The following is a 67,825-nucleotide window of genomic DNA, read 5'->3' as shown; positions in this document are numbered from 1 at the left end:
CCTGCTGGCTCTTTGGGCGTGGGAAGAATCTCCAGCCATATTGCCATTTTTGTGCCTGGCGCGGCGCCAAGTGGGAAAGGGTGGTTTTGAGGCTGAAGGCGCCAGAAAGGCCTGCAGCCCCCAGGTGTGTGGGGCTACCAAGCGGTTCCCAAAGAGCTTTAGAAGAAGACATAGTTTTCCCTGCTGGCTCTTTGGGCGTGGGACCAGTCTCCAGACATATGGCCATTTTTGTGCCTGGCGTGATGCCAAGTGGGAAAGGGTGGTTTTGAGGCTGAAGGCAGCAGGAAAGCCTGCAGCCCCCAGGTCTGTGGGGCTACGCAAGCGGTTCCCAAAGAGCTTTAGAACAAGGCATAGTTTTCCCTGCTGGCTCTTTGGGCAGGGGACCAGTCTCCAGACATATGGCCATTTTTGTGCCTGGTGTGGCGCCAAGTGGGAAAGGGTGGTTTTGAGGCTGAAGGCAGCAGGAAAGCCTGCAGCCCCCAGGCGTGTGGGGCTACGCAAGCGGTTCCCAAAGATCTTTAGAACAAGGCATAGTTTTCCCTGCTGGCTCTTTGGGCGAGGGACCAATCTCCAGACATATGGCCATTTTTGTGCCTGGCGCGGCGCCAAGTGGGAAAGGGTGGTTTTGAGGCTGAAGGCAGCAGGAAAGCCTGCAGCCCCCAGGTCTATGTGGCTATGCAAGAGTTTCCCAAAGAGCTTTAGAAGAAGGCATAGTTTTCCCTGCTGGCTCTTTGGGCGTGGGACCAGTCTCCAGACATATGGCCATTTTTGTGCCTGGCGCGGCGCCAATTGGGAAAGGGTGGTTTTGAGGCTGAAGGCAGCAGGAAAGCCTGCAGCCCCCAGGTGTGTGGGGCTATGCAAGAGTTTCCCAAAGAGCTTTAGAACAAGGCATATTTTCCCCTGCTGGATCTTTGGGTGTGGGACCAGTCTCCAGACATATGGCCATTTTTGTGCCTGGCGCGGCGCCAAGTGGGAAAGGGTGGTTTTGAGGCTGAAGGCAGCAGGAAAGCCTGCAGCCCCCAGGTGTGTGGGGCTACGCAAGCGGTTCCCAAAGAGCTTTAGAACAAGGCATAGTTTTCCCTGCTGGCTCTTTGGGCGTGGGAAGAATCTCCAGCCATATTGCCATTTTTGTGCCTGGCGCGGCGCCAAGTGGGAAAGGGTAGTTTTGAGGCTGAAGGCAGCAGGAAAGCCTACAGCCCCCAGGTCTGTGGGGCTACCAAGCGGTTCCCAAAGAGCTTTAGAACAAGGCATAGTTTTCCCTGCTGGCTCTTTGGGCGTGGGACCAGTCTCCAGACATTTGGCCATTTTTGTGCCTGGCGCGGCACCAAGTGGGAAAGGGTGGTTTTGAGGCTGAAGGCAGCAGGAAAGCCTACAGCCCCCAGGTCTGTGGGGCTATGCAACAGTTTCCCAAAGAGCTTTAGAACAAGGCATAGTTTTCCCTGCTGGCTCTTTGGGCGTGGGACCAGTCTCCAGACATATGGCCATTTTTGTGCCTAGCGCGGCGCCAAGTGGGAAAGGGTGGTTTTGAGGCTGAAGGCAGCAGGAAAGCCTGCAGCCCCCAGGTCTGTGGGGCTATGCAAGAGTTTCCCAAAGAGCTTTAGAACACGACATAGTTTTCCCTGCTGGCTCTTTGGGCGTGGGACCAGTCTCCAGACATATTGCCATTTTTGTGCCTGGCTCGGCGCCAAGTGGGAAAGGGTGGTGTTGAGGCTGAAGGCAGCAGGAAAGCCTGCAGCCCCCAGGTCTTTGGGGCTATGTAAGAGTTTCACAAAGAACTTTAGAAGAAGGCATAGTTTTCCCTGCTGGCTCTTTTTGCGTGGGACCAATCTCCAGACATATGGCCATTTTTGTGCCTGGCGCGGCGCCAAGTGGGAAAGGGTGGTTTTGCGGCTGAAGGCAGCTGGAAATCCTGCAGCCCCCAGGTCTGTGGGGCTATGCAAGAGTTTCCCAAAGAGCTTTAGAACAAGGCATATTTTCCCCTGCTGGATCTTTGGGTGTGGGACCAGTCTCCAGACATATGGCCATTTTTGTGCCTGGCGCGGCGCCAAGTGGGAAAGGGTGGTTTTGAGGCTGAAGGCAGCAGGAAAGCCTGCAGCTCCCAGGTCTGTGGGGCTACGCAAGAGATTCTGAAAGAGCTTTAGAACAAGGCATAGTTTTCCCTGCTGGCTCTTTGGGCGTGGGACCAATCTGCAGACATATGGCCATTTTTGTGCCTAGCGCGGCACCAAGTGGGAAAGGGTGGTTTTGAGGCTGAAGGCAGCAGGAAAGCCTGCAGCCCCCAGGTCTGTGTGGCTATGCAAGAGTTTCCCAAAGAGCTTTAGAAGAAGGCATAGTTTTCCCTGCTGGCTCTTTCTGCGTGGGACCAGTCTCCAGACATTTGGCCATTTTTGTGCCTGGCGCGGCACCAAGTGGGAAAGGGTGGTTTTGAGGCTGAAGGCAGCAGGAAAGCCTACAGCCCCCAGGTCTGTGGGGCTATGCAACAGTTTCCCAAAGAGCTTTAGAACAAGGCATAGTTTTCCCTGCTGGCTCTTTGGGCGTGGGACCAGTCTCCAGACATATGGCCATTTTTGTGCCTAGCGCGGCGCCAAGTGGGAAAGGGTGGTTTTGAGGCTGAAGGCAGCAGGAAAGCCTGCAGCCCCCAGGTCTTTGGGGCTACGCAAGCGGTTCCGAAAGAGCTTTAGAACAAGGCATAGTTTTCCCTGCTGGCTCTTTGGGCAGGGGACCAGTCTCCAGCCATATGGCCATTTTTGTGCCTGGCGTGGCGCCAAGTGGGAAAGGGTGGTTTTGAGGCTGAAGGCAGCAGGAAAGCCTGCAGCCCCCAGGTCTGTGGGGCTACGCAAGAGTTTCCCAAAGAGCTTTAGAACAAGGCATAGTTTTCCCTGCTGGCTCTTTGGGCGTGGGACCAGTCTCCAGACATATGGCCATTTTTGTGCCTGGCGTGACGCCAAGTGGGAAAGGGTGGTTTTGAGGCTGAAGGCAGCAGGAAAGCCTGCAGCCCCCAGGTGTGTGGGGCTACGCAAGCGGTTCCCAAAGATCTTTAGAACAAGGCATAGTTTTCCCTGCTGGCTCTTTGGGCAGGGGACCAGTCTCCAGACATATGGCCATTTTTGTGCCTGGCGCGGCGCCAAGTGGGAAAGGGTGGTTTTGAGGCTGAAGGCAGCAGGAAAGCCTGCAGCCCCCAGGCGTGTGGGGCTACGCAAGCGGTTCCCAAAGAGTTTTAGAAGAAGGCATAGTTTTCCCTGCTGGCTCTTTGGGCGTGGGACCAGTCTCCAGACATATGGCCATTTTTGTGCCTGGCGCAGCGCCAAGTGGGAAAGGGTGGTTTTGAGGCTGAAGGCAGCAGGAAAGCCTGCAGCCCCCAGGTGTGTGGGGCTACGCAAGCGGTTCCCAAAGAGCTTTAGAACAAGGCATAGTTTTCCCTGCTGGCTCTTTGGGCGTGGGACCAATCTCCAGACATATGGCCATTTTTGTGCCTAGCGTGGCGCCAAGTGGGAAAGGGTGGTTTTGAGGCTGAAGGCAGCAGGAAAGCCTGCAGCCCCCAGGACTATGTGGCTATGCAAGAGTTTCCCAAAGAGCTTTAGAAGAAGACATAGTTTTCCCTGCAGGCTCTTTGGGCGTGGGACCAGTCTCCAGACATATGGCCATTTTTGTGCCTGGCGCGGCGCCAAGTGGGAAAGGGTGGTTTTGAGGCTGAAGGCAGCAGGAAAGCCTGCAGCCCCCAGGTGTGTGGGGCTACGCAAGCGGTTCCCAAAGATCTTTAGAACAAGGCATAGTTTTCCCTGCTGGCTCTTTGGGTGTGGGACCAGTCTCCAGACATATGGCCATTTTTGTGCCTGGCGCGGCGCCAAGTGGGAAAGGGTGGTTTTGAGGCTGAAGGCAGCAGGAAAGCCTGCAGCCCCCAGGCGTGTGGGGCTACGCAAGCGGTTCCCAAAGAGTTTTAGAAGAAGGCATAGTTTTCCCTGCTGGCTCTTTGGGCGTGGGACCAGTCTCCAGACATATGGCCATTTTTGTGCCTGGCGCGGCGCCAAGTGGGAAAGGGTGGTTTTGAGGCTGAAGGCAGCAGGAAAGCCTGCAGCCCCCAGGTGTGTGGGGCTACGCAAGCGGTTCCCAAAGAGCTTTAGAACAAGGCATAGTTTTCCCTGCTGGCTCTTTGGGCGTGGGACCAATCTCCAGACATATGGCCATTTTTCTGCCTAGCGTGGCGCCAAGTGGGAAAGGGTGGTTTTGAGGCTGAAGGCAGCTGGAAAGCCTGCAGCCCCCAGGTGTGTGGGGCTATGCAAGAGTTTCCCAAAGAGCTTTAGAAGAAGACATAGTTTTCCCTGCAGGCTCTTTGGGCGTGGGACCAGTCTCCAGACATATGGCCATTTTTGTGCCTGGCGCGGCGCCAAGTGGGAAAGGGTGGTTTTGAGGCTGAAGGCAGCAGGAAAGCCTGCAGCCCCCAGGTGTGTGGGGCTATACAAGAGTTTCCCAAAGAGCTTTAGAAGAAGGCATAGTTTTCCCTGCTGGCTCTTTGGGCGTGGGACCAATCTCCAGACATATGGCCATTTTTGTGCCTAGCGCGGCACCAAGTGGGAAAGGGTGGTTTTGAGGCTGAAGGCAGCTGGAAAGCCTGCAGCCCCCAGGTCTGTGGGGCTATGCAAGAGTTTCCCAAAGAGCTTTAGAAGAAGACATAGTTTTCCCTGCTGGCTCTTTGGGCGTGGGACCAATCTCCAGACATATGGCCATTTTTGTGCCTGGCGCGGCGCCAAGTGGGAAAGGGTGGTTTTGAGGCTGAAGGCAGCAGGAAAGCCTGCAGCCCCCAGGTGTGTGGGGCTATGCAAGAGTTTCCCAAAGAACTTTAGAACAAGGCATAGTTTTCCCTGCTGGCTCTTTGGGCAGGGGACCAGTCTCCAGCCATATGGCCATTTTTGTGCCTGGCGTGGCGCCAAGTGGGAAAGAGTGGTTTTGAGGCTGAAGGCAGCAGGAAAGCCTGCAGCCCCCAGGTGTGTGGGGCTACGCAAGCGGTTCCCAAAGATCTTTAGAACAAGGCATAGTTTTCCCTGCTGGCTCTTTGGGCGTGGGACCAATCTCCAGACATATGGCCATTTTTGTGCCTAGCGCGGCGCCAAGTGGGAAAGGGTGGTTTTGAGGCTGAAGGCAGCAGGAAAGCCTGCAGCCCCAAGGTCTGTGGGGCTATGCAAGAGTTTCCCAAAGAGCTTTAGAACAAGGCATATTTTCCCCTGTTGGATCGTTGGGTGTGGGACCAGTCTCCAGACATATGGCCATTTTTGTGCCTGGCGTGGCGCCAAGTGGGAAAGGGTGGTTTTGAGGCTGAAGGCAGCAGGAAAGCCTGCAGCTCCCAGGTCTGTGGGGCTACGCAAGAGATTCTGAAAGAGCTTTAGAACAAGGCATAGTTTTTCCTGTTGGCTCTTTGGGCGTGGGACCAATCTCCAGACATATGGCCATTTTTGTGCCTGCCGCGGCGCCAAGTGGGAAAGGGTGGTTTTGAGGCTGAAGGCAGCAGGAAAGCCTGCAGCCCCCAGGTGTGTGGGGCTATGCAAGAGTTTCCCAAAGAGCTTTAGAAGAAGACATAGTTTTCCCTGCTGGCTCTTTGGGCGTGGGACCAATCTCCAGACATATGGCCATTTTTGTGCCTGCGCGGTGCCAAGTGGGAAAGGGTGGTTTTGAGGCTGAAGGCAGCAGGAAAGCCTGCAGCCCCCAGGTGTGTGGGGCTATGCAAGAGTTTCCCAAAGAGCTTTAGAACAAGGCATAGTTTTCCCTGCTGGCTCTTTGGGCGTGGGACCAGTCTCCAGACATATGGCCATTTTTGTGCCTAGCGCGGCACCAAGTGGGAAAGGGTGGTTTTGAGGCTGAAGGCAGCTGGAAAGCCTGCAGCCCCCAGGTCTGTGGGGCTATGTAAGAGTTTCCCAAAGAACTTTAAAACAAGGCATAGTTTTCCCTGCTGTCTCTTTGGGCGTAATACCAGTCTCAAGACATATGGCCATTTTTGTGCCTGGCGCGGCGCCAAGTGGGAAAGGGTGGTTTTGAGGCTGAAGGCAGCTGGAAAGCCTGCAGCCCCCAGGTGTGTGGGGCTATGTAAGAGTTTCCCAAAGAACTTTAGAACAAGGCATAGTTTTCCCTGCTGGCTCTTTGGGCGTGGGACCAATCTCCAGACATATGGCCATTTTTGTGCCTGGCGTGGCGCCAAGTGGGAAAGAGTGGTTTTGAGGCTGAAGGCAGCAGGAAAGCCTGCAGCCCCCAGGTGTGTGGGGCTACGCAAGCAGTTCCCAAAGATCTTTCGAACAAGGCATAGTTTTCCCTGCTGGCTCTTTGGGCGTGGGACCAATCTCCAGACATATGGCCATTTTTGTGCCTGGCGCGGCACCAAGTGGGAAAGGGTGGTTTTGAGGCTGAAGGCAGCAGGAAAGCCTGCAGCTCCCAGGTCTGTGGGGCTACGCAAGAGATTCTGAAAGAGCTTTAGAACAAGGCATAGTTTTCCCTGTTGGCTCTTTGGGCGTGGGACCAATCTCCAGACATATGGCCATTTTTGTGCCTGGCGCGGCGCCAAGTGGGAAAGGGTGGTTTTGAGGCTGAAGGCAGCAGGAAAGCCTGCAGCCCCCAGGTGTGTGGGGCTATGCAAGAGTTTCCCAAAGAGCTTTAGAAGAAGACATAGTTTTCCCTGCTGGCTCTTTGGGCGTGGGACCAATCTCCAGCCATATGGCCATTTTTGTGCCTGCGCGGTGCCAAGTGGGAAAGGGTGGTTTTGAGGCTGAAGGCAGCAGGAAAGCCTGCAGCCCCCAGGTGTGTGGGGCTATGCAAGAGTTTCCCAAAGAGCTTTAGAACAAGGCATAGTTTTCCCTGCTGGCTCTTTGGGCGTGGGACCAGTCTCCAGACATATGGCCATTTTTGTGCCTGGCGCGGCGCCAAGTGGGAAAGGGTGGTTTTGAGGCTGAAGGCAGCAGGAAAGCCTGCAGCCCCCAGGTGTGTGGGGCTACGCAAGCGGTTCCCAAAGATCTTTAGAACAAGGCATAGTTTTCCCTGCTGGCTCTTTGGGCAGGGGACCAGTCTCCAGACATATGGCCATTTTTGTGCCTGGCGCGGCGCCAAGTGGGAAAGGGTGGTTTTGAGGCTGAAGGCAGCAGGAAAGCCTGCAGCCCCCAGGCGTGTGGGGCTACGCAAGCGGTTCCCAAAGAGTTTTAGAAGAAGGCATAGTTTTCCCTGCTGGCTCTTTGGGCGTGGGACCAGTCTCCAGACATATGGCCATTTTTGTGCCTGGCGTGACGCCAAGTGGGAAAGGGTGGTTTTGAGGCTGAAGGCAGCAGGAAAGCCTGCAGCCCCCAGGTGTGTGGGGCTACGCAAGCGGTTCCCAAAGAGCTTTAGAACAAGGCATAGTTTTCCCTGCTGGCTCTTTGGGCGTGGGACCAATCTCCAGACATACGGCCATTTTTGTGCCTAGCGCGGCGCCAAGTGGGAAAGGGTGGTTTTGAGGCTGAAGGCAGCAGGAAAGCCTGCAGCCCCCAGGTCTGTGGGGCTATGCAAGAGTTTCCCAAAGAGCTTTAGAAGAAGACATAGTTTTCCCTGCTGGCTCTTTGGGCGTGGGACCAATCTCCAGACATATGGCCATTTTTGTGCCTGGCGCGGCGCCAAGTGGGAAAGGGTGGTTTTGAGGCTGAAGGCAGCAGGAAAGCCTGCAGCCCCCAGGTGTGTGGGGCTATGTAAGAGTTTCCCAAAGAACTTTAGAACAAGGCATAGTTTTCCCTGCTGGCTCTTTGGGCAGGGGACCAGTCTCCAGCCATATGGCCATTTTTGTGCCTGGCGTGGCGCCAAGTGGGAAAGAGTGGTTTTGAGGCTGAAGGCAGCAGGAAAGCCTGCAGCCCCCAGGTGTGTGGGGCTACGCAAGCGGTTCCCAAAGATCTTTAGAACAAGGCATAGTTTTCCCTGCTGGCTCTTTGGGCGTGGGACCAATCTCCAGACATATGGCCATTTTTGTGCCTAGCGCGGCGCCAAGTGGGAAAGGGTGGTTTTGAGGCTGAAGGCAGCAGGAAAGCCTGCAGCCCCAAGGTCTGTGGGGCTATGCAAGAGTTTCCCAAAGAGCTTTAGAACAAGGCATATTTTCCCCTGTTGGATCGTTGGGTGTGGGACCAGTCTCCAGACATATGGCCATTTTTGTGCCTGGCGTGGCGCCAAGTGGGAAAGGGTGGTTTTGAGGCTGAAGGCAGCAGGAAAGCCTGCAGCTCCCAGGTCTGTGGGGCTACGCAAGAGATTCTGAAAGAGCTTTAGAACAAGGCATAGTTTTCCCTGTTGGCTCTTTGGGCGTGGGACCAATCTCCAGACATATGGCCATTTTTGTGCCTGCCGCGGCGCCAAGTGGGAAAGGGTGGTTTTGAGGCTGAAGGCAGCAGGAAAGCCTGCAGCCCCCAGGTGTGTGGGGCTATGCAAGAGTTTCCCAAAGAGCTTTAGAAGAAGACATAGTTTTCCCTGCTGGCTCTTTGGGCGTGGGACCAATCTCCAGACATATGGCCATTTTTGTGCCTGCGCGGTGCCAAGTGGGAAAGGGTGGTTTTGAGGCTGAAGGCAGCAGGAAAGCCTGCAGCCCCCAGGTGTGTGGGGCTATGCAAGAGTTTCCCAAAGAGCTTTAGAACAAGGCATAGTTTTCCCTGCTGGCTCTTTGGGCGTGGGACCAGTCTCCAGACATATGGCCATTTTTGTGCCTAGCGCGGCACCAAGTGGGAAAGGGTGGTTTTGAGGCTGAAGGCAGCTGGAAAGCCTGCAGCCCCCAGGTCTGTGGGGCTATGTAAGAGTTTCCCAAAGAACTTTAAAACAAGGCATAGTTTTCCCTGCTGTCTCTTTGGGCGTAATACCAGTCTCAAGACATATGGCCATTTTTGTGCCTGGCGCGGCGCCAAGTGGGAAAGGGTGGTTTTGAGGCTGAAGGCAGCAGGAAAGCCTGCAGCCCCCAGGTCTGTGGGGCTATGCAAGAGTTTCCCAAAGAGCTTTAGAACAAGGCATATTTTCCCCTGCTGGATCTTTGGGTGTGGGACCAGTCTCCAGACATATGGCCATTTTTGTGCCTGGCACGGCGCCAAGTGTGAAAGGGTGGTTTTGAGGCTGAAGGCAGCAGGAAAGCCTGCAGCCCCCAGGTGTGTGGGGCTATGTAAGAGTTTCCCAAAGAACTTTAGAACAAGGCATAGTTTTCCCTGCTGGCTCTTTGGGCGTGGGACCAATCTCCAGCCATATGGCCATTTTTGTGCCTGGCGTGGCGCCAAGTGGGAAAGAGTGGTTTTGAGGCTGAAGGCAGCAGGAAAGCCTGCAGCCCCCAGGTGTGTGGGGCTACGCAAGCGGTTCCCAAAGATCTTTAGAACAAGGCATAGTTTTCCCTGCTGGCTCTTTGGGCGTGGGACCAATCTCCAGACATATGGCCATTTTTGTGCCTGGCGCGGCACCAAGTGGGAAAGGGTGGTTTTGAGGCTGAAGGCAGCAGGAAAGCCTGCAGCTCCCAGGTCTGTGGGGCTACGCAAGAGATTCTGAAAGAGCTTTAGAACAAGGCATAGTTTTCCCTGTTGGCTCTTTGGGCGTGGGACCAATCTCCAGACATATGGCCATTTTTGTGCCTGGCGCGGCGCCAAGTGGGAAAGGGTGGTTTTGAGGCTGAAGGCAGCAGGAAAGCCTGCAGCCCCCAGGTGTGTGGGGCTATGCAAGAGTTTCCCAAAGAGCTTTAGAAGAAGACATAGTTTTCCCTGCTGGCTCTTTGGGCGTGGGACCAATCTCCAGCCATATGGCCATTTTTGTGCCTGCGCGGTGCCAAGTGGGAAAGGGTGGTTTTGAGGCTGAAGGCAGCAGGAAAGCCTGCAGCCCCCAGGTGTGTGGGGCTATGCAAGAGTTTCCCAAAGAGCTTTAGAACAAGGCATAGTTTTCCCTGCTGGCTCTTTGGGCGTGGGACCAGTCTCCAGACATATGGCCATTTTTGTGCCTGGCGCGGCGCCAAGTGGGAAAGGGTGGTTTTGAGGCTGAAGGCAGCAGGAAAGCCTGCAGCCCCCAGGTGTGTGGGGCTACGCAAGCGGTTCCCAAAGATCTTTAGAACAAGGCATAGTTTTCCCTGCTGGCTCTTTGGGCAGGGGACCAGTCTCCAGACATATGGCCATTTTTGTGCCTGGCGCGGCGCCAAGTGGGAAAGGGTGGTTTTGAGGCTGAAGGCAGCAGGAAAGCCTGCAGCCCCCAGGCGTGTGGGGCTACGCAAGCGGTTCCCAAAGAGTTTTAGAAGAAGGCATAGTTTTCCCTGCTGGCTCTTTGGGCGTGGGACCAGTCTCCAGACATATGGCCATTTTTGTGCCTGGCGTGACGCCAAGTGGGAAAGGGTGGTTTTGAGGCTGAAGGCAGCAGGAAAGCCTGCAGCCCCCAGGTGTGTGGGGCTACGCAAGCGGTTCCCAAAGAGCTTTAGAACAAGGCATAGTTTTCCCTGCTGGCTCTTTGGGCAGGGGACCAATCTCCAGACATATGGCCATTTTTGTGCCTGGCGCGGCGCCAAGTGGGAAAGGGTGGTTTTGAGGCTGAAGGCAGCAGGAAAGCCTGCAGCCCCCAGGCGTGTGGGGCTACGCAAGCGGTTCCCAAAGAGTTTTAGAAGAAGGCATAGTTTTCCCTGCTGGCTCTTTGGGCGTGGGACCAGTCTCCAGACATATGGCCATTTTTGTGCCTGGCGCAGCGCCAAGTGGGAAAGGGTGGTTTTCAGGCTGAAGGCAGCAGGAAAGCCTGCAGCCCCCAGGTGTGTGGGGCTACGCAAGCGGTTCCCAAAGAGCTTTAGAAGAAGGCATAGTTTTCCCTGCTGGCTCTTTGGGCGTGGGACCAATCTCCAGACATATGGCCATTTTTGTGCCTAGCGTGGCGCCAAGTGGGAAAGGGTTGTTTTGAGGCTGAAGGCAGCAGGAAAGCCTGCAGCCCCCAGGTGTGTGGGGCTACGCAAGCGGTTCCCAAAGAGCTTTAGAACAAGGCATAGTTTTCCCTGCTGGCTCTTTGGGCGTGGGACCAATCTCCAGACATATGGCCATTTTTGTGCCTAGCGCGGCGCCAAGTGGGAAAGGGTGGTTTTGAGGCTGAAGGCAGCAGGAAAGCCTGCAGCCCCCAGGTGTGTGGGGCTATGCAAGAGTTTCCCAAAGAGCTTTAGAAGAAGACATAGTTTTCCCTGCAGGCTCTTTGGGCGTGGGACCAGTCTCCAGACATATGGCCATTTTTGTGCCTGGCGTGGCGCCAAGTGGGAAAGGGTAGTTTTGAGGCTGAAGGCAGCAGGAAAGCCTGCAGCCCCCAGGTCTGTGGGGCTATACAAGAGTTTCCCAAAGAGCTTTAGAAGAAGGCATAGTTTTCCCTGCTGGCTCTTTGGGCGTGGGACCAATCTCCAGACATATGGCCATTTTTGTGCCTAGCGCGGCACCAAGTGGGAAAGGGTGGTTTTGAGGCTGAAGGCAGCTGGAAAGCCTGCAGCCCCCAGGTCTGTGGGGCTATGCAAGAGTTTCCCAAAGAGCTTTAGAAGAAGACATAGTTTTCCCTGCTGGCTCTTTGGGCGTGGGACCAATCTGCAGACATATGGCCATTTTTGTGCCTGGCGCGGCGCCAAGTGGGAAAGGGTGGTTTTGAGGCTGAAGGCAGCAGGAAAGCCTGCAGCCCCCAGGTGTGTGGGGCTATGTAAGAGTTTCCCAAAGAACTTTAGAACAAGGCATAGTTTTCCCTGCTGGCTCTTTGGGCAGGGGACCAGTCTCCAGCCATATGGCCATTTTTGTGCCTGGCGTGGCGCCAAGTGGGAAAGAGTGGTTTTGAGGCTGAAGGCAGCAGGAAAGCCTGCAGCCCCCAGGTGTGTGGGGCTACGCAAGCGGTTCCAAAAGATCTTTAGAACAAGGCATAGTTTTCCCTGCTGGCTCTTTGGGCGTGGGACCAATCTCCAGACATATGGCCATTTTTGTGCCTAGCGCGGCGCCAAGTGGGAAAGGGTGGTTTTGAGGCTGAAGGCAGCAGGAAAGCCTGCAGCCCCCAGGTCTGTGGGGCTATGCAAGAGTTTCCCAAAGAGCTTTAGAACAAGGCATATTTTCCCCTGCTGGATCGTTGGGTGTGGGACCAATCTCCAGACATATGGCCATTTTTGTGCCTGGCGCGGCGCCAAATGGGAAAGGGTGGTTTTGAGGCTGAAGGCAGCAGGAAAGCCTGCAGCTCCCAGGTGTGTGGGGCTACGCAAGAGATTCTGAAAGAGCTTTAGAACAAGGCATAGTTTTCCCTGTTGGCTCTTTGGGCGTGGGACCAATCTGCAGACATATGGCCATTTTTGTGCCTGGCGCGGCGCCAAGTGGGAAAGGGTGGTTTTGAGGCTGAAGGCAGCAGGAAAGCCTGCAGCCCCCAGGTGTGTGGGGCTATGCAAGAGTTTCCCAAAGAGCTTTAGAAGAAGACATAGTTTTCCCTGCTGGCTCTTTGGGCGTGGGACCAATCTCCAGACATATGGCCATTTTTGTGCCTGCGCGGTGCCAAGTGGGAAAGGGTGGTTTTGAGGCTGAAGGCAGCAGGAAAGCCTGCAGCCCCCAGGTGTGTGGGGCTATGCAAGAGTTTCCCAAAGAGCTTTAGAACAAGGCATAGTTTTCCCTGCTGGCTCTTTGGGCGTGGGACCAGTCTCCAGACATATGGCCATTTTTGTGCCTAGCGCGGCACCAAGTGGGAAAGGGTGGTTTTGAGGCTGAAGGCAGCTGGAAAGCCTGCAGCCCCCATGTCTGTGGGGCTATGTAAGAGTTTCCCAAAGAACTTTAAAACAAGGCATAGTTTTCCCTGCTGTCTCTTTGGGCGTAATACCAGTCTCAAGACATATGGCCATTTTTGTGCCTGGCGCGGCGCCAAGTGGGAAAGGGTGGTTTTGAGGCTGAAGGCAGCAGGAAAGCCTGCAGCCCCCAGGTCTGTGGGGCTATGCAAGAGTTTCCCAAAGAGCTTTAGAACAAGGCATATTTTCCCCTGCTGGATCTTTGGGTGTGGGACCAGTCTCCAGACATATGGCCATTTTTGTGCCTGGCACGGCGCCAAGTGGGAAAGGGTGGTTTTGAGGCTGAAGGCAGCAGGAAAGCCTGCAGCCCCCAGGTGTGTGGGGCTATGCAAGAGTTTCCCAAAGAGCTTTAGAACAAGGCATAGTTTTCCCTGCTGGCTCTTTGGGCGTGGGACCAGTCTCCAGACATATGGCCATTTTTGTGCCTGGCGCGGCGCCAAGTGGGAAAGGGTGGTTTTGAGGCTGAAGGCAGCAGGAAAGCCTGCAGCCCCCAGGTGTGTGGGGCTATGTAAGAGTTTCCCAAAGAACTTTAGAACAAGGCATAGTTTTCCCTGCTGGCTCTTTGGGCGTGGGACCAATCTCCAGACATATGGCCATTTTTGTGCCTGGCGTGGCGCCAAGTGGGAAAGAGTGGTTTTGAGGCTGAAGGCAGCAGGAAAGCCTGCAGCCCCCAGGTGTGTGGGGCTACGCAAGCGGTTCCCAAAGATCTTTAGAACAAGGCATAGTTTTCCCTGCTGGCTCTTTGGGCGTGGGACCAATCTCCAGACATATGGCCATTTTTGTGCCTGGCGCGGCGCCAAGTGGGAAAGGGTGGTTTTGAGGCTGAAGGCAGCAGGAAAGCCTGCAGCCCCCAGGTGTGTGGGGCTATGCAAGAGTTTCCCAAAGAGCTTTAGAAGAAGGCATAGTTTTCCCTGCTGGCTCTTTGGGCAGGGGACCAGTCTCCAGACATATGGCCATTTTTGTGCCTGGCGCGGCACCAAGTGGGAAAGGGTGGTTTTGAGGCTGAAGGCAGCTGGAAAGCCTGCAGCCCCAGGTCTGTGGGGCTATGTAAGAGTTTCCCAAAGAACTTTAAAACAAGGCATAGTTTTCCCTGCTGTCTCTTTGGGCGTAATACCAGTCTCAAGACATATGGCCATTTTTGTGCCTGGCGCGGCGCCAAGTGGGAAAGGGTGGTTTTGAGGCTGAAGGCAGCTGGAAAGCCTGCAGCCCCCAGGTCTGTGGGGCTATGCAAGAGTTTCCCAAAGAGCTTTAGAACAAGGCATATTTTCCCCTGCTGGATCTTTGGGTGTGGGACCAGTCTCCAGACATATGGCCATTTTTGTGCCTGGCACGGCGCCAAGTGTGAAAGGGTGGTTTTGAGGCTGAAGGCAGCAGGAAAGCCTGCAGCTCCCAGGTCTGTGGGGCTACGCAAGAGATTCTGAAAGAGCTTTAGAACAAGGCATAGTTTTCCCTGTTGGCTCTTTGGGCGTGGGACCAATCTCCAGACATATGGCCATTTTTGTGCCTGGCGCGGCGCCAAGTGGGAAAGGGTGGTTTTGAGGCTGAAGGCAGCAGGAAAGCCTGCAGCCCCCAGGTGTGTGGGGCTATGCAAGAGTTTCCCAAAGAGCTTTAGAAGAAGACATAGTTTTCCCTGCTGGCTCTTTGGGCGTGGGACCAATCTCCAGACATATGGCCATTTTTGTGCCTGCGCGGTGCCAAGTGGGAAAGGGTGGTTTTGAGGCTGAAGGCAGCAGGAAAGCCTGCAGCCCCCAGGTGTGTGGGGCTATGCAAGAGTTTCCCAAAGAGCTTTAGAACAAGGCATAGTTTTCCCTGCTGGCTCTTTGGGCGTGGGACCAGTCTCCAGACATATGGCCATTTTTGTGCCTAGCGCGGCACCAAGTGGGAAAGGGTGGTTTTGAAGCTGAAGGCAGCTGGAAAGCCTGCAGCCCCCAGGTGTGTGGGGCTATGTAAGAGTTTCCCAAAGAACTTTAAAACAAGGCATAGTTTTCCCTGCTGTCTCTTTGGGCGTAATACCAGTCTCCAGACATATGGCCATTTTTGTGCCTAGCGCGGCGCCAAGTGGGAAAGGGTGGTTTTGAGGCTGAAGGCAGCTGGAAAGCCTGCAGCCCCCAGGTGTGTGGGGCTATGCAAGAGTTTCCCAAAGAGCTTTAGAACAAGGCATATTTTCCCCTGCTGGATCTTTGGGCGTGGGACCAATCTCCAGACATATGGCCATTTTTGTGCCTGGCGCGGCGCCAAGTGGGAAAGGGTGGTTTTGAGGCTGAAGGCAGCAGGAAAGCCTGCAGCCCCCAGGTGTGTGGGGCTATGTAAGAGTTTCACAAAGAACTTTAGAACAAGGCATAGTTTTCCCTGCTGGCTCTTTGGGCAGGGGACCAGTCTCCAGCCATATGGCCATTTTTGTGCCTGGCGTGGCGCCAAGTGGGAAAGGGTGGTTTTGAGGCTGAAGGCAGCAGGAAAGCCTGCAGCCCCCAGGTGTGTGGGGCTACGCAAGCGGTTCCCAAAGATCTTTAGAACAAGGCATAGTTTTCCCTGCTGGCTCTTTGGGCGTGGGACCAATCTCCAGACATATGGCCATTTTTGTGCCTAGCGCGGCGCCAAGTGGGAAAGGGTGGTTTTGAGGCTGAAGGCAGCAGGAAAGCCTGCAGCCCCCAGGTGTGTGGGGCTATGCAAGAGTTTCCCAAAGAGCTTTAGAAGAAGGCATAGTTTTCCCTGCTGGCTCTTTGGGCGTGGGACCAATCTCCAGACATATGGCCATTTTTGTGCCTGGCGCGGCGCCAAGTGGGAAAGGGTGGTTTTGAGGCTGAAGGCAGCTGGAAAGCCTGCAGCCCCCAGGTGTGTGGGGCTATGCAAGAGTTTCCCAAAGAGCTTTAGAACAAGGCATATTTTCCCCTGCTGGATCGTTGGGTGTGGGACCAGTCTCCAGACATATGGCCATTTTTGTGCCTGGCGCGGCGCCAAGTGGGAAAGGGTGGTTTTGAGGCTGAAGGCAGCAGGAAAGCCTGCAGCTCCCAGGTCTGTGGGGCTACGCAAGAGATTCTGAAAGAGCTTTAGAACAAGGCATAGTTTTCCCTGTTGGCTCTTTGGGCGTGGGACCAATCTCCAGACATATGGCCATTTTTGTGCCTGGCGCAGCGCCAAGTGGGAAAGGGTGGTTTTGAGGCTGAAGGCAGCAGGAAAGCCTGCAGCCCCCAGGTGTGTGGGGCTATGCAAGAGTTTCCCAAAGAGCTTTAGAAGAAGACATAGTTTTCCCTGCTGGCTCTTTGGGCGAGGGACCAATCTCCAGACATATGGCCATTTTTGTGCCTGCGCAGTGCCAAGTGGGAAAGGGTGGTTTTGAGGCTGAAGGCAGCAGGAAAGCCTGCAGCCCCCAGGTGTGTGGGGCTATGCAAGAGTTTCCCAAAGAGCTTTAGAACAAGGCATAGTTTTCCCTGCTGGCTCTTTGGGCGTGGGACCAGTCTCCAGACATATGGCCATTTTTGTGCCTAGCGCGGCACCAAGTGGGAAAGGGTGGTTTTGAGGCTGAAGGCAGCAGGAAAGCCTGCAGCCCCCAGGTGTGTGGGGCTATGTAAGAGTTTCCCAAAGAACTTTAGAACAAGGCATAGTTTTCCCTGCTGTCTCTTTGGGCGTAATACCAGTCTCAAGACTTATGGCCATTTTTGTGCCTGGCGCGGCGCCAAGTGGGAAAGGGTGGTTTTGAGGCTGAAGGCAGCTGGAAAGCCTGCAGCCCCCAGGTCTGTGGGGCTATGCAAGAGTTTCCCAAAGAGCTTTAGAACAAGGCATATTTTCCCCTGCTGGATCTTTGGGTGTGGGACCAGTCTCCAGACATATGGCCATTTTTGTGCCTGGCACGGCGCCAAGTGTGAAAGGGTGGTTTTGAGGCTGAAGGCAGCAGGAAAGCCTGCAGCCCCCAGGTGTGTGGGGCTATGCAAGAGTTTCCCAAAGAGCTTTCGAACAAGGCATAGTTTTCCCTGCTGGCTCTTTGGGCGTGGGACCAGTCTCCAGACATATGGCCATTTTTGTGCCTGGCGCGGCGCCAAGTGGGAAAGGGTGGTTTTGAGGCTGAAGGCAGCAGGAAAGCCTGCAGCCCCCAGGTGTGTGGGGCTATGTAAGAGTTTCCCAAAGAACTTTAGAACAAGGCATAGTTTTCCCTGCTGGCTCTTTGGGCGTGGGACCAATCTCCAGCCATATGGCCATTTTTGTGCCTGGCGTGGCGCCAAGAGGGAAAGAGTGGTTTTGAGGCTGAAGGCAGCAGGAAAGCCTGCAGCCCCCAGGTGTGTGGGGCTACGCAAGCGGTTCCCAAAGATCTTTAGAACAAGGCATAGTTTTCCCTGCTGGCTCTTTGGGCGTGGGACCAATCTCCAGACATATGGCCATTTTTGTGCCTGGCGCGGCGCCAAGTGGGAAAGGGTGGTTTTGAGGCTGAAGGCAGCAGGAAAGCCTGCAGCCCCCAGGTGTGTGGGGCTATGCAAGAGTTTCCCAAAGAGCTTTAGAAGAAGGCATAGTTTTCCCTGCTGGCTCTTTGGGCAGGGGACCAGTCTCCAGACATATGGCCATTTTTGTGCCTGGCGCGGCACCAAGTGGGAAAGGGTGGTTTTGAGGCTGAAGGCAGCTGGAAAGCCTGCAGCCCCAGGTCTGTGGGGCTATGTAAGAGTTTCCCAAAGAACTTTAAAACAAGGCATAGTTTTCCCTGCTGTCTCTTTGGGCGTAATACCAGTCTCAAGACATATGGCCATTTTTGTGCCTGGCGCGGCGCCAAGTGGGAAAGGGTGGTTTTGAGGCTGAAGGCAGCTGGAAAGCCTGCAGCCCCCAGGTCTGTGGGGCTATGCAAGAGTTTCCCAAAGAGCTTTAGAACAAGGCATATTTTCCCCTGCTGGATCTTTGGGTGTGGGACCAGTCTCCAGACATATGGCCATTTTTGTGCCTGGCACGGCGCCAAGTGTGAAAGGGTGGTTTTGAGGCTGAAGGCAGCAGGAAAGCCTGCAGCTCCCAGGTCTGTGGGGCTACGCAAGAGATTCTGAAAGAGCTTTAGAACAAGGCATAGTTTTCCCTGTTGGCTCTTTGGGCGTGGGACCAATCTCCAGACATATGGCCATTTTTGTGCCTGGCGCGGCGCCAAGTGGGAAAGGGTGGTTTTGAGGCTGAAGGCAGCAGGAAAGCCTGCAGCCCCCAGGTGTGTGGGGCTATGCAAGAGTTTCCCAAAGAGCTTTAGAAGAAGACATAGTTTTCCCTGCTGGCTCTTTGGGCGTGGGACCAATCTCCAGACATATGGCCATTTTTGTGCCTGCGCGGTGCCAAGTGGGAAAGGGTGGTTTTGAGGCTGAAGGCAGCAGGAAAGCCTGCAGCCCCCAGGTGTGTGGGGCTATGCAAGAGTTTCCCAAAGAGCTTTAGAACAAGGCATAGTTTTCCCTGCTGGCTCTTTGGGCGTGGGACCAGTCTCCAGACATATGGCCATTTTTGTGCCTAGCGCGGCACCAAGTGGGAAAGGGTGGTTTTGAAGCTGAAGGCAGCTGGAAAGCCTGCAGCCCCCAGGTGTGTGGGGCTATGTAAGAGTTTCCCAAAGAACTTTAAAACAAGGCATAGTTTTCCCTGCTGTCTCTTTGGGCGTAATACCAGTCTCCAGACATATGGCCATTTTTGTGCCTAGCGCGGCGCCAAGTGGGAAAGGGTGGTTTTGAGGCTGAAGGCAGCTGGAAAGCCTGCAGCCCCCAGGTGTGTGGGGCTATGCAAGAGTTTCCCAAAGAGCTTTAGAACAAGGCATATTTTCCCCTGCTGGATCTTTGGGCGTGGGACCAATCTCCAGACATATGGCCATTTTTGTGCCTGGCGCGGCGCCAAGTGGGAAAGGGTGGTTTTGAGGCTGAAGGCAGCAGGAAAGCCTGCAGCCCCCAGGTGTGTGGGGCTATGTAAGAGTTTCACAAAGAACTTTAGAACAAGGCATAGTTTTCCCTGCTGGCTCTTTGGGCAGGGGACCAGTCTCCAGCCATATGGCCATTTTTGTGCCTGGCGTGGCGCCAAGTGGGAAAGGGTGGTTTTGAGGCTGAAGGCAGCAGGAAAGCCTGCAGCCCCCAGGTGTGTGGGGCTACGCAAGCGGTTCCCAAAGATCTTTAGAACAAGGCATAGTTTTCCCTGCTGGCTCTTTGGGCGTGGGACCAATCTCCAGACATATGGCCATTTTTGTGCCTAGCGCGGCGCCAAGTGGGAAAGGGTGGTTTTGAGGCTGAAGGCAGCAGGAAAGCCTGCAGCCCCCAGGTGTGTGGGGCTATGCAAGAGTTTCCCAAAGAGCTTTAGAAGAAGGCATAGTTTTCCCTGCTGGCTCTTTGGGCGTGGGACCAATCTCCAGACATATGGCCATTTTTGTGCCTGGCGCGGCGCCAAGTGGGAAAGGGTGGTTTTGAGGCTGAAGGCAGCTGGAAAGCCTGCAGCCCCCAGGTGTGTGGGGCTATGCAAGAGTTTCCCAAAGAGCTTTAGAACAAGGCATATTTTCCCCTGCTGGATCGTTGGGTGTGGGACCAGTCTCCAGACATATGGCCATTTTTGTGCCTGGCGCGGCGCCAAGTGGGAAAGGGTGGTTTTGAGGCTGAAGGCAGCAGGAAAGCCTGCAGCTCCCAGGTCTGTGGGGCTACGCAAGAGATTCTGAAAGAGCTTTAGAACAAGGCATAGTTTTCCCTGTTGGCTCTTTGGGCGTGGGACCAATCTCCAGACATATGGCCATTTTTGTGCCTGGCGCAGCGCCAAGTGGGAAAGGGTGGTTTTGAGGCTGAAGGCAGCAGGAAAGCCTGCAGCCCCCAGGTGTGTGGGGCTATGCAAGAGTTTCCCAAAGAGCTTTAGAAGAAGACATAGTTTTCCCTGCTGGCTCTTTGGGCGAGGGACCAATCTCCAGACATATGGCCATTTTTGTGCCTGCGCAGTGCCAAGTGGGAAAGGGTGGTTTTGAGGCTGAAGGCAGCAGGAAAGCCTGCAGCCCCCAGGTGTGTGGGGCTATGCAAGAGTTTCCCAAAGAGCTTTAGAACAAGGCATAGTTTTCCCTGCTGGCTCTTTGGGCGTGGGACCAGTCTCCAGACATATGGCCATTTTTGTGCCTAGCGCGGCACCAAGTGGGAAAGGGTGGTTTTGAGGCTGAAGGCAGCAGGAAAGCCTGCAGCCCCCAGGTGTGTGGGGCTATGTAAGAGTTTCCCAAAGAACTTTAGAACAAGGCATAGTTTTCCCTGCTGTCTCTTTGGGCGTAATACCAGTCTCAAGACTTATGGCCATTTTTGTGCCTGGCGCGGCGCCAAGTGGGAAAGGGTGGTTTTGAGGCTGAAGGCAGCTGGAAAGCCTGCAGCCCCCAGGTCTGTGGGGCTATGCAAGAGTTTCCCAAAGAGCTTTAGAACAAGGCATATTTTCCCCTGCTGGATCTTTGGGTGTGGGACCAGTCTCCAGACATATGGCCATTTTTGTGCCTGGCACGGCGCCAAGTGTGAAAGGGTGGTTTTGAGGCTGAAGGCAGCAGGAAAGCCTGCAGCCCCCAGGTGTGTGGGGCTATGCAAGAGTTTCCCAAAGAGCTTTCGAACAAGGCATAGTTTTCCCTGCTGGCTCTTTGGGCGTGGGACCAGTCTCCAGACATATGGCCATTTTTGTGCCTGGCGCGGCGCCAAGTGGGAAAGGGTGGTTTTGAGGCTGAAGGCAGCAGGAAAGCCTGCAGCCCCCAGGTGTGTGGGGCTATGTAAGAGTTTCCCAAAGAACTTTAGAACAAGGCATAGTTTTCCCTGCTGGCTCTTTGGGCGTGGGACCAATCTCCAGCCATATGGCCATTTTTGTGCCTGGCGTGGCGCCAAGAGGGAAAGAGTGGTTTTGAGGCTGAAGGCAGCAGGAAAGCCTGCAGCCCCCAGGTGTGTGGGGCTACGCAAGCGGTTCCCAAAGAGCTTTAGAACAAGGCATAGTTTTCCCTGCTGGCTCTTTGGGCGTGGGACCAATCTCCAGACATATGGCCATTTTTGTGCCTGGCGCGGCACCAAGTGGGAAAGGGTGGTTTTGAGGCTGAAGGCAGCAGGAAAGCCTGCAGCTCCCAGGTCTGTGGGGCTACGCAAGAGATTCTGAAAGAGCTTTAGAACAAGGCATAGTTTTCCCTGTTGGCTCTTTGGGCGTGGGACCAGTCTCCAGACATATGGCCATTTTTGTGCCTAGCGCGGCACCAAGTGGGAAAGGGTGGTTTTGAGGCTGAAGGCAGCTGGAAAGCCTGCAGCCCCCAGGTCTGTGGGGCTATGTAAGAGTTTCCCAAAGAACTTTAAAACAAGGCATAGTTTTCCCTGCTGTCTCTTTGGGCGTAATACCAGTCTCAAGACTTATGGCCATTTTTGTGCCTGGCGCGGCGCCAAGTGGGAAAGGGTGGTTTTGAGGCTGAAGGCAGCTGGAAAGCCTGCAGCCCCCAGGTCTGTGGGGCTATGCAAGAGTTTCCCAAAGAGCTTTAGAACAAGGCATATTTTCCCCTGCTGGATCTTTGGGTGTGGGACCAGTCTCCAGACATATGGCCATTTTTGTGCCTGGCACGGCGCCAAGTGTGAAAGGGTGGTTTTGAGGCTGAAGGCAGCAGGAAAGCCTGCAGCCCCCAGGTGTGTGGGGCTATGCAAGAGTTTCCCAAAGAGCTTTAGAACAAGGCATAGTTTTCCCTGCTGGCTCTTTGGGCGTGGGACCAGTCTCCAGACATATGGCCATTTTTGTGCCTGGCGCGGCGCCAAGTGGGAAAGGGTGGTTTTGAGGCTGAAGGCAGCAGGAAAGCCTGCAGCCCCCAGGTCTGTGGGGCTATGTAAGAGTTTCCCAAAGAACTTTAGAACAAGGCATAGTTTTCCCTGCTGGCTCTTTGGGCGTGGGACCAATCTCCAGCCATATGGCCATTTTTGTGCCTGGCGTGGCGCCAAGTGGGAAAGAGTGGTTTTGAGGCTGAAGGCAGCAGGAAAGCCTGCAGCCCCCAGGTGTGTGGGGCTACGCAAGCGGTTCCCAAAGATCTTTAGAACAAGGCATAGTTTTCCCTGCTGGCTCTTTGGGCGTGGGACCAATCTCCAGACATATGGCCATTTTTGTGCCTGGCGCGGCACCAAGTGGGAAAGGGTGGTTTTGAGGCTGAAGGCAGCAGGAAAGCCTGCAGCTCCCAGGTCTGTGGGGCTACGCAAGAGATTCTGAAAGAGCTTTAGAACAAGGCATAGTTTTCCCTGTTGGCTCTTTGGGCGTGGGACCAATCTCCAGACATATGGCCATTTTTGTGCCTGGCGCGGCGCCAAGTGGGAAAGGGTGGTTTTGAGGCTGAAGGCAGCAGGAAAGCCTGCAGCCCCCAGGTCTGTGGGGCTATGCAAGAGTTTCCCAAAGAGCTTTCGAACAAGGCATAGTTTTCCCTGCTGGCTCTTTGGGTGTGGGACCAATCTCCAGCCATATGGCCATTTTTGTGCCTGCGCGGTGCCAAGTGGGAAAGGGTGGTTTTGAGGCTGAAGGCAGCAGGAAAGCCTGCAGCCCCCAGGTGTGTGGGGCTATGCAAGAGTTTCCCAAAGAGCTTTAGAAGAAGGCATAGTTTTCCCTGCTGGCTCTTTGGGCGTGGGACCAGTCTCCAGACATATGGCCATTTTTGTGCCTAGCGCGGCACCAAGTGGGAAAGGGTGGTTTTGAGGCTGAAGGCAGCTGGAAAGCCTGCAGCCCCCAGGTCTGTGGGGCTATGTAAGAGTTTCCCAAAGAACTTTAAAACAAGGCATAGTTTTCCCTGCTGTCTCTTTGGGCGTAATACCAGTCTCAAGACATATGGCCATTTTTGTGCCTGGCGCGGCGCCAAGTGGGAAAGGGTGGTTTTGAGGCTGAAGGCAGCTGGAAAGCCTGCAGCCCCCAGGTCTGTGGGGCTATGCAAGAGTTTCCCAAAGAGCTTTAGAACAAGGCATATTTTCCCCTCCTGGATCTTTGGGTGTGGGACCAGTCTCCAGACATATGGCCATTTTTGTGCCTGGCGTGGCGCCAAGTGGGAAAGGGTGGTTTTGAGGCTGAAGGCAGCAGGAAAGCCTGCAGCCCCCAGGTGTGTGGGGCTACGCAAGCGGTTCCGAAAGAGCTTTAGAACAAGGCATAGTTTTCCCTGCTGGCTCTTTGGGCGTGGGACCAATCTCCAGACATATGGCCATTTTTGTGCCTGGCGTGGCGCCAAGTGGGAAAGGGTGGTTTTGAGGCTGAAGGCAGCTGGAAAGCCTGCAGCCCCCAGGTGTGTGGGGCTATGCAAGAGTTTCCCAAAGAGCTTTAGAAGAAGACATAGTTTTCCCTGCTGGCTCTTTGGGCGTGGGACCAATCTCCAGACATATGGCCATTTTTGTGCCTGGCGCGGCGCCAAGTGGGAAAGGGTGGTTTTGAGGCTGAAGGCAGCAGGAAAGTCTGCAGCCCCCAGGTGTGTGGGGCTATGTAAGAGTTTCCCAAAGAACTTTAGAACAAGGCATAGTTTTCCCTGCTGGCTCTTTGGGCAGGGGACCAGTCTCCAGCCATATGGCCATTTTTATGCCTGGCGTGGCGCCAAGTGGGAAAGAGTGGTTTTGAGGCTGAAGGCAGCAGGAAAGCCTGCAGCCCCCAGGTGTGTGGGGCTACGCAAGCGGTTCCCAAAGATCTTTAGAACAAGGCATAGTTTTCCCTGCTGGATCTTTGGGCGTGGGACCAATCTCCAGACATATGGCCATTTTTGTGCCTAGCGCGGCGCCAAGTGGGAAAGGGTGGTTTTGAGGCTGAAGGCAGCAGGAAAGCCTGCAGCCCCCAGGTCTGTGTGGCTATGCAAGAGTTTCCCAAAGAGCTTTAGAACAAGGCGTAGTTTTCCCTGCTGGCTCTTTGGGCGTGGGACCAATCTCCAGCCATATGTCCATTTTCGTGCCTGGCGTGGCGCCAAGTGGGAAAGGGTGGTTTTGAGGCTGAAGGCAGCAGGAAAGCCTGCAGCTCCCAGGTCTGTGGGGCTACGCAAGAGATTCTGAAAGAGCTTTAGAACAAGGCATAGTTTTCCCTGTTGGCTCTTTGGGCGTGGGACCAATCTCCAGACATATGGCCATTTTTGTGCCTGGCGCGGCGCCAAGTGGGAAAGGGTGGTTTTGAGGCTGAAGGCAGCAGGAAAGCCTGCAGCCCCCAGGTCTGTGGGGCTATGCAAGAGTTTCCCAAAGAGCTTTCGAACAAGGCATAGTTTTCCCTGCTGGCTCTTTGGGCGTGGGACCAATCTCCAGCCATATGGCCATTTTTGTGCCTGCGCGGTGCCAAGTGGGAAAGGGTGGTTTTGAGGCTGAAGGCAGCAGGAAAGCCTGCAGCCCCCAGGTGTGTGGGGCTATGCAAGAGTTTCCCAAAGAGCTTTAGAAGAAGGCATAGTTTTCCCTGCTGGCTCTTTGGGCGTGGGACCAGTCTCCAGCCATATGGCCATTTTCGTGCCTGGCGCGGTGCCAAGTGGGAAAGGGTGGTTTTGAGGCTGAAGGCAGCTGGAAAGCCTGCAGCCCCCAGGTGTGTGGGGCTATGCAAGAGTTTCCCAAAGAGCTTTAGAAGAAGACATAGTTTTCCCTGCTGGCTCTTTGGGCATGGGACCAATCTCCAGACATATGGCCATTTTTGTGCCTGCGCGGTGCCAAGTGGGAAAGGGTGGTTTTGAGGCTGAAGGCAGCAGGAAAGCCTGCAGCCCCCAGGTGTGTGGGGTTATGCAAGAGTTTCCCAAAGAGCTTTAGAACAAGGCATAGTTTTCCCTGCTGGCTCTTTGGGCGTGGGACCAGTCTCCAGACATATGGCCATTTTTGTGCCTAGCGCGGCGCCAAGTGGGAAAGGGTGGTTTTGAGGCTGAAGGCAGCTGGAAAGCCTGCAGCCCCCAGGTCTGTGGGGCTATGCAAGAGTTTCCCAAAGAACTTTAAAACAAGGCATAGTTTTCCCTGCTGTCTCTTTGGGCGTAATACCAGTCTCAAGACATACGGCCATTTTTGTGCCTGGCGCGGCGCCAAGTGGGAAAGGGTGGTTTTGAGGCTGAAGGCAGCTGGAAAGCCTGCAGCCCCCAGGTGTGTGGGGCTATGCAAGAGTTTCCCAAAGAGCTTTAGAACAAGGCATATTTTCCCCTGCTGGATCTTTGGGTGTGGGACCAGTCTCCAGACATATGGCCATTTTTGTGCCTGGCACGGCGCCAAGTGTGAAAGGGTGGTTTTGAGGCTGAAGGCAGCAGGAAAGCCTGCAGCCCCCAGGTGTGTGGGGCTATGCAAGAGTTTCCCAAAGAGCTTTAGAACAAGGCATAGTTTTCCCTGCTGTCTCTTTGGGCGTAATACCAGTCTCAAGACATATGGCCATTTTTGTGCCTGGCGTGGCGCCAAGTGGGAAAGGGTGGTTTTGAGGCTGAAGGCAGCTGGAAAGCCTGCAGCCCCCAGGTCTGTGGGGCTATGCAAGAGTTTCCCAAAGAGCTTTAGAACAAGGCATATTTTCCCCTGCTGGATCTTTGGGTGTGGGACCAGTCTCCAGACATATGGCCATTTTTGTGCCTGGCACGGCGCCAAGTGTGAAAGGGTGGTTTTGAGGCTGAAGGCAGCAGGAAAGCCTGCAGCCCCCAGGTGTGTGGGGCTACGCAAGCGGTTCCGAAAGAGCTTTAGAACAAGGCATAGTTTTCCCTGCTGGCTCTTTGGGCGTGGGACCAATCTCCAGACATAAGGCCATTTTTGTGCCTGGCGTGGCGCCAAGTGGGAAAGGGTGGTTTTGAGGCTGAAGGCAGCTGGAAAGCCTGCAGCCCCCAGGTGTGTGGGGCTATGCAAGAGTTTCCCAAAGAGCTTTAGAAGAAGGCATAGTTTTCCCTGCTGGCTCTTTGGGCGTGGGACCAATCTCCAGCCATATGGCCATTTTTGTGCCTGGCGCGGCGCCAAGTGGGAAAGGGTGGTTTTGAGGCTGAAGGCAGCAGGAAAGCCTGCAGCCCCCAGGTGTGTGGGGCTACGCAAGCGGTTCCCAAAGAGCTTTAGAACAAGGCATAGTTTTCCCTGCTGGCTCTTTGGGCGTGGGACCAATCTCCAGACATATGGCCATTTTTGTGCCTAGCGCGGCGCCAAGTGGGAAAGGGTGGTTTTGAGGCTGAAGGCAGCAGGAAAGCCTGCAGCCCCCAGGTCTGTGTGGCTATGCAAGAGTTTCCCAAAGAGCTTTAGAAGAAGGCGTAGTTTTCCCTGCTGGCTCTTTGGGCGTGGGACCAATCTCCAGCCATATGGCCATTTTCGTGCCTGGCGCGGTGCCAAGTGGGAAAGGGTGGTTTTGAGGCTGAAGGCAGCTGGAAAGCCTGCAGCCCCCAGGTGTGTGGGGCTATGCAAGAGTTTCCCAAAGAGCTTTAGAAGAAGACATAGTTTTCCCTGCTGGCTCTTTGGGCATGGGACCAATCTCCAGACATATGGCCATTTTTGTGCCTGCGCGGTGCCAAGTGGGAAAGGGTGGTTTTGAGGCTGAAGGCAGCAGGAAAGCCTGCAGCCCCCAGGTGTGTGGGGTTATGCAAGAGTTTCCCAAAGAGCTTTAGAACAAGGCATAGTTTTCCCTGCTGGCTCTTTGGGCGTGGGACCAGTCTCCAGACATATGGCCATTTTTGTGCCTAGCGCGGCGCCAAGTGGGAAAGGGTGGTTTTGAGGCTGAAGGCAGCTGGAAAGCCTGCAGCCCCCAGGTCTGTGGGGCTATGCAAGAGTTTCCCAAAGAACTTTAAAACAAGGCATAGTTTTCCCTGCTGTCTCTTTGGGCGTAATACCAGTCTCAAGACATACGGCCATTTTTGTGCCTGGCGCGGCGCCAAGTGGGAAAGGGTGGTTTTGAGGCTGAAGGCAGCTGGAAAGCCTGCAGCCCCCAGGTGTGTGGGGCTATGCAAGAGTTTCCCAAAGAGCTTTAGAACAAGGCATATTTTCCCCTGCTGGATCTTTGGGTGTGGGACCAGTCTCCAGACATATGGCCATTTTTGTGCCTGGCGCGGCGCCAAGTGGGAAAGGGTGGTTTTGAGGCTGAAGGCAGCAGGAAAGCCTGCAGCCCCCAGGTGTGTGGGGCTATGTAAGAGTTTCCCAAAGAACTTTAGAACAAGGCATAGTTTTCCCTGCTGGCTCTTTGGGCGTGGGACCAATCTCCAGCCATATGGCCATTGTTGTGCCTGGCGTGGCGCCAAGTGGGAAAGGGTGGTTTTGAGGCTGAAGGCAGCAGGAAAGCCTGCAGCCCCCAGGTGTGTGGGGCTACGCAAGCGGTTCCCAAAGATCTTTAGAACAAGGCATAGTTTTCCCTGCTGGCTCTTTGGGCGTGGGACCAATCTCCAGACATATGGCCATTTTTGTGCCTGGCGCGGCACCAAGTGGGAAAGGGTGGTTTTGAGGCTGAAGGCAGCAGGAAAGCCAGCAGCTCCCAGGTCTGTGGGGCTACGCAAGAGATTCTGAAAGAGCTTTAGAACAAGGCATAGTTTTCCCTGTTGGCTCTTTGGGCGTGGGACCAATCTCCAGACATATGGCCATTTTTGTGCCTGGGAAAGGGTGGTTTTGAGGCTGAAGGCAGCAGGAAAGCCTGCAGCCCCCAGGTGTGTGGGGCTATGCAAGAGTTTCCCAAAGAGCTTTAGAAGAAGGCATAGTTTTCCCTGCTGGCTCTTTGGGCGTGGGACCAATCTCCAGCTATATGGCCATTTTTGTGCCTGCGCGGTGCCAAGTGGGAAAGGGTGGTTTTGAGGCTGAAGGCAGCAGGAAAGCCTGCAGCCCCTAGGTCTGTGGGGCTACGCAAGCGTTTCCCAAAGATCTTTAGAACAAGGCATAGTTTTCCCTGCTCGCTCTTTGGGCGAGGGACCAATCTCCAGCCATATGGCCATTTTTGTGCCTAGCGCGGCGCCAAGTGGGAAAGGGTGGTTTTGAGGCTGAAGGCAGCAGGAAAGCCTGCAGCCCCCAGGTCTGTGTGGCTATGCAAGAGTATCCCAAAGATCTTTAGAAGAAGGCACAGTTTTCCCTGCTGGCTCTTTGGGCGTGGGACCAATCTCCAGACATATGGCCATTTTTGTGCCTGGCGCGGCGCCAAGTGGGAAAGGGTGGTTTTGAGGCTGAAGGCAGCAGGAAAGCCTGCAGCCCCTAGGTCTGTGGGGCTATGCAAAAGTTTCCCAAAGAGCTTTAGAACAAGACATAGTTTTCCCTGCTGGCTCTTTGGGCGTGGGACCAGTCTCCAGACATATGGCCATTTTTGTGCCTGGCGTGGCGCCAAGTGGGAAAGGGTGGTTTTGAGGCTGAAGGCAGCAGGAAAGCCTGCAGCCCCCAGGTGTGTGGGGCTACGCAAGCGGTTCCCAAAGAACTTTAGAACAAGGCATAGTTTTCCCTGCTGGCTCTTTGGGCGTGGGACCAATCTCCAGCCATATGGCCATTTTTGTGCCTGGTGTGGCGCCAAGTGGGAAAGGGTGGTTTTGAGGCTGAAGGCAGCAGGAAAGCCTGCAGCCCCCAGGTGTGTGGGGCTACGCAAGCGGTTCCCAAAGATCTTTAGAACAAGGCATATTTTCCCCTGCTGGATCTTTGGGTGTGGGACCAGTCTCCAGACATATGGCCATTTTTGTGCCTGGCACGGCGCCAAGTGTGAAAGGGTGGTTTTGAGGCTGAAGGCAGCAGGAAAGCCTGCAGCCCCCAGGTGTGTGGGGCTATGCAAGAGTTTCCCAAAGAGCTTTAGAACAAGGCATAGTTTTCCCTGCTGTCTCTTTGGGCGTAATACCAGTCTCAAGACATATGGCCATTTTTGTGCCTGGCGTGGCGCCAAGTGGGAAAGGGTGGTTTTGAGGCTGAAGGCAGCTGGAAAGCCTGCAGCCCCCAGGTCTGTGGGGCTATGCAAGAGTTTCCCAAAGAGCTTTAGAACAAGGCATATTTTCCCCTGCTGGATCTTTGGGTGTGGGACCAGTCTCCAGACATATGGCCATTTTTGTGCCTGGCACGGCGCCAAGTGTGAAAGGGTGGTTTTGAGGCTGAAGGCAGCAGGAAAGCCTGCAGCCCCCAGGTGTGTGGGGCTACGCAAGCGGTTCCGAAAGAGCTTTAGAACAAGGCATAGTTTTCCCTGCTGACTCTTTGGGCGTGGGACCAATCTCCAGACATAAGGCCATTTTTGTGCCTGGCGTGGCGCCAAGTGGGAAAGGGTGGTTTTGAGGCTGAAGGCAGCAGGAAAGCCTGCAGCCCCCAGGTGTGTGGGGCTACGCAAGCGGTTCCCAAAGAGCTTTAGAACAAGGCATAGTTTTCCCTGCTGGCTCTTTGGGCGTGGGACCAATCTCCAGACATATGGCCATTTTTGTGCCTAGCGCGGCGCCAAGTGGGAAAGGGTGGTTTTGAGGCTGAAGGCAGCAGGAAAGCCTGCAGCCCCCAGGTCTGTGTGGCTATGCAAGAGTTTCCCAAAGAGCTTTAGAAGAAGGCGTAGTTTTCCCTGCTGGCTCTTTGGGCGTGGGACCAATCTCCAGCCATATGGCCATTTTCGTGCCTGGCGCGGTGCCAAGTGGGAAAGGGTGGTTTTGAGGCTGAAGGCAGCTGGAAAGCCTGCAGCCCCCAGGTGTGTGGGGCTATGCAAGAGTTTCCCAAAGAGCTTTAGAAGAAGACATAGTTTTCCCTGCTGGCTCTTTGGGCATGGGACCAATCTCCAGACATATGGCCATTTTTGTGCCTGCGCGGTGCCAAGTGGGAAAGGGTGGTTTTGAGGCTGAAGGCAGCAGGAAAGCCTGCAGCCCCCAGGTGTGTGGGGTTATGCAAGAGTTTCCCAAAGAGCTTTAGAAGAAGGCATAGTTTTCCCTGCTGGCTCTTTGGGCGTGGGACCAGTCTCCAGACATATGGCCATTTTTGTGCCTAGCGCGGCGCCAAGTGGGAAAGGGTGGTTTTGAGGCTGAAGGCAGCTGGAAAGCCTGCAGCCCCCAGGTCTGTGGGGCTATGCAAGAGTTTCCCAAAGAACTTTAAAACAAGGCATAGTTTTCCCTGCTGTCTCTTTGGGCGTAATACCAGTCTCAAGACATACGGCCATTTTTGTGCCTGGCGCGGCGCCAAGTGGGAAAGGGTGGTTTTGAGGCTGAAGGCAGCTGGAAAGCCTGCAGCCCCCAGGTGTGTGGGGCTATGCAAGAGTTTCCCAAAGAGCTTTAGAACAAGGCATATTTTCCCCTGCTGGATCTTTGGGTGTGGGACCAGTCTCCAGACATATGGCCATTTTTGTGCCTGGCGCGGCGCCAAGTGGGAAAGGGTGGTTTTGAGGCTGAAGGCAGCAGGAAAGCCTGCAGCCCCCAGGTGTGTGGGGCTATGTAAGAGTTTCCCAAAGAACTTTAGAACAAGGCATAGTTTTCCCTGCTGGCTCTTTGGGCGTGGGACCAATCTCCAGCCATATGGCCATTGTTGTGCCTGGCGTGGCGCCAAGTGGGAAAGGGTGGTTTTGAGGCTGAAGGCAGCAGGAAAGCCTGCAGCCCCCAGGTGTGTGGGGCTACGCAAGCGGTTCCCAAAGATCTTTAGAACAAGGCATAGTTTTCCCTGCTGGCTCTTTGGGCGTGGGACCAATCTCCAGACATATGGCCATTTTTGTGCCTGGCGCGGCACCAAGTGGGAAAGGGTGGTTTTGAGGCTGAAGGCAGCAGGAAAGCCAGCAGCTCCCAGGTCTGTGGGGCTACGCAAGAGATTCTGAAAGAGCTTTAGAACAAGGCATAGTTTTCCCTGTTGGCTCTTTGGGCGTGGGACCAATCTCCAGACATATGGCCATTTTTGTGCCTGGGAAAGGGTGGTTTTGAGGCTGAAGGCAGCAGGAAAGCCTGCAGCCCCCAGGTGTGTGGGGCTATGCAAGAGTTTCCCAAAGAGCTTTAGAAGAAGGCATAGTTTTCCCTGCTGGCTCTTTGGGCGTGGGACCAATCTCCAGCTATATGGCCATTTTTGTGCCTGCGCGGTGCCAAGTGGGAAAGGGTGGTTTTGAGGCTGAAGGCAGCAGGAAAGCCTGCAGCCCCTAGGTCTGTGGGGCTACGCAAGCGTTTCCCAAAGATCTTTAGAACAAGGCATAGTTTTCCCTGCTCGCTCTTTGGGCGAGGGACCAATCTCCAGCCATATGGCCATTTTTGTGCCTAGCGCGGCGCCAAGTGGGAAACGGTGGTTTTGAGTCTGAAGGCAGCAGGAAAGCCTGCAGCCCCCAGGTGTGTGTGGCTATGCAAGAGTATCCCAAAGATCTTTAGAAGAAGGCACAGTTTTCCCTGCTGGCTCTTTGGGCGTGGGACCAATCTCCAGACATATGGCCATTTTTGTGCCTGGCGCGGCGCCAAGTGGGAAAGGGTGGTTTTGAGGCTGAAGGCAGCAGGAAAGCCTGCAGCCCCTAGGTCTGTGGGGCTATGCAAAAGTTTCCCAAAGAGCTTTAGAACAAGACATAGTTTTCCCTGCTGGCTCTTTGGGCGAGGGACCAGTCTCCAGACATATGGCCATTTTTGTGCCTGGCGCGGCGCCAAGTGGGAAAGGGTGGTTTTGAGGCTGAAGGCAGCAGGAAAGCCTGCAGCCCCCAGGTGTGTGGGGCTACGCAAGCGGTTCCCAAAGAACTTTAGAACAAGGCATAGTTTTCCCTGCTGGCTCTTTGGGCGTGGGACCAATCTCCAGCCATATGGCCATTTTTGTGCCTGGCGTGGCGCCAAGTGGGAAAGGGTGGTTTTGAGGCTGAAGGCAGCAGGAAAGCCTGCAGCCCCCAGGTGTGTGGGGCTACGCAAGCGGTTCCCAAAGATCTTTAGAACAAGGCATAGTTTTCCCTGCTGGCTCTTTGGGCGTGGGACCAATCTCCAGACATATGGCCATTTTTGTGCCTAGCGCGGCGCCAAGTGGGAAAGGGTGGTTTTGAGGCTGAAGGCAGCAGGAAAGCCTGCAGCCCCCAGGTCTGTGTGGCTATGCAAGAGTTTCCCAAAGAGCTTTAGAACAAGGCGTAGTTTTCCCTGCTGGCTCTTTGGGCGTGGGACCAATCTCCAGCCATATGTCCATTTTCGTGCCTGGCGTGGCGCCAAGTGGGAAAGGGTGGTTTTGAGGCTGAAGGCAGCAGGAAAGCCTGCAGCTCCCAGGTCTGTGGGGCTACGCAAGAGATTCTGAAAGAGCTTTAGAACAAGGCATAGTTTTCCCTGTTGGCTCTTTGGGCGTGGGACCAATCTCCAGACATATGGCCATTTTTGTGCCTGGCGCGGCGCCAAGTGGGAAAGGGTGGTTTTGAGGCTGAAGGCAGCAGGAAAGCCTGCAGCCCCCAGGTGTGTGGGGCTATGCAAGAGTTTCCCAAAGAGCTTTCGAACAAGGCATAGTTTTCCCTGCTGGCTCTTTGGGCGTGGGACCAATCTCCAGCCATATGGCCATTTTTGTGCCTGCGCGGTGCCAAGTGGGAAAGGGTGGTTTTGAGGCTGAAGGCAGCAGGAAAGCCTGCAGCCCCCAGGTGTGTGGGGCTATGCAAGAGTTTCCCAAAGAGCTTCAGAAGAAGGCATAGTTTTCCCTGCTGGCTCTTTGGGCGTGGGACCAGTCTCCAGACATATGGCCATTTTTGTGCCTAGCGCGGCACCAAGTGGGAAAGGGTGGTTTTGAGGCTGAAGGCAGCTGGAAAGCCTGCAGCCCCCAGGTCTGTGGGGCTATGTAAGAGTTTCCCAAAGAACTTTAAAACAAGGCATAGTTTTCCCTGCTGTCTCTTTGGGCGTAATACCAGTCTCAAGACATATGGCCATTTTTGTGCCTGGCGCGGCGCCAAGTGGGAAAGGGTGGTTTTGAGGCTGAAGGCAGCTGGAAAGCCTGCAGCCCCCAGGTCTGTGGGGCTATGCAAGAGTTTCCCAAAGAGCTTTAGAACAAGGCATATTTTCCCCTGCTGGATCTTTGGGTGTGGGACCAGTCTCCAGACATATGGCCATTTTTGTGCCTGGCACGGCGCCAAGTGTGAAAGGGTGGTTTTGAGGCTGAAGGCAGCAGGAAAGCCTGCAGCCCCCAGGTGTGTGGGGCTACGCAAGCGGTTCCGAAAGAGCTTTAGAACAAGGCATAGTTTTCCCTGCTGGCTCTTTGGGCGTGGGACCAATCTCCAGACATATGGCCATTTTTGTGCCTGGCGTGGCGCCAAGTGGGAAAGGGTGGTTTTGAGGCTGAAGGCAGCTGGAAAGCCTGCAGCCCCCAGGTGTGTGGGGCTATGCAAGAGTTTCCCAAAGAGCTTTAGAAGAAGGCATAGTTTTCCCTGCTGGCTCTTTGGGCGTGGGACCAATCTCCAGCCATATGGCCATTTTTGTGCCTGGCGCGGCGCCAAGTGGGAAAGGGTGGTTTTGAGGCTGAAGGCAGCAGGAAAGCCTGCAGCCCCCAGGTGTGTGGGGCTACGCAAGCGGTTCCCAAAGATCTTTAGAACAAGGCATAGTTTTCCCTGCTGGCTCTTTGGGCGTGGGACCAATCTCCAGACATATGGCCATTTTTGTGCCTAGCGCGGCGCCAAGTGTGAAAGGGTGGTTTTGAGGCTGAAGGCAGCAGGAAAGCCTGCAGCCCCCAGGTCTGTGTGGCTATGCAAGAGTTTCCCAAAGAGCTTTAGAAGAAGGCGTAGTTTTCCCTGCTGGCTCTTTGGGCGTGGGACCAATCTCCAGCCATATGGCCATTTTCGTGCCTGGCGCGGTGCCAAGTGGGAAAGGGTGGTTTTGAGGCTGAAGGCAGCTGGAAAGCCTGCAGCCCCCAGGTGTGTGGGGCTATGCAAGAGTTTCCCAAAGAGCTTTAGAAGAAGACATAGTTTTCCCTGCTGGCTCTTTGGGCATGGGACCAATCTCCAGACATATGGCCATTTTTGTGCCTGCGCGGTGCCAAGTGGGAAAGGGTGGTTTTGAGGCTGAAGGCAGCAGGAAAGCCTGCAGCCCCCAGGTGTGTGGGGTTATGCAAGAGTTTCCCAAAGAGCTTTAGAACAAGGCATAGTTTTCCCTGCTGGCTCTTTGGGCGTGGGACCAGTCTCCAGACATATGGCCATTTTTGTGCCTAGCGCGGCGCCAAGTGGGAAAGGGTGGTTTTGAGGCTGAAGGCAGCTGGAAAGCCTGCAGCCCCCAGGTCTGTGGGGCTATGCAAGAGTTTCCCAAAGAACTTTAAAACAAGGCATAGTTTTCCCTGCTGTCTCTTTGGGCGTAATACCAGTCTCAAGACATACGGCCATTTTTGTGCCTGGCGCGGCGCCAAGTGGGAAAGGGTGGTTTTGAGGCTGAAGGCAGCTGGAAAGCCTGCAGCCCCCAGGTGTGTGGGGCTATGCAAGAGTTTCCCAAAGAGCTTTAGAACAAGGCATATTTTCCCCTGCTGGATCTTTGGGTGTGGGACCAGTCTCCAGACATATGGCCATTTTTGTGCCTGGCACGGCGCCAAGTGTGAAAGGGTGGTTTTGAGGCTGAAGGCAGCAGGAAAGCCTGCAGCCCCCAGGTGTGTGGGGCTATGCAAGAGTTTCCCAAAGAGCTTTAGAACAAGGCATAGTTTTCCCTGCTGGCTCTTTGGGCGTGGGACCAGTCTCCAGACATATGGCCATTTTTGTGCCTGGCGCGACGCCAAGTGGGAAAGGGTGGTTTTGAGGCTGAAGGCAGCAGGAAAGGCTGCAGCCCCCAGGTGTGTGGGGCTATGTAAGAGTTTCCCAAAGAACTTTAGAACAAGGCATAGTTTTCCCTGCTGGCTCTTTGGGCGTGGGACCAATCTCCAGCCATATGGCCATTGTTGTGCCTGGCGTGGCGCCAAGTGGGAAAGAGTGGTTTTGAGGCTGAAGGCAGCAGGAAAGCCTGCAGCCCCCAGGTGTGTGGGGCTACGCAAGCGGTTCCCAAAGATCTTTAGAACAAGGCATAGTTTTCTCTGCTGGCTCTTTGGGCGTGGGACCAATCTCCAGACATATGGCCATTTTTGTGCCTGGCGCGGCACCAAGTGGGAAAGGGTGGTTTTGAGGCTGAAGGCAGCAGGAAAGCCTGCAGCTCCCAGGTCTGTGGGGCTACGCAAGAGATTCTGAAAGAGCTTTAGAACAAGGCATAGTTTTCCCTGTTGCCTCTTTGGGCGTGGGACCAATCTCCAGACATATGGCCATTTTTGTGCCTGGGAAAGGGTGGTTTTGAGGCTGAAGGCAGCAGGAAAGCCTGCAGCCCCCAGGTGTGTGGGGCTATGCAAGAGTTTCCCAAAGAGCTTTAGAAGAAGGCATAGTTTTCCCTGCTGGCTCTTTGGGCGTGGGACCAATCTCCAGCTATATGGCCATTTTTGTGCCTGCGCGGTGCCAAGTGGGAAAGGGTGGTTTTGAGGCTGAAGGCAGCAGGAAAGCCTGCAGCCCCCAGGTGTGTGGGGCTACGCAAGCGTTTCCCAAAGATCTTTAGAACAAGGCATAGTTTTCCCTGCTCGCTCTTTGGGCGAGGGACCAATCTCCAGCCATATGGCCATTTTTGTGCCTAGCGCGGCGCCAAGTGGGAAACGGTGGTTTTGAGTCTGAAGGCAGCAGGAAAGCCTGCAGCCCCCAGGTCTGTGTGGCTATGCAAGAGTATCCCAAAGATCTTTAGAAGAAGGCACAGTTTTCCCTGCTGGCTCTTTGGGCGTGGGACCAATCTCCAGACATATGGCCATTTTTGTGCCTGGCGCGGCGCCAAGTGGGAAAGGGTGGTTTTGAGGCTGAAGGCAGCAGGAAAGCCTGCAGCCCCTAGGTCTGTGGGGCTATGCAAAAGTTTCCCAAAGAGCTTTAGAACAAGACATAGTTTTCCCTGCTGGCTCTTTGGGCGTGGGACCAGTCTCCAGACATATGGCCATTTTTGTGCCTGGCACGGCGCCAAGTGGGAAAGGGTGGTTTTGAGGCTGAAGGCAGCAGGAAAGCCTGCAGCCCCCAGGTGTGTGGGGCTACGCAAGCGGTTCCCAAAGAACTTTAGAACAAGGCATAGTTTTCCCTGCTGGCTCTTTGGGCGTGGGACCAATCTCCAGCCATATGGCCATTTTTGTGCCTGGCGTGGCGCCAAGTGGGAAAGGGTGGTTTTGAGGCTGAAGGCAGCAGGAAAGCCTGCAGCCCCCAGGTGTGTGGGGCTACGCAAGCGGTTCCCAAAGATCTTTAGAACAAGGCATAGTTTTCCCTGCTGGCTCTTTGGGCGTGGGACCAATCTCCAGACATATGGCCATTTTTGTGCCTAGCGCGGCGCCAAGTGGGAAAGGGTGGTTTTGAGGCTGAAGGCAGCAGGAAAGCCTGCAGCCCCCAGGTGTGTGGGGCTATGCAAGAGTTTCCCAAAGAGCTTTACAAGAAGGCATAGTTTTCCCTGCTGGCTCTTTGGGCGTAATACCAGTCTCAAGACATATGGCCATTTTTGTGCCTAGCGCGACGCCAAGTGGGAAAGGGTGGTTTTGAGGCTGAAGGCAGCAGGAAAGCCTGCAGCTCCCAGGTGTGTGGGGCTACGCAAGAGATTCTGAAAGAGCTTTAGAACAAGGCATAGTTTTCCCTGCTGGGTCTTTGGGCGTGGGACCAATCTCCAGACATATGGCCATTTTTCTGCCTAGCGTGGCGCCAAGTGGGAAAGGGTGGTTTTGAGGCTGAAGGCAGCAGGAAAGCCTGCAGCCCCCAGGTGTGTGGGGCTATGCAAGAGTTTCCCAAAGAGCTTTAGAACACGACATAGTTTTCCCTGCTGGCTCTTTGGGCGTGGGACCAATCTCCAGCCATATGGCCATTTTTGTGCCTGGCACGGTGCCAAGTGGGAAAGGGTGGTTTTGAGGCTGAAGGCAGCTGGAAAGCCTGCAGCCGCCAAGTGTGTGGGGCTATGCAAGAGTTTCCCAAAGACCTTTAGAATAAGGCATATTTTCCCCTGCTGGATCTTTGGGTGTGGGACCAGTCTCCAGACATATGGCCATTTTTGTGCCTGGCGCGGCGCCAAGTGGGAAAGGGTGGTTTTGAGGCTGAAGGCAGCAGGAAAGCCTGCAGCCCCCAGGTCTGTGGGGCTATGCAAGAGTTTCCCAAAGAGCTTGAGAAGAAGGCATAGTTTTCCCTGCTGGCTCTTTGGGCGTGGGACCAGTCTCCAGACATATGGCCATTTTTGTGCCTGGCGCGGCGCCAAGTGGGAAAGGGTGGTTTTGAGGCTGAAGGCAGCAGGAAAGCCTGCAGCCCCCAGGTCTGTGGGGCTATGCAAGAGTTTCCCAAAGAGCTTTAGAACAAGACACAGTTTTCCCTGCTGGCTCTTTGGGCTTGGGACCATTCTGCAGACATATGGCCATTTTTGTGCCTGGCGCGGCGCCATGTGGGAAAGGGTGGTTTTGAGGCTGAAGGCAGCAGGAAAGCCTGCAGCCCCCAGGTGTGTGGGGCTACGCAAGCGGTTCCCAAAGAACTTTAGAACAAGGCATAGTTTTCCCTGCTGGCTCTTTGGGCGTGGGACCAATCTCCAGCCATATGGCCATTTTTGTGCCTGGCGTGGCGCCAAGTGGGAAAGGGTGGTTTTGAGGCTGAAGGCAGCAGGAAAGCCTGCAGCCCCCAGGTGTGTGGGGCTACGCAAGCGGTTCCCAAAGATCTTTAGAACAAGGCATAGTTTTCCCTGCTGGCTCTTCGGGCGTGGGACCAATCTCCAGACATATGGCCATTTTTGTGCCTAGCGCGGCGCCAAGTGGGAAAGGGTGGTTTTGAGGCTGAAGGCAGCAGGAAAGCCTGCAGCCCCCAGGTCTGTGTGGCTATGCAAGAGTTTCCCAAAGAGCTTTAGAAGAAGGCATAGTTTTCCCTGCTGGCTCTTTGGTCGTGGGACCAGTCTCAAGACATATGGCCATTTTTGTGCCTGGCGCGGCGCCAAGTGGGAAAGGGTGGTTTTGAGGCTGAAGGCAGCTGGAAAGCCTGCAGCCCCCAGGTGTGTGGGGCTATGCAAGAGTTTCCCAAAGGGCTTTAGAAGAAGGCATATTATCCCCTGCTGGATCTTTGGGTGTGGGACCAATCTCCAGACATATGGCCATTTTTGTGCCTGGCGCGGCGCCAAGTGGGAAAGGGTGGTTTTGAGGCTGAAGGCAGCAGGAAAGCCTGCAGCTCCCAGGTGTGTGGGGCTACGCAAGAGATTCTGAAAGAGCTTTAGAACAAGGCATAGTTTTCCCTGCTGGGTCTTTGGGCGTGGGACCAATCTCCAGACATATGGCCATTTTTCTGCCTAGCGTGGCGCCAAGTGGGAAAGGGTGGTTTTGAGGCTGAAGGCAGCAGGAAAGCCTGCAGCCCCTAGGTCTGTGGGGCTATGCAAAAGTTTCCCAAAGAGCTTTAGAACAAGACACAGTTTTCCCTGCTGGCTCTTTGGGCAGGGGACCAGTCTCCAGACATATGGCCATTTTTGTGCCTGGCGCGGCGCCAAGTGGGAAAGGGTGGTTTTGAGGCTGAAGGCAGCAGGAAAGCCTGCAGCCCCCAGGTGTGTGGGGCTACGCAAGCGGTTCCCAAAGAACTTTAGAACAAGGCATAGTTTTCCCTGCTGGCTCTTTGGGCGTGGGACCAATCTCCAGCCATATGGCCATTTTTGTGCCTGGCGTGGCGCCAAGTGGGAAAGGGTGGTTTTGAGGCTGAAGGCAGCAGGAAAGCCTGCAGCCCCCAGGTGTGTGGGGCTACGCAAGCGGTTCCCAAAGATCTTTAGAACAAGGCATAGTTTTCCCTGCTGGCTCTTCGGGCGTGGGACCAATCTCCAGACATATGGCCATTTTTTTGCCTAGCGCGGCGCCAAGTGGGAAAGGGTGGTTTTGAGGCTGAAGGCAGCAGGAAAGCCTGCAGCTCCCAGGTGTGTGGGGCTACGCAAGAGATTCTGAAAGAGCTTTAGAACAAGGCATAGTTTTCCCTGCTGGCTCTTTGGGCGTGGGAGCAATCTCCAGACATATGGCCATTTTTCTGCCTAGCGTGGCGCCAAGTGGGAAAGGGTGGTTTTGAGGCTGAAGGCAGCAGGAAAGCCTGCAGCCCCCAGGTGTGTGGGGCTATGCAAGAGTTTCCCAAAGAGCTTTAGAAGAAGACATAGTTTTCCCTGCTGGCTCTTTGGGCGTGGGACCAATCTCCAGCCATATGGCCATTTTTGTGCCCGGCACGGTGCCAAGTGGGAAAGGGTGGTTTTGAGGCTGAAGGCAGCTGGAAAGCCTGCAGCCCCCAAGTGTGTGGGGCTATGCAAGAGTTTCCCAAAGACCTTTAGAATAAGGCATATTTTCCCCTGCTGGATCTTTGGGTGTGGGACCAGTCTCCAGACATATGGCCATTTTTGTGCCTGGCGCGGCGCCAAGTGGGAAAGGGTGGTTTTGAGGCTGAAGGCAGCAGGAAAGCCTGCAGCCCCCAGGTCTGTGGGGCTATGCAAGAGTTTCCCAAAGAGCTTTAGAAGAAGGCATAGTTTTCCCTGCTGGCTCTTTGGGCGTGGGACCAGTCTCCAGACATATGGCCATTTTTGTGCCTAGCGCGGCGCCAAGTGGGAAAGGGTGGTTTTGAGGCTGAAGGCAGCAGGAAAGCCTGCAGCCCCTAGGTCTGTGGGGCTATGCAAAAGTTTCCCAAAGAGCTTTAGAACAAGACACAGTTTTCCCTGCTGGCTCTTTGGGCAGGGGACCAGTCTCCAGACATATGGCCATTTTTGTGCCTGGCGCGGCGCCAAGTGGGAAAGGGTGGTTTTGAGGCTGAAGGCAGCTGGAAAGCCTGCAGCCCCCAGGTGTGTGGGGCTATGCAAGAGTTTCCCAAAGAGCTTTAGAACAAGGCATAGTTTTCCCTGCTGGCTCTTTGGGCGTGGGACCAATCTCCAGAGATATGGCCATTTTTGTGCCTGGCGCGGCACCAAGTGGGAAAGGGTGGTTTTGAGGCTGAAGGCAGCTGGAAAGCCTGCAGCCCCCAGGTCTGTGGGGCTATGCAAGAGTTTCCCAAAGAGCTTTAGAAGAAGACATAGTTTTCCCTGCTGGCTCTTTGGGCGTGGGACCAGTCTCCAGACATATGGCCATTTTTGTGCCTGGCGCGGCGCCAAGTGGGAAAGGGTGGTTTTGAGGCTGAAGGCAGCAGGAAAGCCTGCAGCCCCCAGGTGTGTGGGGCTACGCAAGCGGTTCCCAAAGATCTTTAGAACAAGGCATAGTTTTCCCTGCTGGCTCTTTGGGCGAGGGACCAATCTCCAGACATATGGCCATTTTTGTGCCTGGCGCGGCGCCAAGTGGGAAAGGGTAGTTTTGAGGCTGAAGGCAGCAGGAAAGCCTGCAGCCCCTAGGTCTGTGGGGCTATGCAAAAGTTTCCCAAAGAGCTTTAGAAGAAGACATAGTTTTCCCTGCAGGCTCTTTGGGCGTGGGACCAGTCTCCAGACATATGGCCATTTTTGTGCCTGGCGCGGCGCCAAGTGGGAAAGGGTGGTTTTGAGGCTGAAGGCAGCAGGAAAGCCTGCAGCCCCCAGGTCTGTGGGGCTATGTAAGTGTTTCCCAAAGAACTTTAGAACAAGGCATAGTTTTCCCTGCTGGCTCTTTGGGCGTGGGACCAATCTCCAGCCATATGGCCATTTTTGTGCCTGGCGTGGCGCCAAGTGGGAAAGGGTGGTTTTGAGGCTGAAGGCAGCAGGAAAGCCTGCAGCCCCCAGGTGTGTGGGGCTACGCAAGCGGTTGCCAAAGATCTTTAGAAGAAGGCATAGTTTTCCCTGCTGGCTCTTTGGGCGTGGGACCAATCTCCAGACATATGGCCATTTTTGTGCCTAGCGCGGCGCCAAGTGGGAAAGGGTGGTTTTGAGGCTGAAGGCAGCAGGAAAGCCTGCAGCCCCCAGGTCTGTGTGGCTATGCAAGAGTTTCCCAAAGAGCTTTAGAAGAAGGCATAGTTTTCCCTGCTGGCTCTTTGGGCGTGGGACCAATCTCCAGACATATGGCCATTTTTGTGCCTGGCGCGGCGCCAAGTGGGAAAGGGTGGTTTTGAGGCTGAAGGCAGCTGGAAAGCCTGCAGCCCCCAGGTGTGTGGGGCTATGCAAGAGTTTCCCAAAGAGCTTTAGAACAAGGCATATTTTCCCCTGCTGGATCTTTGGGTGTGGGACCAGTCTCCAGACATATGGCCATTTTTGTGCCTGGCGCGGCGCCAAGTGGGAAAGGGTGGTTTTGAGGCTGAAGGCAGCAGGAAAGCCTGCAGCTCCCAGGTCTGTGGGGCTACGTAAGAGATTCTGAAAGAGCTTTATAACAAGGCATAGTTTTCCCTGTTGGCTCTTTGGGCGTGGGACCAATCTCCAGCCATATGGCCATTTTTGTGCCTGGCTCGGCGCCAAGTGGGAAAGGTTGGTTTTGAGGCTGAAGGCAGCAGGAAAGCCTGCAGCCCCCAGGTGAGTGGGGCTATGTAAGAGTTTCCCAAAGAGCTTTAGAAGAAGACATAGTTTTCCCTGCTGGCTCTTTGGGCGTGGGACCAATCTCCAGCCATATGGCCATTTTTGTGCCTGCGCGGTGCCAAGTGGGAAAGGGTGGTTTTGAGGCTGAAGGCAGCAGGAAAGCCTGCAGCCCCCAGGTGTGTGGGGCTATGCAAGAGTTTCCCAAAGAGCTTTAGAACAAGGCATAGTTTTCCCTGCTGGCTCTTTGGGCGTGGGACCAGTCTCCAGACATATGGCCATTTTTGTGCCTAGCGCGGCACCAAGTGGGAAAGGGTGGTTTTGAGGCTGAAGGCAGCTGGAAAGCCTGCAGCCCCCAGGTCTGTGGGGCTATGTAAGAGTTTCCCAAAGAACTTTAAAACAAGGCATAGTTTTCCCTGCTGTCTCTTTGGGCGTAATACCAGTCTCAAGACATATGGCCATTTTTGTGCCTGGCGCGGCGCCAAGTGGGAAAGGGTCGTTTTGAGGCTGAAGGCAGCTGGAAAGCCTGCAGCCCCCAGGTCTGTGGGGCTATGCAAGAGTTTCCCAAACAGCTTTAGAACAAGGCATATTTTCCCCTGCTGGCTCTTTGGGTGTGGGACCAGTCTCCAGCCATATGGCCATTTTTGTGCCTAGCGCGGCGCCAAGTGGGAAAGGGTGGTTTTGAGGCTGAAGGCAGCAGGAAAGCCTGCAGCCCCCAGGTCTGTGGGGCTACGCAAGCGGTTCCGAAAGAGCTTTAGAACAAGGCATAGTTTTCCCTGCTGGCTCTTTGGGCGTGGGACCAATCTCCAGCCATATGGCCATTTTTGTGCCTGGCGTGGCGCCAAGTGGGAAAGGGTGGTTTTGAGGCTGAAGGCAGCAGGAAAGCCTGCAGCCCCCAGGTCTGTGGGGCTATGTAAGAGTTTCCCAAAGAACTTTAGAACAAGGCATAGTTTTCCCTGCTGACTCTTTGGGCGTGGGACCAATCTCCAGCCATATGGCCATTTTTGTGCCTGGCGTGGCGCCAAGTGGGAAAGGGTGGTTTTGAGGCTGAAGGCAGCAGGAAAGCCTGCAGCCCCCAGGTGTGTGGGGCTACGCAAGCGGTTCCCAAAGATCTTTAGAACAAGGCATAGTTTTCCCTGCTGGCTCTTTGGGCGTGGGACCAATCTCCAGACATATGGCCATTTTTGTGCCTAGCGCGGCGCCAAGTGGGAAAGGGTGGTTTTGAGGCTGAAGGCAGCAGGAAAGCCTGCAGCCCCCAGGTCTGTGTGGCTATGCAAGAGTTTCCCAAAGAGCTTTAGAACAAGGCATAGTTTTCCCTGCTGGCTCTTTGGGCGTGGGACCAGTCTCCAGACATATGGCCATTTTTGTGCCTGGCGCGGCGCCAAGTGGGAAAGGGTGGTTTTGAGGCTGAAGGCAGCTGGAAAGCCTGCAGCCCCCAGGTGTGTGGGGCTATGCAAGAGTTTCCCAAAGAGCTTTAGAAGAAGGCATATTTTCCCCTGCTGGATCTTTGGGTGTGGGACCAATCTCCAGACATATGGCCATTTTTGTGCCTAGCGCGGCGCCAAGTGGGAAAGGGTGGTTTTGAGGCTGAAGGCAGCAGGAAAGCCTGCAGCTCCCAGGTCTGTGGGGCTACGCAAGAGATTCTGAAAGAGCTTTAGAACAAGGCATAGTTTTCCCTGCTGGCTCTTTGGGCGTGGGACCAGTCTCCAGACATATGGCCATTTTTCTGCCTAGCGTGGCGCCAAGTGGGAAAGGGTGGTTTTGAGGCTGAAGGCAGCAGGAAAGCCTGCAGCCCCCAGGTGTGTGGGGCTATGCAAGAGTTTCCCAAAGAGCTTTAGAATAAGGCATATTTTCCCCTGCTGGATCTTTGGGTGTGGGACCAGTCTCCAGACATATGGCCATTTTAGTGCCTGGCGCGGCGCCAAGTGGGAAAGGGTGGTTTTGAGGCTGAAGGCAGCAGGAAAGCCTGCAGCCCCCAGGTGTGTGGGGCTATGCAAGAGTTTCCCAAAGAGCTTTAGAAGAAGGCATAGTTTTCCCTGCTGGCTCTTTGGGCGTGGGACTAGTCTCCAGACATATGGCCATTTTTGTGCCTAGCACGGCGCCAAGTGGGAAAGGTTGGTTTTGAGGCTGAAGGCAGCAGGAAAGCCTGCAGCCCCTAGGTCTGTGGGGTTATGCAAAAGTTTCCCAAAGAGCTTTAGAGCAAGGCATAGTTTTCCCTGCTGGCTCTTTGGGCGTAATACCAGTCTCCAGACATATGGCCATTTTTGTGCCTGGCACGGCGCCAAGTGGGAAAGGGTGGTTTTGAGGCTGAAGGCAGCAGGAAAGCCTGCAGCCCCCAGGTCTGTGGGGCTATGCAAGAGTTTCCCAAAGAGCTTTAGAAGAAGACATAGTTTTCCCTGCTGGCTCTTTGGGTGTGGGACCAGTCTCCATACATATGGCCATTTTTGTGCCTGGCGCGGCGCCAAGTGGGAAAGGGTGGTTTTGAGGCTGAAGGCAGCTGGAAAGCCTGCAGCCCCCAGGTCTGTGGGGCTACGCAAGCGGTTCCGAAAGAGCTTTAGAACAAGGCATAGTTTTCCCTGCTGTCTCTTTGGGCGAGGGACCAATCTCCAGACATATGGCCATTTTTGTGCCTAGCGCGGCGCCAAGTGGGAAAGGGTGGTTTTGAGGCTGAAGGCAGCAGGAAAGCCTGCAGCCCCCAGGTCTATGTGGCTATGCAAGAGTTTCCCAAAGAGCTTTAGAAGAAGGCATAGTTTTCCCTGCTGGCTCTTTGGGCGTGGGACCAGTCTCCAGACATATGGCCATTTTTGTGCCTAGCGCGGCGCAAAGTGGGAAAGGGTGGTTTTGAGGCTGAAGGCAGCAGGAAAGCCGGCAGCCCCCAGGTCTGTGGGGCTATGCAAGAGTTTCCCAAAGAGCTTTAGAAGAAGACATAGTTTTCCCTGCTGGCTCTTTGGGCGTGGGACCAGTCTCCAGACATATGGCCATTTTTGTGCCTGGCGCGGCGCCAAGTGGGAAAGGGTGGTTTTGAGGCTGAAGGCAGCAGGAAAGCCTGCAGCCCCCAGGTCTGTGGGGCTATGTAAGAGTTTCCCAAAGAACTTTAGAACAAGGCATAGTTTTCCCTGCTGACTCTTTGGGCGTGGGACCAATCTCCAGCCATATGGCCATTTTTGTGCCTGGCGTGGCGCCAAGTGGGAAAGGGTGGTTTTGAGGCTGAAGGCAGCAGGAAAGCCTGCAGCCCCCAGGTGTGTGGGGCTACGCAAGCGGTTCCCAAAGATCTTTAGAACAAGGCATAGTTTTCCCTGCTGGCTCTTTGGGCGTGGGACCAATCTCCAGACATATGGCCTTTTTTGTGCCTAGCGCGGCGCCAAGTGGGAAAGGGTGGTTTTGAGGCTGAAGGCAGCAGGAAAGCCTGCAGCCCCCAGGTCTGTGTGGCTATGCAAGAGTTTCCCAAAGAGCTTTAGAAGAAGGCATATTTTTCCCTGCTGGCTCTTTGGGCGTGGGACCAGTCTCCAGACATATGGCCATTTTTGTGCCTGGCGCGGCGCCAAGTGGGAAAGGGTGGTTTTGAGGCTGAAGGCAGCTGGAAAGCCTGCAGCCCCCAGGTGTGTGGGGCTATGCAAGAGTTTCCCAAAGAGCTTTAGAACAAGGCATATTTTCCCCTGCTGGATCTTTGGGTGTGGGACCAATCTCCAGACATATGGCCATTTTTGTGCCTAGCGCGGCGCCAAGTGGGAAAGGGTGGTTTTGAGGCTGAAGGCAGCAGGAAAGCCTGCAGCTCCCAGGTCTGTGGGGCTACGCAAGAGATTCTGAAAGAGCTTTAGAACAAGGCATAGTTTTCCCTGCTGGCTCTTTGGGCGTAATACCAGTCTCCAGACATATGGCCATTTTTGTGCCTGGCGCGGCGCCAAGTGGGAAAGGGTGGTTTTGAGGCTGAAGGCAGCAGGAAAGCCTGCAGCCCCCAGGTCTGTGCGGCTATGCAAGAGTTTCCCAAAGAGCTTTAGAAGAAGACATAGTTTTCCCTGCTGGCTCTTTGGGTGTGGGACCAGTCTCCAGACATATGGCCATTTTTGTGCCTGGCGCGGCGCCAAGTGGGAAAGGGTGGTTTAGAGGCTGAAGGCAGCTGGAAAGCCTGCAGCCCCCAGGTCTGTGGGGCTACGCAAGCGGTTCCGAAAGAGCTTTAGAACAAGGCATAGTTTTCCCTGTTGGCTCTTTGGGCGAGGGACCAATCTCCAGACATATGGCCATTTTTGTGCCTAGCGCGGCGCCAAGTGGGAAAGGGTGGTTTTGAGGCTGAAGGCAGCAGGAAAGCCTGCAGCCCCCAGGTCTATGTGGCTATGCAAGAGTTTCCCAAAGAGCTTTAGAAGAAGGCATATTTTTCCCTGCTGGCTCTTTGGGCGTGGGACCAGTCTCCAGACATATGGCCATTTTTGTGCCTGCGCGGCGCAAAGTGGGAAAGGGTGGTTTTGAGGCTGAAGGCAGCAGGAAAGCCGGCAGCCCCCAGGTCTGTGGGGCTATGTAAGAGTTTCCCAAAGAACTTTAGAACAAGGCATAGTTTTCCCTGCTGGCTCTTTGGACGTGGGACCAATCTCCAGCCATATGGCCATTTTTGTGCCTGGCGTGGCGCCAAGTGGGAAAGGGTGGTTTTGAGGCTGAAGGCAGCAGGAAAGCCTGCAGCCCCCAGGTGTGTGGGGCTACGCAAGCGGTTCCCAAAGATCTTTAGAACAAGGCATAGTTTTCCCTGCTGGCTCTTTGGGCGTGGGACCAATCTCCAGACATATGGCCATTTTTGTGCCTAGCGCGGCGCCAAGTGGGAAAGGGTGGTTTTGAGGCTGAAGGCAGCTGGAAAGCCTGCAGCCCCCAGGTCTGTGTGGCTATGCAAGAGTTTCCCAAAGATCTTTAGAACAAGGCATAGTTTTCCCTGCTGGCTCTTTGGGCGTGGGACCAATCTCCAGACATATGGCCATTTTTGTGCCTGGCGCGGCGCCAAGTGGGAAAGGGTGGTTTTGAGGCTGAAGGCAGCTGGAAAGCCTGCAGCCCCCAGGTGTGTGGGGCTATGCAAGAGTTTCCCAAAGAGCTTTAGAACAAGGCATATTTTCCCCTGCTGGATCTTTGGGTGTGGGACCAGTCTCCAGACATATGGCCATTTTTGTGCCTGGCGCGGCGCCAAGTGGGAAAGGGTCGTTTTGAGGCTGAAGGCAGCAGGAAAGCCTGCAGCTCCCAGGTCTGTGGGGCTACGCAAGAGATTCTGAAAGAGCTTTATAACAAGGCATAGTTTTCCCTGTTGGCTCTTTGGGCGTGGGACCAATCTCCAGCCATATGTCCATTTTTGTGCCTGGCGCGGCGCCAAGTGGGAAAGGGTGGTTTTGAGGCTGAAGGCAGCAGGAAAGCCTGCAGCCCCCAGGTGTGTGGGGCTATGTAAGAGTTTCCCAAAGAGCTTTAGAAGAAGACATAGTTTTCCCTGCTGGCTCTTTGGGCGTGGGACCAATCTCCAGCCATATGGCCATTTTTGTGCCTGCGCGGTGCCAAGTGGGAAAGGGTGGTTTTGAGGCTGAAGGCAGCAGGAAAGCCTGCAGCCCCCAGGTGTGTGGGGCTATGCAAGAGTTTCCCAAAGAGCTTTAGAACAAGGCATAGTTTTCCCTGCTGGCTCTTTGGGCGTGGGACCAGTCTCCAGACATATGGCCATTTTTGTGCCTAGCGCGGCACCAAGTGGGAAAGGGTGGTTTTGAGGCTGAAGGCAGCTGGAAAGCCTGCAGCCCCCAGGTCTGTGGGGCTATGTAAGAGTTTCCCAAAGAACTTTAGAACAAGGCATAGTTTTCCCTGCTGTCTCTTTGGGTGTGGGACCAGTCTCCAGACATATGGCCATTTTTGTGCCTGGCACGGCGCTAAGTGTGAAAGGGTGGTTTTGAGGCTGAAGGCAGCAGGAAAGCCTGCAGCCCCCAGGTCTGTGGGGCTACGCAAGCGGTTCCGAAAGAGCTTTAGAACAAGGCATAGTTTTCCCTGCTGGCTCTTTGGGCGTGGGACCAATCTCCAGCCATATGGCCATTTTTGTGCCTGGCGTGGCGCCAAGTGGGAAAGGGTGGTTTTGAGGCTGAAGGCAGCAGGAAAGCCTGCAGCCCCCAGGTGTGTGGGGCTACGCAAGCGGTTCCCAAAGCGCTTTAGAACAAGACATAGTTTTCCCTGCTGGCTCTTTGGGCGAGGGACCAATCTCCAGACATATGGCCATTTTTGTGCCTAGCGCGACGCCAAGTGGGAAAGGGTGGTTTTGAGGCTGAAGGCAGCAGGAAAGCCTGCAGCCCCCAGGTCTGTGTGGCTATGCAAGAGTTTCCCAAAGATCTTTAGAACAAGGCACAGTTTTCCCTGCTGGCTCTTTGGGCGTGGGACCAGTCTCCAGACATATGGCCATTTTTGTGCCTGGCGCGGCGCCAAGTGTGAAAGGGTGGTTTTGAGGCTGAATGCAGTAGGAAAGCCTGCAGACCCCAGATGTGTGGGGCTATGCAAGAGTTTCCCAAAGAGCTTTAGAAGAAGACATAGTTTTCCCTGCTGGCTCTTTGGGCGTGGGACCAGTCTCCAGACATATGGCCATTTTTGTGCCTGGCGCGGCGCCAAGTGGGAAAGGGTGGTTTTGAGGCTGAAGGCAGCAGGAAAGCCTGCAGCCCCCAGGTCTGTGGGACTATGTAAGAGTTTCCCAAAGAACTTTAAAACAAGGCATAGTTTTCCCTGCTGACTCTTTGGGCGTGGGACCAATCTCCAGCCATATGGCCATTTTTGTGCCTGGCGTGGCGCCAAGTGGGAAAGGGTGGTTTTGAGGCTGAAGGCAGCAGGAAAGCCTGCAGCCCCCAGGTGTGTGGGGCTACGCAAGCGGTTCCCAAAGATCTTTAGAACAAGGCATAGTTTTCCCTGCTGGCTCTTTGGGCGTGGGACCAATCTCCAGACATATGGCCATTTTTGTGCCTAGCGCGGCGCCAAGTGGGAAAGGGTGGTTTTGAGGCTGAAGGCAGCAGGAAAGCCTGCAGCCCCCAGGTCTGTGTGGCTATGCAAGAGTTTCCCAAAGAGCTTTAGAAGAAGGCATATTTTTCCCTGCTGGCTCTTTGGGCGTGGGACCAGTCTCCAGACATATGGCCATTTTTGTGCCTGGCGCGGCGCCAAGTGGGAAAGGGTGGTTTTGAGGCTGAAGGCAGCTGGAAAGCCTGCAGCCCCCAGGTCTGTGGGGCTATGCAAGAGTTTCCCAAAGAGCTTTAGAAGAAGGCATGTTTTCCCCTGCTGGATCTTTGGGTGTGGGACCAATCTCCAGCCATATGGCCATTTTTGTGCCTAGCGCGGCGCCAAATGGGAAAGGGTGGTTTTGAGGCTGAAGGCAGCAGGAAAGCCTGCAGCCCCTAGGTCTGTGGGGCTATGCAAAAGTTTCCCAAAGGGCTTTAGAACAAGACATAGTTTTCCCTGCAGGCTCTTTGGGCGTGGGACCAGTCTCCAGACATATGGCCATTTTTGTGCCTGGCGCGGCGCCAAGTGGGAAAGGGTGGTTTTGAGGCTGAAGGCAGCAGGAAAGCCTGCAGCCCCCAGGTCTGTGGGGCTATGTAAGAGTTTCCCAAAGAACTTTAGAACAAGGCATAGTTTTCCCTGCTGGCTCTTTGGGCGTGGGACCAATCTCCAGCCATATGGCCATTTTTGTGCCTGGCGTGGCGCCAAGTGGGAAAGGGTGGTTTTGAGGCTGAAGGCAGCAGGAAAGCCTGCAGCCCCCAGGTGTGTGGGGCTACGCAAGCGGTTCCCAAAGATCTTTAGAACAAGGCATAGTTTTCCCTGCTGGCTCTTTGGGCGTGGGACCAATCTCCAGACATATGGCCATTTTTGTGCCTGGCGCGGCGCCAAGTGGGAAAGGGTGGTTTTGAGGCTGAAGGCAGCTGGAAAGCCTGCAGCTCCCAGGTCTGTGGGGCTACGCAAGAGATTCTGAAAGAGCTTTATAACAAGGCATAGTTTTCCCTGCTGGCTCTTTGGGCGTGGGACCAATCTCCAGCCATATGGCCATTTTTGTGCCTGGCGTGGCGCCAAGTGGGAAAGGGTGGTTTTGAGGCTGAAGGCAGCAGGAAAGCCTGCAGCCCCCAGGTGTGTGGGGCTATGTAAGACTTTCCCAAAGAGCTTTAGAAGAAGACATAATTTTCCCTGCTGGCTCTTTGGGCGTGGGACCAATCTCCAGCCATATGGCCATTTTTGTGCCTGCGCGGTGCCAAGTGGGAAAGGGTGGTTTTGAGGCTGAAGGCAGCAGGAAAGCCTGCAGCACCCAGGTGTGTGGGGCTATGCAAGAGTTTCCCAAAGAGCTTTAGAACAAGGCATAGTTTTCCCTGCTGGCTCTTTGGGCGTGGGACCAGTCTCCAGACATATGGCCATTTTTGTGCCTAGCGCGGCACCAAGTGGGAAAGGGTGGTTTTGAGGCTGAAGGCAGCTGGAAAGCCTGCAGCCCCCAGGTCTGTGGGGCTATGTAAGAGTTTCCCAAAGAACTTTAAAACAAGGCATAGTTTTCCCTGCTGTCTCTTTGGGCGTAATACCAGTCTCCAGACATATGGCCATTTTTGTGCCTGGCGCGGCGCCAAGTGGGAAAGGGTGGTTTTGAGGCTGAAGGCAGCTGGAAAGCCTGCAGCCCCCAGGTCTGTGGGGCTATGCAAGAGTTTCCCAAAGAGCTTTAGAACAAGGCATATTTTCCCCTGCTGGCTCTTTGGATGTGGGACCAGTCTCCAGACATATGGCCATTTTTGTGCCTGGCACGGCGCCAAGTGGGAAAGGGTGGTTTTGAGGCTGAAGGCAGCAGGAAAGCCTGCAGCCCCCAGGTCTGTGGGGCTACGCAAGCGGTTCCGAAAGAGCTTTAGAACAAGGCATAGTTTTCCCTGCTGGCTCTTTGGGCGTGGGACCAATCTCCAGACATATGGCCATTTTTGTGCCTGGCGTGGCGCCAAGTGGGAAAGGGTGGTTTTGAGGCTGAAGGCAGCAGGAAAGCCTGCAGCTCCCAGGTCTGTGGGGCTACGCAAGCGGTTCCCAAAGCGCTTTAGAAGAAGACATAGTTTTCCCTGCTGGCTCTTTGGGCGTGGGACCAGTCTCCAGACATATGGCCATTTTTGTGCCTGGCGCGGCGCCAAGTGTGAAAGGGTGGTTTTGAGGCTGAATGCAGTAGGAAAGCCTGCAGACCCCAGATGTGTGGGGCTATGCAAGAGTTTCCCAAAGAGCTTTAGAAGAAGACATAGTTTTCCCTGCTGGCTCTTTGGGCGTGGGACCAGTCTCCAGACATATGGCCATTTTTGTGCCTGGCGCGGCGCCAAGTGGGAAAGGGTGGTTTTGAGGCTGAAGGCAGCAGGAAAGCCTGCAGCCCCCAGGTCTGTGGGGCTATGTAAGAGTTTCCCAAAGAACTTTAGAACAAGGCAAAGTTTTCCCCTGCTGGCTCTTTGGGCGTGGGACCAATCTCCAGCCATATGGCCATTTTTGTGCCTGGCGCGGCGCCAAGTGGGAAAGGGTGGTTTTGAGGCTGAAGGCAGCTGGAAAGCCTGCAGCCCCCAGGTGTGTGGGGCTACGCAAGCGTTTCCCAAAGATCTTTAGAACAAGGCATAGTTTTCCCTGCTGGCTCTTTGGGCGTGGGACCAGTCTCCAGACATATGGCCATTTTTGTGCCTGGCGCGGCGCCAAGTGGGAAAGGGTGGTTTTGAGGCTGAAGGCAGCTGGAAAGCCTGCAGCCCCCAGGTGTGTGGGGCTATGCAAGAGTTTCCCAAAGAGCTTTAGAACAAGGCATATTTTCCCCTGCTGGATCTTTGGGTGTGGGACCAGTCTCCAGACATATGGCCATTTTTGTGCCTGGCGCGGCGCCAAGTGGGAAAGGGTGGTTTTGAGGCTGAAGGCAGCAGGAAAGCCTGCAGCTCCCAGGTCTGTGGGGCTACGCAAGAGATTCTGAAAGAGCTTTATAACAAGGCATAGTTTTCCCTGTTGGCTCTTTGGGCGTGGGACCAATCTCCAGCCATATGTCCATTTTTGTGCCTGGCGTGGCGCCAAGTGGGAAAGGGTGGTTTTGAGGCTGAAGGCAGCAGGAAAGCCTGCAGCCCCCAGGTGTGTGGGGCTATGTAAGAGTTTCCCAAAGAGCTTTAGAAGAAGACATAGTTTTCCCTGCTGGCTCTTTGGGCGTGGGACCAATCTCCAGCCATATGGCCATTTTTGTGCCTGCGCGGTGCCAAGTGGGAAAGGGTGGTTTTGAGGCTGAAGGCAGCAGGAAAGCCTGCAGCCCCCAGGTGTGTGGGGCTATGCAAGAGTTTCCCAAAGAGCTTTAGAACAAGGCATAGTTTTCCCTGCTGGCTCTTTGGGCGTGGGACCAGTCTCCAGACATATGGCCATTTTTGTGCCTAGCGCGGCACCAAGTGGGAAAGGGTGGTTTTGAGGCTGAAGGCAGCTGGAAAGCCTGCAGCCCCCAGGTCTGTGGGGCTATGTAAGAGTTTCCCAAAGAACTTTAAAACAAGGCATAGTTTTCCCTGCTGTCTCTTTGGGCGTAATACCAGTCTCCAGACATATGGCCATTTTTGTGCCTGGCGCGGCGCCAAGTGGGAAAGGGTCGTTTTGAGGCTGAAGGCAGCTGGAAAGCCTGCAGCCCCCAGGTGTGTGGGGCTATGCAAGAGTTTCCCAAAGAGCTTTAGAACAAGGCATATTTTCCCCTGCTGGCTCTTTGGGTGTGGGACCAGTCTCCAGACATATGGCCATTTTTGTGCCTGGCACGGCGCCAAGTGTGAAAGGGTGGTTTTGAGGCTGAAGGCAGCAGGAAAGCCTGCAGCCCCCAGGTCTGTGGGGCTACGCAAGCGGTTCCGAAAGAGCTTTAGAACAAGGCATAGTTTTCCCTGCTGGCTCTTTGGGCGTGGGACCAATCTCCAGCCATATGGCCATTTTTGTGCCTGGCGTGGCGCCAAGTGGGAAAGGGTGGTTTTGAGGCTGAAGGCAGCAGGAAAGCCTGCAGCCCCCAGGTGTGTGGGGCTACGCAAGCGGTTCCCAAAGCGCTTTAGAACAAGACATAGTTTTCCCTGCTGGCTCTTTGGGCGTGGGACCAGTCTCCAGACATATGGCCATTTTTGTGCCTGGCGCGGCGCCAAGTGGGAAAGGGTGGTTTTGAGGCTGAAGGCAGTAGGAAAGCCTGCAGACCCCAGATGTGTGGGGCTATGCAAGAGTTTCCCAAAGAGCTTTAGAAGAAGACATAGTTTTCCCTGCTGGCTCTTTGGGCGTGGGACCAGTCTCCAGACATATGGCCATTTTTGTGCCTGGCGCGGCGCCAAGTGGGAAAGGGTGGTTTTGAGGCTGAAGGCAGCAGGAAAGCCTGCAGCCCCCAGGTCTGTGGGGCTATGTAAGAGTTTCCCAAAGAACTTTAAAACAAGGCATAGTTTTCCCTGCTGACTCTTTGGGCGTGGGACCAATCTCCAGCCATATGGCCATTTTTGTGCCTGGCGTGGCGCCAAGTGGGAAAGGGTGGTTTTGAGGCTGAAGGCAGCAGGAAAGCCTGCAGCCCCCAGGTGTGTGGGGCTACGCAAGCGGTTCCCAAAGATCTTTAGAACAAGGCATAGTTTTCCCTGCTGGCTCTTTGGGCGTGGGACCAGTCTCCAGACATATGGCCATTTTTGTGCCTAGCGCGGCGCCAAGTGGGAAAGGGTGGTTTTGAGGCTGAAGGCAGCAGGAAAGCCTGCAGCCCCCAGGTCTGTGTGGCTATGCAAGAGTTTCCCAAAGAGCTTTAGAACAAGGCATAGTTTTCCCTGCTGGCTCTTTGGGCGTGGGACCAGTCTCCAGACATATGGCCATTTTTGTGCCTGGCGCGGCGCCAAGTGGGAAAGGGTGGTTTTGAGGCTGAAGGCAGCTGGAAAGCCTGCAGCCCCCAGGTCTGTGGGGCTATGCAAGAGTTTCCCAAAGAGCTTTAGAAGAAGGCATGTTTTACCCTGCTGGATCTTTGGGTGTGGGACCAATCTCCAGACATATGGCCATTTTTGTGCCTAGCGCGGCGCCAAGTGGGAAAGGGTGGTTTTGAGGCTGAAGGCAGCAGGAGCGCCTGCAGCCCCCAGGTGTGTGGGGCTATGCAAAAGTTTCCCAAAGAGCTTTAGAACAAGGCATATTTTTCCCTGCTGGCTCTTTGGGCAGGAGACCAGTCTCCAGACATATGGCCATTTTTGTGCCTGGCGCGGCGCCAAGTGTGAAAGGGTGGTTTTGAGGCTGAATGCAGTAGGAAAGCCTGCAGCCCCCAGGTCTGTGGGGCTATGTAAGAGTTTCCCAAAGAACTTTAGAACAAGGCATAGTTTTCCCTGCTGTCTCTTTGGGCGTAATACCAGTCTCCAGACATATGGCCATTTTTGTGCCTGGCGCGGCGCCAAGTGGGAAAGGGTGGTTTTGAGGCTGAAGGCAGCAGGAAAGCCTGCAGCCCCCAGGTGTGTGGGGCTACGCAAGCGGTTCCCAAAGATCTTTAGAACAAGGCATAGTTTTCCCTGCTGGCTCTTTGGGCGAGGGACCAATCTCCAGACATATGGCCATTTTTGTGCCTGGCGCGGCGCCAAGTGGGAAAGGGTGGTTTTGAGGCTGAAGGCAGCAGGAAAGCCTGCAGCCCCTAGGTCTGTGGGGCTATGCAAAAGTTTCCCAAAGAGCTTTAGAACAAGACATAGTTTTCCCTGCAGGCTCTTTGGGCGTGGGACCAGTCTCCAGACATATGGCCATTTTTGTGCCTGGCGCGGCGCCAAGTGGGAAAGGGTGGTTTTGAGGCTGAAGGCAGCAGGAAAGCCTGCAGCCCCCAGGTCTGTGGGGCTATGTAAGAGTTTCCCAAAGAACTTTAGAACAAGGCATAGTTTTCCCTGCTGGCTCTTTGGGCGTGGGACCAATCTCCAGCCATATGGCCATTTTTGTGCCTGGCGTGGCGCCAAGTGGGAAAGGGTGGTTTTGAGGCTGAAGGCAGCAGGAAAGCCTGCAGCCCCCAGGTGTGTGGGGCTACGCAAGCGGTTCCCAAAGATCTTTAGAACAAGGCATAGTTTTCCCTGCTGGATCTTTGGGCGTGGGACCAATCTCCAGACATATGGCCATTTTTGTGCCTAGCGCGGCGCCAAGTGGGAAAGGGTGGTTTTGAGGCTGAAGGCAGCAGGAAAGCCTGCAGCCCCCAGGTCTGTGTGGCTATGCAAAAGTTTCCCAAAGAGCTTTAGAACAAGGCATAGTTTTCCCTGCTGGCTCTTTGGGCGTGGGACCAATCTCCAGACATATGGCCATTTTTGTGCCTGGCGCGGCGCCAAGTGGGAAAGGGTGGTTTTGAGGCTGAAGGCAGCTGGAAAGCCTGCAGCCCCCAGGTGTGTGGGGCTATGCAAGAGTTTCCCAAAGAGCTTTAGAACAAGGCATATTTTCCCCTGCTGGATCTTTGGGTGTGGGACCAGTCTCCAGACATATGGCCATTTTTGTGCCTGGCGCGGCGCCAAGTGGGAAAGGGTGGTTTTGAGGCTGAAGGCAGCAGGAAAGCCTGCAGCCCCCAGGTGTGTGGGGCTACGCAAGAGATTCTGAAAGAGCTTTATAACAAGGCATAGTTTTCCCTGCTGGCTCTTTGGGCGTGGGACCAGTCTCCAGACATATGGCCATTTTTGTGCCTAGCGCGGCACCAAGTGGGAAAGGGTGGTTTTGAGGCTGAAGGCAGCAGGAAAGCCTGCAGCCCCCAGGTCTGTGGGGCTATGTAAGAGTTTCCCAAAGAACTTTAAAACAAGGCATAGTTTTCCCTGCTGTCTCTTTGGGCGTAATACCAGTCTCCAGACATATGGCCATTTTTGTGCCTGGCGCGGCGCCAAGTGGGAAAGGGTCGTTTTGAGGCTGAAGGCAGCTGGAAAGCCTGCAGGCCCCAGGTCTGTGGGGCTATGCAAGAGTTTCCCAAAGAGCTTTAGAACAAGGCATATTTTCCCCTGCTGGCTCTTTGGGTGTGGGACCAGTCTCCAGACATATGGCCATTTTTGTGCCTGGCACGGCGCCAAGTGTGAAAGGGTGGTTTTGAGGCTGAAGGCAGCAGGAAAGCCTGCAGCCCCCAGGTCTGTGGGGCTACGCAAGCGGTTCCCAAAGAGCTTTAGAACAAGGCATAGTTTTCCCTGCTGGCTCTTTGGGCGTGGGACCAATCTCCAGCCATATGGCCATTTTTGTGCCTGGCGTGGCGCCAAGTGGGAAAGGGTGGTTTTGAGGCTGAAGGCAGCAGGAAAGCCTGCAGCCCCCAGGTGTGTGGGGCTACGCAAGCGGTTCCCAAAGCGCTTTAGAACAAGACATAGTTTTCCCTGCTGGCTCTTTGGGCGAGGGACCAATCTCCAGACATATGGCCATTTTTGTGCCTAGCGCGGCGCCAAGTGGGAAAGGGTGGTTTTGAGGCTGAAGGCAGCAGGAAAGCCTGCAGCCCCCAGGTCTGTGTGGCTATGCAAGAGTTTCCCAAAGAGCTTTAGAAGAAGGCATATTTTTCCCTGCTGGCTCTTTGGGCGTGGGACCAGTCTCCAGACATATGGCCATTTTTGTGCCTGGCGCGGCGCCAAGTGGGAAAGGGTGGTTTTGAGGCTGAAGGCAGCTGGAAAGCCTGCAGCCCCCAGGTGTGTGGGGCTATGCAAGAGTTTCCCAAAGAGCTTTAGAAGAAGGCATATTTTCCCCTGCTGGATCTTTGGGTGTGGGACCAATCTCCAGACATATGGCCATTTTTGTGCCTGGCGCGGCGCCAAGTGGGAAAGGGTGGTTTTGAGGCTGAAGGCAGCAGGAAAGCCTGCAGCCCCTAGGTCTGTGGGGCTATGCAAAAGTTTCCCAAAGAGCTTTAGAACAAGACATAGTTTTCCCTGCAGGCTCTTTGGGCGTGGGACCAGTCTCCAGACATATGGCCATTTTTGTGCCTGGCGCGGCGCCAAGTGGGAAAGGGTGGTTTTGAGGCTGAAGGCAGCAGGAAAGCCTGCAGCCCCCAGGTCTGTGGGGCTATGTAAGAGTTTCCCAAAGAACTTTAGAACAAGGCATAGTTTTCCCTGCTGGCTCTTTGGGCGTGGGACCAATCTCCAGCCATATGGCCATTTTTGTGCCTGGCGTGGCGCCAAGTGGGAAAGGGTGGTTTTGAGGCTGAAGGCAGCAGGAAAGCCTGCAGCCCCCAGGTGTGTGGGGCTACGCAAGCGGTTCCCAAAGATCTTTAGAACAAGGCATAGTTTTCCCTGCTGGCTCTTTGGGCGTGGGACCAATCTCCAGACATATGGCCATTTTTGTGCCTAGCGCGGCGCCAAGTGGGAAAGGGTGGTTTTGAGGCTGAAGGCAGCAGGAAAGCCTGCAGCCCCCAGGTCTGTGTGGCTATGCAAAAGTTTCCCAAAGAGCTTTAGAACAAGGCATAGTTTTCCCTGCTGGCTCTTTGGGCGTGGGACCAATCTCCAGACATATGGCCATTTTAGTGCCTGGCGCGGCGCCAAGTGGGAAAGGGTGGTTTTGAGGCTGAAGGCAGCTGGAAAGCCTGCAGCCCCCAGGTGTGTGGGGCTATGCAAGAGTTTCCCAAAGAGCTTTAGAACAAGGCATATTTTCCCCTGCTGGATCTTTGGGTGTGGGACCAGTCTCCAGACATATGGCCATTTTTGTGCCTGGCGCGGCGCCAAGTGGGAAAGGGTGGTTTTGAGGCTGAAGGCAGCAGGAAAGCCTGCAGCCCCCAGGTGTGTGGGGCTACGCAAGAGATTCTGAAAGAGCTTTATAACAAGGCATAGTTTTCCCTGCTGGCTCTTTGGGCGTGGGACCAGTCTCCAGACATATGGCCATTTTTGTGCCTAGCGCGGCACCAAGTGGGAAAGGGTGGTTTTGAGGCTGAAGGCAGCAGGAAAGCCTGCAGCCCCCAGGTCTGTGGGGCTATGTAAGAGTTTCCCAAAGAACTTTAAAACAAGGCATAGTTTTCCCTGCTGTCTCTTTGGGCGTAATACCAGTCTCCAGACATATGGCCATTTTTGTGCCTGGCGCGGCGCCAAGTGGGAAAGGGTCGTTTTGAGGCTGAAGGCAGCTGGAAAGCCTGCAGCCCCCAGGTCTGTGGGGCTATGCAAGAGTTTCCCAAAGAGCTTTAGAACAAGGCATATTTTCCCCTGCTGGCTCTTTGGGTGTGGGACCAGTCTCCAGACATATGGCCATTTTTGTGCCTGGCACGGCGCCAAGTGGGAAAGGGTGGTTTTGAGGCTGAAGGCAGCAGGAAAGCCTGCAGCCCCCAGGTCTGTGGGGCTACGCAAGCGGTTCCCAAAGAGCTTTAGAACAAGGCATAGTTTTCCCTGCTGGCTCTTTGGGCGTGGGACCAATCTCCAGCCATATGGCCATTTTTGTGCCTGGCGTGGCGCCAAGTGGGAAAGGGTGGTTTTGAGGCTGAAGGCAGCAGGAAAGCCTGCAGCCCCCAGGTGTGTGGGGCTACGCAAGCGGTTCCCAAAGCGCTTTAGAACAAGACATAGTTTTCCCTGCTGGCTCTTTGGGCGAGGGACCAATCTCCAGACATATGGCCATTTTTGTGCCTAGCGCGGCGCCAAGTGGGAAAGGGTGGTTTTGAGGCTGAAGGCAGCAGGAAAGCCTGCAGCCCCCAGGTCTGTGTGGCTATGCAAGAGTTTCCCAAAGAGCTTTAGAAGAAGGCATATTTTTCCCTGCTGGCTCTTTGGGCGTGGGACCAGTCTCCAGACATATGGCCATTTTTGTGCCTGGCGCGGCGCCAAGTGGGAAAGGGTGGTTTTGAGGCTGAAGGCAGCTGGAAAGCCTGCAGCCCCCAGGTCTGTGGGGCTATGCAAGAGTTTCCCAAAGAGCTTTAGAAGAAGGCATATTTTCCCCTGCTGGATCTTTGGGTGTGGGACCAATCTCCAGACATATGGCCATTTTTGTGCCTAGCGCGGCGCCAAGTGGGAAAGGGTGGTTTTGAGGCTGAAGGCAGCAGGAAAGCCTGCAGCTCCCAGGTCTGTGGGGCTACGCAAGAGATTCTGAAAGAGCTTTAGAACAAGGCATAGTTTTCCCTGCTGGCTCTTTGGGCGTGGGACCAATCTCCAGACATATGGCCATTTTTCTGCCTAGCGTGGCGCCAAGTGGGAAAGGGTGGTTTTGAGGCTGAAGGCAGCAGGAAAGCCTGCAGCCCCCAGGTGTGTGGGGCTATGCAAGAGTTTCCCAAAGAGCTTTAGAACAAGGCATATTTTCCCCTGCTGGATCTTTGGGTGTGGGACCAGTCTCCAGACATATGGCCATTTTAGTGCCTGGCGCCGCGCCAAGTGGGAAAGGGTGGTTTTGAGGCTGAAGGCAGCAGGAAAGCCTGCAGCCCCCAGGTCTGTGGGGCTATGCAAGAGTTTCCCAAAGAGCTTTAGAACAAGGCATAGTTTTCCCTGCTGGCTCTTTGGGCGTGGGACCAGTCTCCAGACATATGGCCATTTTTGTGCCTGGCGCGGCGCCAAGTGGGAAAGGGTGGTTTTGAGGCTGAAGGCAGCAGGAAAGCCTGCAGCCCCTAGGTCTGTGGGGCTATGCAAAAGTTTCCCAAAGAGCTTTAGAGCAAGGCATAGTTTTCCCTGCTGGCTCTTTGGGCGTAATACCAGCCTCCAGACATATGGCCATTTTTGTGCCTGGCGCGGCGCCAAGTGGGAAAGGGTGGTTTTGAGGCTGAAGGCAGCAGGAAAGCCTGCAGCCCCCAGGTGTGTGGGGCTATGCAAGAGTTTCCCAAAGAGCTTTAGAAGAAGACATAGTTTTCCCTGCTGGCTCTTTGGGTGTGGGACCAGTCTCCAGACATATGGCCATTTTTGTGCCTGGCGCGGCGCCAAGTGTGAAAGGGTGGTTTTGAGGCTGAAGGCAGCAGGAAAGCCTGCAGCCCCCAGGTGTGTGGGGCTACGCAAGCGGTTCCCAAAGATCTTTAGAACAAGGCATAGTTTTCCCTGCTGGCTCTTTGGGCGTGGGACCAATCCCCAGACATATGGCCATTTTTGTGCCTAGCGCGGCGCCAAGTGGGAAAGGGTGGTTTTGAGGCTGAAGGCAGCAGGAAAGCCTGCAGCCCCCAGGTCTGTGTGGCTATGCAAGAGTTTCCCAAAGAGCTTTAGAAGAAGGCATATTTTTCCCTGCTGGCTCTTTGGGCGTGGGACCAGTCTCCAGACATATGGCCATTTTTGTGCCTGGCGCGGCGCCAAGTGGGAAAGGGTGGTTTTGAGGCTGAAGGCAGCAGGAAAGCCTGCAGCCCCCAGGTGTGTGGGGCTACGCAAGAGATTCTGAAAGAGCTTTATAACAAGGCATAGTTTTCCCTGCTGGCTCTTTGGGCGTGGGACCAATCTCCAGCCATATGGCCATTTTTGTGCCTGGCGCGGCGCCAAGTGGGAAAGGGTGGTTTTGAGGCTGAAGGCAGCAGGAAAGCCTGCAGCCCCCAGGTGTGTGGGGCTATGTAAGAGTTTCCCAAAGAGCTTTAGAAGAAGGCATAGTTTTCCCTGCTGGCTCTTTGGGCGTGGGACCAATCTCCAGACATATGGCCATTTTTGTGCCTGGCGCGGCGCCAAGTGGGAAAGGGTGGTTTTGAGGCTGAAGGCAGCAGGAGCGCCTGCAGCCCCCAGGTGTGTGGGGCTATGCAAGAGTTTCCCAAAGAGCTTTAGAACAAGGCATAGTTTTCCCTGCTGGCTCTTTGGGCGTGGGACCAGTCTCCAGACATATGGCCATTTTTGTGCCTAGCGCGGCACCAAGTGGGAAAGGGTGGTTTTGAGGCTGAAGGCAGCAGGAAAGCCTGCAGCCCCCAGGTCTGTGGGGCTATGTAAGAGTTTCCCAAAGAACTTTAAAACAAGGCATAGTTTTCCCTGCTGTCTCTTTGGGCGTAATACCAGTCTCCAGACATATGGCCATTTTTGTGCCTGGCGCGGCGCCAAGTGGGAAAGGGTCGTTTTGAGGCTGAAGGCAGCTGGAAAGCCTGCAGCCCCCAGGTCTGTGGGGCTATGCAAGAGTTTCCCAAAGAGCTTTAGAACAAGGCATATTTTCCCCTGCTGGCTCTTTGGGTGTGGGACCAGTCTCCAGACATATGGCCATTTTTGTGCCTGGCACGGCGCCAAGTGTGAAAGGGTGGTTTTGAGGCTGAAGGCAGCAGGAAAGCCTGCAGCCCCCAGGTCTGTGGGGCTACGCAAGCGGTTCCCAAAGAGCTTTAGAACAAGGCATAGTTTTCCCTGCTGGCTCTTTGGGCGTGGGACCAATCTCCAGCCATATGGCCATTTTTGTGCCTGGCGTGGCGCCAAGTGGGAAAGGGTGGTTTTGAGGCTGAAGGCAGCAGGAAAGCCTGCAGCCCCCAGGTGTGTGGGGCTACGCAAGCGGTTCCCAAAGCGCTTTAGAACAAGACATAGTTTTCCCTGCTGGCTCTTTGGGCGAGGGACCAATCTCCAGACATATGGCCATTTTTGTGCCTAGCGCGGCGCCAAGTGGGAAAGGGTGGTTTTGAGGCTGAAGGCAGCAGGAAAGCCTGCAGCCCCCAGGTCTGTGTGGCTATGCAAGAGTTTCCCAAAGAGCTTTAGAAGAAGGCATATTTTTCCCTGCTGGCTCTTTGGGCGTGGGACCAGTCTCCAGACATATGGCCATTTTTGTGCCTGGCGCGGCGCCAAGTGGGAAAGGGTGGTTTTGAGGCTGAAGGCAGCTGGAAAGCCTGCAGCCCCCAGGTGTGTGGGGCTATGCAAGAGTTTCCCAAAGAGCTTTAGAAGAAGGCATATTTTCCCCTGCTGGATCTTTGGGTGTGGGACCAATCTCCAGACATATGGCCATTTTTGTGCCTAGCGCGGCGCCAAGTGGGAAAGGGTGGTTTTGAGGCTGAAGGCAGCAGGAAAGCCTGCAGCTCCCAGGTCTGTGGGGCTACGCAAGAGATTCTGAAAGAGCTTTAGAACAAGGCATAGTTTTCCCTGCTGGCTCTTTGGGCGTGGGACCAATCTCCAGACATATGGCCATTTTTCTGCCTAGCGTGGCGCCAAGTGGGAAAGGGTGGTTTTGAGGCTGAAGGCAGCAGGAAAGCCTGCAGCCCCCAGGTGTGTGGGGCTATGCAAGAGTTTCCCAAAGAGCTTTAGAACAAGGCATATTTTCCCCTGCTGGATCTTTGGGTGTGGGACCAGTCTCCAGACATATGGCCATTTTAGTGCCTGGCGCCGCGCCAAGTGGGAAAGGGTGGTTTTGAGGCTGAAGGCAGCAGGAAAGCCTGCAGCCCCCAGGTCTGTGGGGCTATGCAAGAGTTTCCCAAAGAGCTTTAGAACAAGGCATAGTTTTCCCTGCTGGCTCTTTGGGCAGGAGACCAGTCTCCAGACATATGGCCATTTTTGTGCCTGGCGCGGCGCCAAGTGGGAAAGGGTGGTTTTGAGGCTGAAGGCAGCAGGAAAGCCTGCAGCCCCTAGGTCTGTGGGGCTATGCAAAAGTTTCCCAAAGAGCTTTAGAGCAAGGCATAGTTTTCCCTGCTGGCTCTTTGGGCGTAATACCAGCCTCCAGACATATGGCCATTTTTGTGCCTGGCGCGGCGCCAAGTGGGAAAGGGTGGTTTTGAGGCTGAAGGCAGCAGGAAAGCCTGCAGCCCCCAGGTGTGTGGGGCTATGCAAGAGTTTCCCAAAGAGCTTTAGAAGAAGACATAGTTTTCCCTGCTGGCTCTTTGGGTGTGGGACCAGTCTCCAGACATATGGCCATTTTTGTGCCTGGCGCGGCGCCAAGTGGGAAAGGGTGGTTTTGAGGCTGAAGGCAGCAGGAAAGCCTGCAGCCCCCAGGTGTGTGGGGCTATGCAAGAGTTTCCCAAAGATCTTTAGAACAAGGCATAGTTTTCCCTGCTGGCTCTTTGGGCGTGGGACCAATCCCCAGACATATGGCCATTTTTGTGCCTAGCGCGGCGCCAAGTGGGAAAGGGTGGTTTTGAGGCTGAAGGCAGCAGGAAAGCCTGCAGCCCCCAGGTCTGTGTGGCTATGCAAGAGTTTCCCAAAGAGCTTTAGAAGAAGGCATATTTTTCCCTGCTGGCTCTTTGGGCGTGGGACCAGTCTCCAGACATATGGCCATTTTTGTGCTTGGCGCGGCGCCAAGTGGGAAAGGGTGGTTTTGAGGCTGAAGGCAGCTGGAAAGCCTGCAGCCCCCAGGTGTGTGGGGCTATGCAAGAGTTTCCCAAAGAGCTTTAGAAGAAGGCATATTTTCCCCTGCTGGATCTGTGGGTGTGGGACCAATCTCCAGACATATGGCCATTTTTGTGCCTAGCGCGGCGCCAAGTGGGAAAGGGTGGTTTTGAGGCTGAAGGCAGCAGGAAAGCCTGCAGCTCCCAGGTCTGTGGGGCTACGCAAGAGATTCTGAAAGAGCTTTAGAACAAGGCATAGTTTTCCCTGCTGGCTCTTTGGGCGTGGGACCAATCTCCAGACATATGGCCATTTTTCTGCCTAGCGTGGCGCCAAGTGGGAAAGGGTGGTTTTGAGGCTGAAGGCAGCAGGAAAGCCTGCAGCCCCCAGGTGTGTGGGGCTATGCAAGAGTTTCCCAAAGAGCTTTAGAATAAGGCATATTTTCCCCTGCTGGATCTTTGGGCGTGGGACCAGTCTCCAGACATATGGCCATTTTAGTGCCTGGCGCGGCGCCAAGTGGGAAAGGGTGGTTTTGAGGCTGAAGGCAGCAGGAAAGCCTGCAGCCCCCAGGTCTGTGGGGCTATGCAAGAGTTTCCCAAAGAGCTTTAGAAGAAGGCATAGTTTTCCCTGCTGGCTCTTTGGGCGTGGGACCAGTCTCCAGACATATGGCCATTTTTGTGCCTGGCGCGGCGCCAAGTGGGAAAGGGTGGTTTTGAGGCTGAAGGCAGCAGGAAAGCCTGCAGCCCCTAGGTCTGTGGGGCTATGCAAAAGTTTCCCAAAGAGCTTTAGAGCAAGGCATAGTTTTCCCTGCTGGCTCTTTGGGCGTAATACCAGTCTCCAGACATATGGCCATTTTTGTGCCTGGCGCGGCGCCAAGTGGGAAAGGGTGGTTTTGAGGCTGAAGGTAGCAGGAAAGCCTGCAGCCCCCAGGTCTGTGCGGCTATGCAAGAGTTTCCCAAAGAGCTTTAGAAGAAGACATAGTTTTCCCTGCTGGCTCTTTGGGTGTGGGACCAGTCTCCAGACATATGGCCATTTTTGTGCCTGGCGCGGCGCCAAGTGGGAAAGGGTGGTTTTGAGGCTGAAGGCAGCAGGAAAGCCTGCAGCCCCCAGGTGTGTGGGGCTACGCAAGCGGTTCCGAAAGAGCTTTAGAACAAGGCATAGTTTTCCCTGCTGGCTCTTTGGGTGTGGGACCAGTCTCCAGACATATGGCCATTTTTGTGCTAGCGCGGCGCCAAGTGGGAAAGGGTGGTTTTGAGGCTGAAGGCAGCAGGAAAGCCTGCAGCCCCCAGGTGTGTGGGGCTATGCAAGAGTTTCCCAAAGAGCTTTAGAACAAGGCATAGTTTTCCCTGCTGGCTCTTTGGGCAGGGGACCAGTCTCCAGACATATGGCCATTTTTGTGCCTGGCGCGGCGCCAAGTGGGAAAGGGTGGTTTTGAGGCTGAAGGCAGCTGGAAAGCCTGCAGCCCCCAGGTCTGTGGGGCTATGTAAGAGTTTCCCAAAGAACTTTAGAACAAGGCATAGTTTTCCCTGCTGGCTCTTTGGGCGTAATACCAGTCTCCAGACATATGGCCATTTTTGTGCCTGGCGCGGCGCCAAGTGGGAAAGGGTGGTTTTGAGGCTGAAGGCAGCTGGAAAGCCTGCAGCCCCCAGGTCTGTGGGGCTATGCAAGAGTTTCCCAAAGAGCTTTAGAAGAAGGCATATTTTCCCCTGCTGGATCTGTGGGTGTGGGACCAATCTCCAGACATATGGCCATTTTTGTGCCTAGCGCGGCGCCAAGTGGGAAAGGGTGGTTTTGAGGCTGAAGGCAGCAGGAAAGCCTGCAGCTCCCAGGTCTGTGGGGCTACGCAAGAGATTCTGAAAGAGCTTTAGAACAAGGCATAGTTTTCCCTGCTGGCTCTTTGGGCGTGGGACCAATCTCCAGACATATGGCCATTTTTCTGCCTAGCGTGGCGCCAAGTGGGAAAGGGTGGTTTTGAGGCTGAAGGCAGCAGGAAAGCCTGCAGCCCCCAGGTGTGTGGGGCTATGCAAGAGTTTCCCAAAGAGCTTTAGAATAAGGCATATTTTCCCCTGCTGGATCTTTGGGCGTGGGACCAGTCTCCAGACATATGGCCATTTTAGTGCCTGGCGCGGCGCCAAGTGGGAAAGGGTGGTTTTGAGGCTGAAGGCAGCAGGAAAGCCTGCAGCCCCCAGGTCTGTGGGGCTATGCAAGAGTTTCCCAAAGAGCTTTAGAAGAAGGCATAGTTTTCCCTGCTGGCTCTTTGGGCGTGGGACCAGTCTCCAGACATATGGCCATTTTTGTGCCTGGCGCGGCGCCAAGTGGGAAAGGGTGGTTTTGAGGCTGAAGGCAGCAGGAAAGCCTGCAGCCCCTAGGTCTGTGGGGCTATGCAAAAGTTTCCCAAAGAGCTTTAGAGCAAGGCATAGTTTTCCCTGCTGGCTCTTTGGGCGTAATACCAGTCTCCAGACATATGGCCATTTTTGTGCCTGGCGCGGCGCCAAGTGGGAAAGGGTGGTTTTGAGGCTGAAGGCAGCTGGAAAGCCTGCAGCCCCCAGGTCTGTGGGGCTATGTAAGAGTTTCCCAAAGAACTTTAGAACAAGGCATAGTTTTCCCTGCTGGCTCTTTGGGCGTAATACCAGTCTCCAGACATATGGCCATTTTTGTGCCTGGCGCGGCGCCAAGTGGGAAAGGGTGGTTTTGAGGCTGAAGGCAGCTGGAAAGCCTGCAGCCCCCAGGTCTGTGGGGCTATGCAAGAGTTTCCCAAAGAGCTTTAGAAGAAGGCATATTTTCCCCTGCTGGATCTGTGGGTGTGGGACCAATCTCCAGACATATGGCCATTTTTGTGCCTAGCGCGGCGCCAAGTGGGAAAGGGTGGTTTTGAGGCTGAAGGCAGCAGGAAAGCCTGCAGCTCCCAGGTCTGTGGGGCTACGCAAGAGATTCTGAAAGAGCTTTAGAACAAGGCATAGTTTTCCCTGCTTGCTCTTTGGGCGTGGGACCAATCTCCAGACATATGGCCATTTTTCTGCCTAGCGTGGCGCCAAGTGGGAAAGGGTGGTTTTGAGGCTGAAGGCAGCAGGAAAGCCTGCAGCCCCCAGGTGTGTGGGGCTATGCAAGAGTTTCCCAAAGAGCTTTAGAATAAGGCATATTTTCCCCTGCTGGATCTTTGGGCGTGGGACCAGTCTCCAGACATATGGCCATTTTAGTGCCTGGCGCGGCGCCAAGTGGGAAAGGGTGGTTTTGAGGCTGAAGGCAGCAGGAAAGCCTGCAGCCCCCAGGTCTGTGGGGCTATGCAAGAGTTTCCCAAAGAGCTTTAGAAGAAGGCATAGTTTTCCCTGCTGGCTCTTTGGGCGTGGGACCAGTCTCCAGACATATGGCCATTTTTGTGCCTGGCGCGGCGCCAAGTGGGAAAGGGTGGTTTTGAGGCTGAAGGCAGCAGGAAAGCCTGCAGCCCCTAGGTCTGTGGGGCTATGCAAAAGTTTCCCAAAGAGCTTTAGAGCAAGGCATAGTTTTCCCTGCTGGCTCTTTGGGCGTAATACCAGTCTCCAGACATATGGCCATTTTTGTGCCTGGCGCGGCGCCAAGTGGGAAAGGGTGGTTTTGAGGCTGAAGGCAGCAGGAAAGCCTGCAGCCCCCAGGTCTGTGCGGCTATGCAAGAGTTTCCCAAAGAGCTTTAGAAGAAGACATAGTTTTCCCTGCTGGCTCTTTGGGTGTGGGACCAGTCTCCAGACATATGGCCATTTTTGTGCCTGGCGCGGCGCCAAGTGGGAAAGGGTGGTTTTGAGGCTGAAGGCAGCAGGAAAGCCTGCAGCCCCCAGGTGTGTGGGGCTACGCAAGCGGTTCCGAAAGAGCTTTAGAACAAGGCATAGTTTTCCCTGCTGGCTCTTTGGGCGAGGGACCAATCTCCAGACATATGGCCATTTTTGTGCCTAGCGCGGCGCCAAGTGGGAAAGGGTGGTTTTGAGGCTGAAGGCAGCAGGAAAGCCTGCAGCCCCCAGGTCTATGTGGCTATGCAAGAGTTTCCCAAAGAGCTTTAGAAGAAGGCATAGTTTTCCCTGCTGGCTCTTTGGGCGTGGGACCAGTCTCCAGACATATGGCCATTTTTGTGCCTGCGCGGCGCAAAGTGGGAAAGGGTGGTTTTGAGGCTGAAGGCAGCTGGAAAGCCTGCAGCCCCCAGGTGTGTGGGGCTATGCAAGAGTTTCCCAAAGAGCTTTAGAACAAGGCATATTTTCCCCTGCTGGATCTTTGGGTGCGGGACCAGTCTCCAGACATATGGCCATTTTTGTGCCTGGCGCGGCGCCAAGTGGGAAAGGGTGGTTTTGAGGCTGAAGGCAGCTGGAAAGCCTACAGCCCCCAGGTGTGTGGGGCTATGCAAGAGTTTCCCAAAGAGCTTTAGAACAAGGCATAGTTTTCCCTGCTGGCTCTTTGGGCAGGGGACCAGTCTCCAGACATATGGCCATTTTTGTGCCTGGCGCGGCGCCAAGTGGGAAAGGGTGGTTTTGAGGCTGAAGGCAGCAGGAAAGCCTGCAGCCCCCAGGTCTGTGGGGCTATGTAAGAGTTTCCCAAAGAACTTTAGAACAAGGCATAGTTTTCCCTGCTGGCTCTTTGGGCGTGGGACCAGTCTGCAGACATATGGCCATTTTTGTGCCTGGCGCGGCGCCAAGTGGGAAAGGGTGGTTTTGAGGCTGAAGGCAGCTGGAAAGCCTGCAGCCCCCAGGTGTGTGGGGCTATGCAAGAGTTTCCCAAAGAGCTTTAGAAGAAGGCATATTTTCCCCTGCTGGATCTGTGGGTGTGGGACCAATCTCCAGACATATGGCCATTTTTGTGCCTAGCGCGGCGCCAAGTGGGAAAGGGTGGTTTTGAGGCTGAAGGCAGCAGGAAAGCCTGCAGCTCCCAGGTCTGTGGGGCTACGCAAGAGATTCTGAAAGAGCTTTAGAACAAGGCATAGTTTTCCCTGCTGGCTCTTTGGGCGTGGGACCAATCTCCAGACATATGGCCATTTTTCTGCCTAGCGTGGCGCCAAGTGGGAAAGGGTGGTTTTGAGGCTGAAGGCAGCAGGAAAGCCTGCAGCCCCCAGGTGTGTGGGGCTATGCAAGAGTTTCCCAAAGAGCTTTAGAATAAGGCATATTTTCCCCTGCTGGATCTTTGGGCGTGGGACCAGTCTCCAGACATATGGCCATTTTAGTGCCTGGCGCGGCGCCAAGTGGGAAAGGGTGGTTTTGAGGCTGAAGGCAGCAGGAAAGCCTGCAGCCCCCAGGTCTGTGGGGCTATGCAAGAGTTTCCCAAAGAGCTTTAGAAGAAGGCATAGTTTTCCCTGCTGGCTCTTTGGGCGTGGGACCAGTCTCCAGACATATGGCCATTTTTGTGCCTGGCGCGGCGCCAAGTGGGAAAGGGTGGTTTTGAGGCTGAAGGCAGCAGGAAAGCCTGCAGCCCCTAGGTCTGTGGGGCTATGCAAAAGTTTCCCAAAGAGCTTTAGAGCAAGGCATAGTTTTCCCTGCTGGCTCTTTGGGCGTAATACCAGTCTCCAGACATATGGCCATTTTTGTGCCTGGCGCGGCGCCAAGTGGGAAAGGGTGGTTTTGAGGCTGAAGGCAGCTGGAAAGCCTGCAGCCCCCAGGTCTGTGGGGCTATGTAAGAGTTTCCCAAAGAACTTTAGAACAAGGCATAGTTTTCCCTGCTGGCTCTTTGGGCGTAATACCAGTCTCCAGACATATGGCCATTTTTGTGCCTGGCGCGGCGCCAAGTGGGAAAGGGTGGTTTTGAGGCTGAAGGCAGCTGGAAAGCCTGCAGCCCCCAGGTCTGTGGGGCTATGCAAGAGTTTCCCAAAGAGCTTTAGAAGAAGGCATATTTTCCCCTGCTGGATCTGTGGGTGTGGGACCAATCTCCAGACAT

Source organism: Larus michahellis, chromosome 6 (genome assembly GCF_964199755.1).
Source record: "Larus michahellis chromosome 6, bLarMic1.1, whole genome shotgun sequence".
In the NCBI taxonomy this organism is placed as follows: Eukaryota; Metazoa; Chordata; class Aves; order Charadriiformes; family Laridae; genus Larus; species Larus michahellis.
Note: the sequence above shows the minus strand (reverse complement) of the source record.